General features: G+C 31.7%; 2 protein-coding genes and 2 long non-coding RNA genes across 4 annotated transcripts; 3 read left to right on the forward strand and 1 right to left on the reverse strand.

The window, feature by feature from the left end:
* Positions 1 to 14,890: 14,890 nt before the first annotated feature.
* On the forward strand, positions 14,891 to 20,862 carry LOC143081573 (uncharacterized). The gene is made up of 3 exons (XR_012979967.1): positions 14,891 to 15,257; positions 19,194 to 19,358; positions 20,617 to 20,862. It is a non-coding gene; the product is annotated as an uncharacterized LOC143081573 (long non-coding RNA).
* Positions 20,863 to 27,892: 7,030 nt separating this feature from the next.
* On the forward strand, positions 27,893 to 36,202 carry LOC143081574 (uncharacterized). Its single transcript, XR_012979968.1, has 2 exons — positions 27,893 to 27,993; positions 35,761 to 36,202. It is a non-coding gene; the product is annotated as an uncharacterized LOC143081574 (long non-coding RNA).
* Positions 36,203 to 39,666: 3,464 nt separating this feature from the next.
* LOC143082587 (complement C1q-like protein 3) lies at positions 39,667 to 42,090 on the forward strand. The gene is made up of 2 exons (XM_076258328.1): positions 39,667 to 39,904; positions 41,673 to 42,090. Exons 1-2 carry the CDS (start codon positions 39,709 to 39,711, stop codon positions 42,065 to 42,067), a joined length of 591 nt encoding a protein of 196 aa, XP_076114443.1. The 5' UTR covers positions 39,667 to 39,708; the 3' UTR covers positions 42,068 to 42,090.
* Positions 42,091 to 46,650: 4,560 nt separating this feature from the next.
* On the reverse strand, positions 46,651 to 49,481 carry LOC143082588 (RNA-binding protein RO60-like). The gene is made up of 2 exons (XM_076258329.1): positions 49,236 to 49,481; positions 46,651 to 48,272 (listed from the first exon to the last, which is right to left on the reverse strand). The coding sequence occupies exons 1-2, from the start codon at positions 49,460 to 49,462 to the stop codon at positions 46,721 to 46,723; spliced, it is 1,779 nt and encodes a 592-aa protein (XP_076114444.1). The 5' UTR covers positions 49,463 to 49,481; the 3' UTR covers positions 46,651 to 46,720.
* Between the last annotated feature and the right edge of the window lie 11,467 nt (positions 49,482 to 60,948).

The raw sequence follows: 60,948 nt of genomic DNA on the forward strand, positions 1-60,948 counted from the left end.
ATGTAATGTCTTAGCTCGCGAAATGTATGATATGTTTATACTTCCTTTTGTTTCTCAATCAATCAAATTTCAAAATTCCACATATCATACGGGCATCTCCTTTCTAAGATAAAATAATATCTTTTTTTACATACAAAACTTGCCCTTTATGTTGTTCAACTGAAAAGTCAGAAATCAGTATTTTTTCTTCTTTAGATTCTGTAAAAGCAGGTCAAGCTATGGCAGTTATTGCCACATTGTCAATGATACGTACGTTTGTTCTAGCAGTTTTATTAGCAGTAACTATGGGAGGACCAGAATTATTTTCTTCTAGAATGAAAAAAAGGTTTCTTGATATGTATAATTTCATTCTCAGGATCTACAGGCTAGTAAATACTATCATAGCTTTAAACTGTATACATACTCAAAAAAGAAATAATTCAAATTTCCTGTAAGACAGTAATATACAAAACATATCTTCTGTTGAATCCTGTCTGTTAGGCATATCGCATAGAAAAAAAGTAAGCTATTGACCATTTAGAGACAGATATCAAAGGGACACACACACTTATATGTCGAAAAATGAATTTACAACGCCATGGCAAAATAAAAGTAACTCATTGTCAATTTCTAGATGTAAATAAAACGACATTAGTAGCCCAAATAAATCATTTAATGGTAAAGTTGAAACATTACAATTTTAATATTCACTTGTCTGAATGACACACTATTATGGATTATATATCTAGATTCAAAACCGTATATGTTATTAGCTTAAGGAATTGCTGTTGACAGTTTTAACAAACTCATGCATCATATTTGAAGCGTTTTCTTCAGAAAGTCACCTTGCTATTGTATTCAAATCTATTTTATTCTTTGAGGTAAATTAAAGGTATATAAGATATTAGATTAGCATTGATGATGCTACGAATAACATATATCATATCAAATTAACTATAGATATAGGTATGAGTGCCAATGAGACAACTCTCCATCCAAATAACATTTTATAAAAGTAAATCATTATAGGTCAATGTACGGCTTTCAACATGGAGCCTTGTATCACACTGAACAACAAGCTATAAAGGGCCCAAAAATTACTAGACGTGTAAAACCATTCAAACGAAAAAACCAACGGTCTAATCTACTAGTAAATAAAAAAACGAGAAACGAGAAACACATAAAAATTAAATAAACAAACAGCAACTACTGTACATCCGATTCCTGACTTAGGGCAGGAGCAAACATTTGCAGCGGGATTAAACTGAAACAATAGTATAACATCACAACATAGAAAAACACATGATAAAATATAAATTGGAAGGCTTAACTCATTAAAAAAACGTTAATTAACACAATATGAATGCATGTCTGATATTCAAATATTATAACTTTATATTTTGTAAGTTTTCCGCCATGATATTTAAAGTGACTGCACAATCGCTAAATTATGAAATTAACCAAACATATTTCTAATATGTATGAACTTTTACAACTGAATTAAACTTAGCTGTTTTTGGCAAAACCTATTGGAATTTTGGGTCTTTATTGCTCTTTTCGCACCTTTATTTGCCTTTTTAAGTTTTACTTATCTAGCCTTTTGTAAACAAAACTTGTATCTGATGTACACATTTTAAAACCTGGTAAGTATAGTAAGATTATTGACGTTGAAAGCAGCATATGCTTAAATATCTATAAAGGATGAATTATTTTAGCTGAAATTACATTTAAATTTGTTTAAAATGACTTTGTTGTAGTTTTTACAGCAACGCTGGCTTTAATAATTGTCAGGACATAGTTAGAAGATGGAATGACCATAAGTACATCTTTTAATCTGGCCATTACAGCTGAAATATTCAGCGTGTTTATTGTTTGTTTCTATGTGATCTCTCTTATACGTTTTAATACGTTGTCTGTTCGAACGAAAAAAATGTGTAACTGATATAAAACTTCACCACTTACATCTGTTAGAATTCTTATTTGGTAGTTGTAATTTTATAATTTGATAATAGGATCACATAAAAAAAAGTAGTACACTGCTTATATATACTATACTAATAGTTAGTTATCTATGCACGATTTATTTACATTTATCACAAACCCATACCATATAATCGAGCAGCCATATTTTATTCAATGAAAACTTTGCTTACGGATTTACATTCGTGATAAAATGTTAAAGTTTAACGAACAATCAACAAAGAACCATGGAGCACGAGAAATATAAGTGAAGTAATAGACGTGCAATAGATGGATGTTCCTTTTCTTCCGTGAGTTTTTATTTGTTAATAAATTTTGTCATATAGATAAACTCATCATAGATACCAGGATTACATTTTGTATTTACGCCAGACGCGCGTTTCGTCTACAAAAGACTCATAAACGACGCTCGAATCCAAAAATGTAAAAAATGCCAAATAAAGTACGAAGTACAATAGCTTTGAGGACCAATATTCCTAAAAGTTTTGCCAAATACAGCTAAAGTAATCTATTCCTGAGGTGGAAAAGCCTTAGTATTTCAAATATTCAAAAGTTTGGTCAAATGTTAATTTTTAAGTATGACAATATAAATGATAATTCATGTAAGCAAATAAGTGCTGACTACTGGGCTGTGATAAAATATCTTTATTGATTTGGTTTAAAAAAAAAAATCTTTTGGAATCGATTAGTACTTTTTAATTTCCACGTGTTTTTTTAAAACTTTTTTTCATCAATGATTTTTCTCGCACTTAAATTGTGCGTTTGTTTGCCGAATTTCTATCGAGGTCGTTTGTTAAGTTCATGGATATGGAAGAGGTATCAGTGAATTATAGTAAGGAAAGACAATAATTCAATGGCAAAAAGTGAAATAACAAAAATACCGAACTCCGAAAAAGATTATAAACGGAAAGTCCCTAGGCAAATGGCTTAATCAAAAGCATGAAAACAACAAACGAATGGATAACAACTGTCAATATTCTTGTTTTTAAGGAAGTTTTGATCAAATGAAGGCTTTTCATTAAAAAGAGAGTTCAGGTACACGTGTTTTATTGTTAAACTTATCCTTTAAAAGAAATAACCATATTCATTTTGTTTTCAAATTTGAAGTATCATATGACCTCAAGATTGTGTCTATGTATTAACACGTTTAAACGTTAACAACATTGTTTTACTTTATCTTTTGAATGCAAGGCTTTAAATACCTGTTAAAGTTAAGACTTGATCGTCTTTTTTTTTAAATGTAAACACGCTCACTTTAAAAGACTTTATAACGATCTACAAAAGAAATACGTAAAAATAAATTTAAATTAACTCTGTTTTAGAGAGTAAAACAGCTAACAAATCAGTTTCTAATAAGAGGACCAACATTTTTGTTCATTAGTACAACATTTTTTTTTTCATATTGCACGAAATTATGCTGAGCATATCGGTCTAGTATGAATAATTCTTTTTTGAAATGAAGGGAATAAATTGAAAACCAAACATAATCGTTATGAATCATTTATACTCAATAATAAGTTAAAAATAGTATGCTATTTTGCTATAGCATTATGTTTGCTTCTGCAATAAAATATATTCATTCAGTGTTCAAAGCAGGTCGTGGAGTAAATTTATAATTCAATGTGTTATTATTGTTAACACGATACAACATAATTAGTGTCTGTAGTACTAAGTTTATTTCAAGGTTGGCCCAACAAATTTGTTAAAAACATTCTTAAAAAGCGTAATTTTGTATTCATTATCTTAACAATTTATCTTAATGAAAGATACATTATTTATACCATGTACTTAATTGTTTCATCTATAAGATTGGTTCATTTGTGCCATTAGTGTATACGACATGCCAGAAAATATCAAAATATATTACTTTAACTTAATATTTGGCTGTTTCCTTTCTTATCAGATATCATGAAAATATTCAACTTATGCATACATATCTCACTGACTTGAAAAGTAACAAGAAAAAAGATATATCATTGTACGAGCTTCACTTCTCGAGTGTGTATAAACCGGTTGATTAAATCGCAATCGCGCTGATTATAAATAGGATAACTTTGAGAATAAAATCAACCAATAGTGATATAAGTAAACTGAAACAAAACTAGAGGATCTAAAGAGCCTGGGTCGCTCACTCTGGTATGTGTGAATAAAGGACAGATGAATTCATTACAAAGTTGGGTTTTTGTGATGGTGATGTTATATGTAAATTTTAAATTTACTGAGCAATCTTGCTGATTACAATTATATCTATCTATATGAACTTGGCTCAGTAGTTACAGTAGAAAAAATTACAAAATTTTACAAAATATATTGATGAAAATTTACAAAATTGACTATAAAGTGCAAATAACTCCTTAAGGTTCATCATAACAAATGGACAAATATGGCCGTATTATTACCTCAAAAACTACTCTGTGTACAGACTTACCTGTGCTGTTTGAAAAGTTTTAATGCCTAGCATCCACTAGATATATAAAAGTTACATGCATTTTGTGTTTAAGAAAGATAAAATCTTTCTTGGTTTTTGCTGGGCATTTTTTTCCCTTTCTTTAGAAGGTGCAAAAATAAACAAACACCTGCATTACTTTGATACTGTCCACTCACTGACTCAGATAAACTCTTTAACTCACCTATAGTTGTGAAGATACCTGGTGTCCATGTCAATTAAGGACAATGAAAACAATACAAACCGGGTTTTTACCTGATGGAGCATCTCATAGTTGTTCCACAACTTAGTCAATTTTCACACCTTTTGGATGAAGGAAAAAAAATGCCCATCAAAATCCAAAAGAGATTTTATCTTTCTGAAACACAAAATGGATATAACTTTTTTATATCTAGTGGATGCTAGGCATTAAAACTTTTCCAACTTTACAGGTAAGTCTGTACTCAGAGTAATTTTTGGCATGTAAATACAGCCATATTTGTCCGTTTGTTATGATGAACCTTAAACCATTTTGGTCATGTTGATTTATTTGTATGTCTTACTTTGTTGTACATTATTGCTGTTTACAGTTTATCTATATCTATAATAACATTGAAGATAATAACCAAAAGCTGCAAAATATTGTTAAAATGACTAATTCAGGGACTGCAAGCCAACAACAATTTGACTGATTGGTCTGAAAATTACAAGGCAGATAGGTCTTCACCTAAACAACAATTTCAACTTCTCCAGATTTGCCCTAAATACTTTGGTTTCAGAGATATGAGTCAAAAACTGCATTTTACCCTATGTACTATTTTTAGCCATGTCAGTCATCTTGGTTTGCGGGTGGGGTCATCAGACACATTTCTAAACTAGAAACTCTAACGGTGTTAGTTTAGTTTATTTGTCTCAGAAATTTCCGAAAAGAATATGTTAGTAAAAACTAAAAAAAAAATTACGAAACATTGTTAGAAAATCAATTTATAGGTCAACAATTTCTTAAAGGGTCAACTGACCATTTTGGTCATGTTAACTTATTTGTAGATCTTACTTTGCTGAACATTATTGCTCTTCAAAGTTTATATCTATCTACAATAATATTCAAAAATAATAATCAAAAGCTGCAACATTTTGTTAAAATTACCAATTCAGGGGCAGTAACCCAACAAAGGGTAGTCCGATTCATCTAAATATATTAGGTTAGATGCATCTTGACCTAATCAACAAATTTGCTCTAAATGCTTTGGTTTCAGAGTTTTAGTCAAGATCTACATTTTATTCCTATGTTCTACTTTAAGTCCTGGTGGCCATCTTGGTTGGTTATCCGAGTCACCGGATACACTTTTTAACTAGATACCCCTATGATGTTTTTTGCCAAGTTTTGTGAAATTTGGTCCAGCAGTTTCAAAGGGAGAAGATGTTGTAAAAGCTAATGACGACGGATGACGGACGACAGACAACGACGGACGCCAAGTGATGAGAAAAACTCACTTGGCCCTTCTGGTCAGGTGAGCTAAACAAAAATCACATAGAGAACTAGAAGGACATATAATTTACAAATTCCAAAAACAAAGAAAAAGAACCCAACAAAAACTTAAACACAAAAATTATCATTTCAAACTATTACCCGGTGTTATAAATTGAAAAAATAATTTTAAAAGCCAAATCATCAAAACTAAAAGAATATATACTTCCATACATTACAATTTAAAATCAAGTAAAGTTACTTGGTGGTAATTTGTCTCAACCGTTGACATACGAATTGATCCAGTAAGACGCAACTAGGTCACATTTAGAAATAAAAGTTTTAAACTGAAAGCAAAATGAAAAATGAAAAAAAGCGGGGAAAAAACATCTCAGATAACTAGCATCTGTAACAATCAAAAATAGAGGTGAAAGATACCAGAGGTACAGTTAAACTCATAGATTGAAAAAAAAACCTGACAACGCCATGACCTATAATGGAAAGGACAAACAGACAAACACTAGTTTACATCACACAACATAGAAGACTAAAGACTCAACAACACGAACGCCACCAAAACTCGGGGTTATATCAGGTGCTTCGGAAGGGTAAGCAGATCCTACGCCACATGTGGCACTTGTCGTGTTGTTCATGTTATTACAAACTCGATTAATAGTCTAATTCGGTAGGTCACATTCATGAAAGGGAAGGGGATTGTAGTTACGACGAAAGGAACATATCCGATATCATTTGTGAAACTGTTATTCCATAACGGTCAACCAACTCGTGATGGCGTCCGTAAAATTTACGAAGGAATGATTTCAACTTCACCAATTGGAACTCTTGGTTTAATAGCTTCCTAGTGAGCAGCAACCCTCTATCAAGAAAATCATGATAGAAAATGCAAGCAGGTGCTACTGGAATGATGCTACTTAGAAATGGAAAGTTCACAATTGGAAAGCTGAAATCATCTCTTTTGTCGTAAAGTTTTGTTTTCAACCGACCCTCATTGTCAATTTCTAGATGTAAGTCAAGATATGAAGCAGACTTAACTGTATCTGTAGTATCCTTTATCTCTAGTTCAATTGGATAGATGCGTTCCACATAGTCACCAAATTTTGGATTATTTAGTGAAAGAACATCAGCTATATAGCGGAAAGTAGAGTTAAAGGATATTACTAACTTCTTATCTTTCTTCCTAAAAAGTTCCTGCAGCCTCATAATAATAAAGAAATAAGTCGGCAATTAGAGGGGCACAGTTTTTTCCCATTGTAATGCCGACAGTCTGTTGAAAAAAACGTACTCCGAACATAACAAATATGTTGTCAATCAAGAAATCAAGCATCTTGATAATATTAGTTTCAGAGAATTTTTTGTTTGAATCAGAGTGATTCTTTACAAAGTAGGATTTATTCCTCCCTAAGACAAGATACTTGTATCTACATTGGCCATTCTTTTTTATGAAGCAAAGCAATACCAACTCTTTCAATTTGTCTTTTAGTTTGGAATGTGGAATACTTGTGTAAAGAGTAGAAAAGTCAAATGGTTTAATACTTTTACAAGATGAAAGAGAGTTAGATTGTATGTACTCTAAAAGATCTTTGAAATTTTTAAGTATCCACATCTGATTCACGCCACCTCTAGAATAGGCAGTTTCACAATAACTTTGAAGCCCGTCTTTGATTGCTGATAAAATAGATGTTAATATTTTAGAAAGAGGTTTCGTGGAATACTTGGAAGACCCAGCAATATACCGTTGTTTGTAAGGACACTTATATAGTTTAGGTATCAAATACAGTGATGGAAGATTGTATTTCTTTTAAGCAAGCCAATGTAGTTTTTTTGTATATGATATCGAAGTTTAACAAACATTTTATTTATATGTCTAGATTCAAATACACATGTCGCATGAGTTTTAATAATAAATGAATTCAATTATTGAATCGGAAAATTGTCATAACTTTGTTTTACTTCAACAATCAAGTTGTCAAATGACCAAACTAATAAATATTGTAATGACAATATTCTAATATTAAGATGATTCATCAAGAGGCAAGCAGAGCATTTATTCAGAGTTATTCAGCACCTAAACTTGTGATATTCTACTATACGCATTGAGTGTTTACGCATCTTAGGCAACATTGTTTATAACATTAACATACTTAGAATGTATGTTTCATATCAATGAATGTTACGATATAGGTTGTATACTCAACCTAAAATTGAAGAAAAGCAGCAAGAATCAAAATAGTTTTGTGTTGGATGTGGTGGATTTTTGTCCAGTGCTGTATGAATACGTATCCAAAATAACTTTTTTTTTATAAAATAAATTTCTCTTTTTAATGTTATTTATTGCGTTACGTTTATGCACAAAAAAATGTGTTATACAACAGGACTTACAATGCGCTTAAACAATTTGAATATAAAAAGAGGGATACTACAAACGTTGTCAATCTTAATATTGTATCAAACATTCAGGCGTTCATTATCACTGAACTAGTATTTACTTTTTAGGGGCCAGCTGAAGGACGCCTCCGGGTGCGGGAATTTCTCGCTACATTGAAGACCTGATGGTGACCTTTTGCTGTTGTTTTTATCTATGGTCGGGTTGTTGTCTCTTTGACACATTCCCCATTTCCATTCTCAATTTTATTTAGAACTTGAACTGCAAAGCAGCCGATTTTTTATCATCATTATGAAACATTGAAGTAATTCATATTTATCCCACTACTGGTGTACGTTTCGTCCCGTTTGTTGGGTCCTCAATGCTCTTCAACTTTGTCCTTCGACTTTATATATATTTTGTGCTGAGTGTCGCTGAGGAGTCTTATGAAGACGAAACGAGCGTCTTACGTATAGAATTTTAGAACCCTAGTATCTTTGATTTTAAACATATTTTATTCATTAAGGATTGAGCAACAGGCACAGCCTACAACTGTATGAAAGCTCTCTCCATATTACATTTTCAAGGAATAATTCAATTATAACAACTGTATTTAAAATAATGCAATATAGTGGAACATGCATGGTACTTATGAGCACACACGAGAAAATATGTTTACAGTGTTACTTACTAAATGCAAAGTGTATTTAAGTATATATATAGGCAATTACTCATCATGTATACAAGAACATTGAAACATGCAAATATTCTTTATAAGTCATTAGAAATATAAAAATATATGGCTTGAAAGAGACACTAAGCTTGCTTAGTGGATAAAATGAATTAATGTTTAAGTGGAGGAGATAAAAAAACTAAATGAAACAAAAAATAAGTAAGTTTTAAATAAAACGCACTAAAATATTTATGAACAATTTTTAAAATAGCAATATTCATATCATATGAAAATAATCTGTTTCGAAAAAGTAATAATTCAATATTTATATCAACATTATCAGAAATGGAGTTTATGGAATCAAGAAGGATCTGTCTTACATCATTGTACTTAAGGCAAATGAAAAAGAAATGTTTGTTATCCTCAACAGGGTGATTACAGTTTACACAAAAAGTGTTCTCTGATAAAAACTGATTAATCAGATGAGATTTTAGGTTGCTAGCATTATTTCTGAGTTGACAATGACTTATATTATGTTTCCTTATCCCATAGTTGAAAGGTTTAAATATATCATCAGTCCTAAAAAAAACTTTTACATATAAAAAGAAGATGTGGTATGATTGCCAATGAGACAACTACCCACAAAAGACCAAAATGACACAAACATTAACAACTATAGGTCACCGTACGGCCTTCAACAATGAGCAAAGCCCATACCGCATAGTCAGCTATAAAAGGCCCCGATAAGACAATGTAAAACAATTTAAACGAGAAAACTAATGGCCTTATTTATGTAAAAAAATGAACGAAAAACAAATATGTAACACATATAAAACAAACGACAACCACTGAACTACAGGCTCCTGACTTGGGACAGGCACATACATTAATAATGTGGCGGGGTTAAACATGTTAGCGGGATCTCAACCCTTCCCCTAACCTGGGACAGTGGTATAACAGTACTACATAAGAACGAACTATAAAAATCAGTTGAAAAAGGCTTAACTCATCAGAGTTTTTAGGTTGTTTTCAGTCCACTTCTAAATATACCCAAACTTGGGGATTTTTGTTAACTTAAAGGAAGACTATTCCAAAGTATTATAGTAGAAGGGATGAAACTATAAAATAAGAGCTATAGTTCTAGCAAGAGGTGGATGAAAAGTGTTATTTTTTATCCTCAAAGTATAAGGGGTTTGTCTGGGAAGATATGGCTGGACTAACTCATATAAGTATGCAGGTGTCATCCCATTTAATATTTTATAGAATAGTATAAGCTTATGTTTATTACGTCTATTCTCCAGAGTTTCTAAACCTAATTCAATATAAAGTTTTTGTCTGGAGGAATTACGTCGTAAGCCTGTTATAATTCTAGCGGATTCTATCTGAATACTTTCAAGAAGCTCAGACTCGTGCTGGGAGCAATTGCCCCATTCAACATCACCATACTCTAATATAGGTCTAATAAAAGCATAATAAATACGTATAAGTGAACTCCTATCTAATAAATGTTTAACTTGACGAAGCACAGATAGACGAGAGCATGGTTTTTTTTATAAATAATATCAATATGTGAGTTCCATGAAGCTGATGACTGAAATGTTATCCCAAGATGACAGTGAATATTTATTTTCTCAACCTCTTCTTTATTTATCCCAAAAAATACAGGAGGGTGTTCCATTTCCCTTCAAGTAAATACAATATGTTTAGTTTTCTTAGAGTTGAATTGAACAGCCCATGATTTTGCCCAATTTGAGATAACATCCAAGTGATCAGTCAAAGAAGCAGCTTCTACAGCAGGATCATCATCGACTATGACAAATAAAGAGATGTCATCTGCAAAAAGTATAATATCATTAGAAATGTCAATTACTATCATTTATATAAATAAGAAACAGAAAGGGTTTAAAACAGATCCTCTTGTGGACACCTGCATTTATACTTCTTAGAGTTGTCGAAAACCCTTCTGAAACGACCTTTTGTTGACGATCTGAAAGATAACTCTCTATCCAAGATAAGAGTTGATCATTTATGCCTGATTATTTATCAACTCTTAAGTTTAAATAAAAGTCCGTTAAGCCAAACTTTATCGAAAGCTCTAGATACATCATAAAAAACAAACCTTACATCCCCCCACTATCCATATTACTAATAATTTTATGATATATTTCAATTAACTGATTAACAGTAGAGTCACCTGGCTGGAAACCAGATTGAAACTTTGACAAAAGGTTTTTACTTCTCATAAAATTATACAACTTTTTAGATAGAACTTTTTCCATAATCTTACAAACAATACTAGTAACCGATATTGGACTATAGTTTAGAGCTGAATGTGGACTGCCTTTTCCTTTAAAAATAAAATTAACATGTGTAATTTTCCAAAACAGTGGAATCTGTTTCATTGATAGAGACATATTATTAAAATAACTTAGTTAATGGTTTAGAAATAAAGCTAGCAACCTCTTTAAAAATTCTAGGACTGATACCGTCAGGTCCAGCAGGTTTGTTAATATTCAAGATTTTTAACTGATCTAAAATTTCTTTCTCAGTGATGACAAACTTATGTAAATGACATGGAGGAGGCTTATTATTATCAGGAATTTCTGGTAGTGTATCAATATAAGCTATATTAGAAAAATGATTGTTCAGAATCTCTGATTTGTCAAAGGGATCAATAAAAGTTTGGCCATCTTGTTCCAAAAAGAGGGAGAATCTCTATTTTTAGTAAAATTTGATACATACTTGGCAATGCGCCACCATTTACCAGGAGAAATATTTTTGTCAATAAGTTGAGATGTCAGTTTGCACTTATAATCTTCTTTTGCCTTTCTAACTAAGCTGATAATTTCATTACGGATTTCTCTAAACTTTTTCCAGTGATCTAGATTATTTGAAGTTTTCGCTTTGTGGTGAATTCTATTACGATGTCTTCTCTTGTTCCTTATTAAGTTGTGCATAAAAGGTTTATCATTTGGTCTTACTGTAATAGTTTTAGTAGTATATATCTATGTACAGTACTTTCAAATGTTCTGACAAAGCTCATATAAACGTCATTTATATTATTTGAATTAAAACAGCATCATCCCAGTCGGCATCGTTCAAATGGTTTTTAGGACCTTTATAATCTGCTCTCTTAAATCACGAATTTGTCTTTTAAAAGAGTGTTGTTTAAAAGTTTTAAATGAAATTTCAACTGAAACAGAAGAATGAGAACTGCATATCGGTGTAAGAACAGTTACTGATTTTATTAAGTTCTTGCGATTAGTCACACATAAATCAATACAAGTTCCTAGTAACAAAACAATATTTTTCTCTGGATTAAACAATATATATATAATACACGATATTTTAAAGGAGAATTAAGTTTAACAGCATTGATTGAAAAAATAAAGCATCATTATATTTTGGAGAAGAAGATATCAAATAAAAATAAATGTTTTGACAAGTTTAATCAAGCTTGGTGCATTTACCCAGAGGCTTTACAGGATAATTTGGTGGATTAGCAACTATAAAAAAAATATCAGACATCAAAGTAATTTTTTTGGTTTTTTTTATAGATGTTTTTTTTTTTTTTTCTTTTTCTTTATCATCTTTTAATTCTTTTCTTTATTAATTCTCTATATTTTTTTTTGTATGTCCTTTTTAATAAGATACAATTATATAATCCAAACAAAATGTTATTTTCAAGTTCTATACATTTTCTGATAGGTTGTATTATATTACATTTATATATATGAACTTACTGTTTGATAACTGTACTGTTGTATATTATATATATGTTGAATATAAAAAAAATTAAAATAAAATAAATAAATAAAAAAAGTTCCTAGTACCTTTGATAAATTAGACTATTTACCGGATTTGTTATCACATAAGCAACACGACGGGTGCCGCATGTGGAGCAGGATCTGCTCACCCTTCCGGAGCACCTGAGATCACCCCTAGTTTTTGGTGGGGTTCGTGTTGTTTATTCTTTAGTTTTCTATGTTGTGTCTTGTGTACTATTGTTTTTCTGTTTGTCTTTTTCATTTTTAGCCATGGCGTTGTCAGTTTGTTTTAGATTTACGAGTTTGACTGTCCCTTTGGTATCTTTCGTCCCTCTTTTGATAACTATTTACACGACTGGGCCAATGCCACTGCAGTGGACGTTTCATCCCCGAGTGTATCACCAGCACAGTAGTCAGCACTTCGATGTTGACATGGATATCAATTATATGGTAATTTGTTTTATAAATTTCCAGTTTACAAAACAATGAATGCTTCGGGAAACTAAGGTTTTTCTTATGCTAGGCATAGATTACCTTAACCGTATTTGGCACAGCTTCTGGGAATGTTCGGTTTTCAATGTTTTTCAACTTTGTACTTGTTTGGGTCTATACATTGATCTGAGCGTCACTGGTGAGTCTTATAGACGAAACGGGCGTCTGGCGTAATAAATTTAAATCATGATACCTGATATCTTGTTAACTATTAGGATGCCAACTAAAGATAATTATTTGACCAAAGTCTTTATAGATCGAAAGGTATTAATAACAATACCAATACCAATTTCACAGTTCCAGATCCACATTTTTACAACTAATGTCTCTACATTGATGTTCGAATTCATAATGTATAAAAATTCAAAACATTATACAAACGTTAAAGAAAAAAATTAACAAAACATTTAGCCAAACTTGATCAGGGAATCTGAGCACTGCATGAAGGAAACACATCCTTAATTTAAAAGGGATTTTATAACATCACATCTCAATAAAACGATACTCGTATGTTTAAATCAGTTAGAATTACAGGTGACTAGGCTAATAATACGCTCACCAACTACTAAGGTATCAGCCCTGTAGTAGTAATTATATGAGCGATACCTGTTGAACTATACAATATGAAGTTGGACACCTATATATCTTCAGTGGTGCTCTCAGAAATTGTTTGAATAATGACTATTCTAAATTTTCATTTCTATAAATCCATCTTTGAGTTTTGGATTTTATTTTACCCTTTAAGGACAATTCTGGTCATTTAAAGCTAGTAAATGTTATTTTGATCTCAACATCAACTAAAAAGTATGCACGAAAAAAATGAATATTCAGTCATGTTTTAAGTTTTTAGTCTTTCAATCAGTCGCGGTAATTTAGTACTATTCTGACAATTATCTAGCAGTCAATTCAGTGTTTTGTCAGTAGCGTTCCGTACGATATTGCACAGCACAGTTTTGACATATTCTGAACAAATTTTAATTGACTGCAAGCAAAAATACTAACAAGTACTGAATTGACAGCAATTGATAAGTCCGAAAAATTGACTGAAGGACTACAAACAACTTAATAATTTATCTTTACTAAATTAAAATCGGTTCAGATTAATAGAGTATCCATTTAAGATCAAAATCGGTTTTCTAATTATAATAAAAACGGTAATTTACTTGTTATGCATGCTTTAAGGAGCAGGATCTGCTTACCCTTCCGGAGCACCTGAGATCACCCCTAGTTTTTGGTGGGGTTCGTGTTGTTTATTTTTTATTTTTATGTTGTGTCATGTGTACTCTTTTTCTGTTTGTCTTTTTCATTTTTAGCCATGACGTTGTCAGTCTGTTTTAGATTTATGAGTTTGACTGTCCCTTTGGTATCTTTCGTCCCTCTTTTATACTGGATCATCATCTTTTATTAATTTAAAGATACCCAGCTTATAGTATAGTTAGAAGTTCGCACGTTCAACAGTTTCGTTAACATCATATTTCGAAATAAAAACCGTAATTTATAGAAACGTCAAAGAGGTGATCAAATTATAATCTTTAAAATGTTCAAGCCGGTTTATACTCGCTTTAATTTTTTGTTATATTTAAACAGTTATATTATTGGTGTTAATGTTTTAAATAGAAATAATGTAGAGTGGGCATGGCTTAAGAATTGACAAGGAGGATAATTGGTAGTTAGCTATTTAAAAGTATTGCATTTATTCTTTTCTTTTAATTTCCAGTATAAACTTTCAAATCGTACATTGTTGTTTCATAAAAAATAAAGAGGATTATTCAACGTTTCATAGCTAGAGGGTAGTGATAAGATGCCACAACCAGATGTAACTATCATTCTAACTATCATTGGTGTAATATTTTCGTTTATGACTATTGGATTGCTTATCACATCACAAATAAAGCAAAATTGGATTGCATACACGTTTGATCTTTCTGGGACCACAATAGTATCTGGGTTCACAGTACCATTCACTTCAACGACAAACGCTGATATTGGAATTTGGGACACTTCATTCATAACTGTTATTACAATCAGTGGCACTCCTACTACGACTACAGACACACTTGATTCAGCAACAACAGGCTACTTTTCAGAAGGTAACGCATTCATATACACGAACATCAATATAAAATTATTTATTTACAGAATTAGAATGTATTTCACTCTGAAGCCAGTATAATGCCCTATATTCGGTATAACAATTTAACCGAGGAAAGAACATGTTACCAAAATTTAAGTAGACACTTGTTTATATATATAATGCTTCATAATGATACCCATTATATAAACATATGATTTTTATTTATTTTAAAGCAAAGTGTCAATTTTACTGCTAGAATCAAAACCTTGCAAAAGTGGGTCGATCGTTTGGTGTTATATCCGATGCCTTTTTCTGATAAACGTCATGGTATCAACAATCTTAATCGGCCTATTACATGGTAATATTTCTGACACTAAAATATATATCTCAATTTTTTCAAGTTGTATTCAATATGTTTACCTTCATCCCAATGGAGGACATTGTAGAACATGCATCAATTAACATTTTTTATCGTCATTAATATCAAGCAACATGTGCCATACTTTCAAAGTATTAACATATGTCATAGGTAAAATTTCTTACTGTTTTGAAATCTGGATAATGTACAGCTAAAGTATGCATTAACTACCTCACATATACTTTACATTTCAGAAGTACTCTTACTTTTAGGGTCTGGTCCTGGATTTCAAAAGGGGTGTTATTCCTAAAATCAATTTTAACGATTTTATTTCAAAATATGTCGTTCGGACAGATTAAATGATATGTACCCATTTGCTTGGTCAACCAAAATAACTTGACCAATTGGTTATTCTCATGTGTTGCCATATTTATGAAAATACGAAAAATTGATACTTTTCATCTTACCCCATATTAAGTTTTCATAAATAATTACATTATAATACTTTCTTCTGATTGGCATCACGTACATCACGTGTTATTCCGTAAGCAATTGCATCACTCAAAAAAACTTTCCATTCATGATAATAGTTATCAAAGGTACCAGGATTATAATTTAGTACGCCAGACGCGCGTTTCGTCTACATAAGACTCATCAGTGACGCTCATATCAAAATATTTATAAAGCCAAACAAGTAAAAAGTGGAAGAGCATTGAGGATCCAAAATTCCCAAAAAATGTGCCAAATACGGCTAAGGCTATCTATGCCTGGAATAAGAAAATCCTTAGGTTTTCGAAAAATTCAAAGTTTTGTAAACAGGAAATTTATAAAAATGACCACATTATTGATATTCATGTCAACACCGAAGTGTTGACTACTGGGCTGGTGATACCCTCGGGGACGAAACGTCCACCAGCAGTGGCATCGACCCAGTGGTGTAAATAGTTATCAAAGGTACCAGGATTATAATTTAGTACGCCAGACGCGCGTTTCGTCTACATAAGAATCATCAGTGACGCTCATATCAAAATATTTATAAAGCCAAACAAGTAAAAAGTTGATAACACGTGGTCTCACAATAAAGTGCACAAGGTGAATAAAACAAAAATATTATAAAATTCGTGTTTTCATGATCATAGCTAAAAAATGTAATGTGCGCACATTTCTAAAATGAAGCGCGGAAGCGCTTCATACAAAATGTACTTCGGTCAACGCGTTTACACCCCAATGAATTTACAAAAAGAACATTCAATTCTTCAATAAAATGATACCCGTTTGAATGTCTTTAGTTGATATGTGTCAATCTAACGAAATTTATTTTCGCTCTCACTCGTTCAGTCCGTTTGATTAACTAATATATGCTACCATACCGTATGGACGACAAAATCAAATACATTTTTTCCTCAATTTTGCACAACAAATCATAATGCATACAAATCATAAATGTAATAAATACGAGTGCAGCTATTTGCCGTTGAGTTCTAAATGCTTCAAACCATGCAATATGCAAGACTGGCAAAATAAGGTCAATGAACAGTAAATGGGCTATGTTACAGATTTTGGTAAAAATTTGCGTACAACTTTGGCTCGTTGAATTTATAAAGTCGAAGTAACATGTTTTTATCTCTTTTATTGCCTTAAATATTACTGATTGAATTCTTTCAAAAAAGGTGAACATTTGTATATCGAAAGCGGATGAAATCAATGAAAAACGTTAATAAAGTTGTCTTATTACATGTTATATTATCAAATCCCTTTTTTTTTTATGCATAGATTTTTCGTAAGAAACTACCAGATTATTACATGGCATTTTTCATATCGCATGTATTATAAGCCCTAGGTTCAATATCAGCCCAAGAGCCATGTTATGATCTTTTTATCATATGCTTCAACAGTGGAGAAAAATAACAGATTCATATATTGATCCTTTTACGTGGTTCCCAAATATAAGTTTAAAGAAGAGTTAACGGACGTCGGACCCCAAATTTAGTACATTCGATAGATATGAAATATAATAAACTCATTATAGATACCAGGAATATCAAATTTTGTTTAAATTTGTAAATTTGTATCATATGATAATGCCCCAAAGAGAAGAAATATATTTTAATATGGACGAATCGACAAAATATACATAATAAACACTGTTTGGAAAAAACAACTTTTTTAAAGTAGCTTTCTTAATTATGTTTGAAACTTTTAAAAATCATGGCATTTATTTTTAAGTAATGTTTTTTTTTTATTATTATTATTTTACACAATATACTTTCCAGTATCAACATAATTGTTTTGTACAATACTTTGTAATGTTTTTCATAGAAAACGTAGCAGTGCAAACTCTGAAACCGTGGTGACATCTGGCTACGTATGCTGATGTGTTTGTAATGCCGTCGTCACACATTGGGATATAGACCGGCGTGCATCAACCGTACAGAGGAAATTGACAAAGTCGGTGTACAAGTTAGTTGCACGACAGAGGAACGCTTTAGCAATCGTTAAATGCGCGTTGCATAAGTTTAAAGTATGTCAAAATACAAAGGTATACGCTTGGTGGACGCTACAACTCGATGAAATTTTTCTGCAGCATAAAGTTTTCATCCAGCTCAAGCGTGTGTCAAGCGTATACCTGTACGCTACACGCACGTTATAAATACTCTACAAGCTTGTTTAACAAGCTACCGATAAGTTTGAGACACGTTTAAGGCACGTTGTATACTCTTCGAGACCGTTCGACTTTAACTAAAACGTACGCGAGTGTGTTTGTAACAAACAAAAAAAAGCAAAACGGACAAAAAGCAACGGACAAAAAGCAAAAGTTTCGGACAAAAAGCAAAATAATCGGACAAAAGGCAAAACGGACAAAAAGCAACGGACAAAAAGCAAAATTTTCGGACAAAAAGCAAAATTATCGGACAAAAAGCAAAAGCGGACAAAAAGCGAATTGCGGACAAAAAGCACCGTATCATGCGTTCTTGATTTTTAACACGCCCGTCGTACTTCGGAACTATACGCTGATGTGTGACGCCAGTTTTACGTTGTTTGCAGTGCAAAATGTTCAACAAAAAATTACAACGACGTTAAGGTGGTACCCAACACTTTCACTAAAATTAATTTGGATCGTTTAATTTCCATAAAATTTTGACAAAGTATTTACTTTGACCCTTTAACAAAATTATAAAAAAATCAAAATCTTTGAACCAAGCGTTTTATCAGAAAAATTACACTGGTTATATAGCAGTTTGACAAATACTAATTTTGATCATTGAGAAGCTTTATATTGCCTTCACAGCGCAACGTAATTAAAACGTTTAGCTGATATTACAGAGTTATCTCCCTGTAGTGTTAGGTATCACCTTAAATTGAATTCGACGTTTTGTGGTAATTTCATCAAGAAAACCGCTTTATATATATTATAGATTGATGATAACAAAATGCATTCCCAAGTCTTAAACCTTACCCACACGTACATTGTATACGTACAATGTAGCTGCTATCGGATACCAGGTTCTAGAAAGGGCAAATTGATAAGAGAAGTAGTGCATACATCATTTTATTTCGCTCATCAAACTAGCACATTTGTTTTTCTTATTTAAGATGCAGTAAAATTATGCAGAGCATTGGGAATTTTAGCCACTGTATCTACTTTAGCTACAATTGTTCTAGCAATTTTAACTCTGGTAATGCCAAAAGAAACTATATTGAGACTTGGACTATCAACAAAAACAAGTATTGCAATATTATGCACGAACGGCTTTACAGGTAGATATAACATAACAATATGTTCTATTATTGATAAAAGAGAAGATGTGGTATGATTGACAACGAGACAACTCACCACATAAGACCAAATGGCACAGAAAAAAAGCTATAGGTCACCGTACGGTCCTCAATATGTATTTATATTTAAATATATGTCGTCACTTTCACAGTTCTAGATTTATGAATGGTCGGACAGGAGAAACCTTTTTCCATTCTCCCATCCCCTATCTCTTGTCCCCCGCCATAAAACCTTAAAAAAACCTAATGTATGGGAAGCTTATTTCAATAGAAATCGGTCTAATATCATTGTTTTATGGCTGGTCCCCGTCTTGTCATTTCACAAGATAGAAGTGTTAATTGTTTATTCTGCTTCAAGAACCCCGGTAGCTTTTTCACTGACTGTTAAGATTTGCAATGTACAATCATGATATCAAAAATATTTATTACCCTTTTATCTAAAACTAATAATTATTTTCAAATAATTAATCGTTTTTGAAATTAAAGTTGTTGGTTAAATTTGATACAATATTTCATTTTTTTCATTTGCTATTTTCTTTTACGCCAATACTTAGGACAGTGGTTATGACATCCTAGCTAAGATAAAATATAAATGAGAGAAACTTAAAAACATTTATTCATTTAAAAAAAAATATTTGTTGCATAATAGTCTGCTTTATGATCGGGTTGATGTCGTTTTGACACATTCCCCACTTCCTTTCTCAATTTTATTTCGATGCTTATGCTGAGACATGTTGTAAGTCGATACTAACTTTATACTAATTTCCGTCCTTAGAATATCTTATAGGACCGATCTAAGGACAGTTTCGAAAAACAGGTCTCAGTTCTAAAATTGGTATAATGTAACAAATACATTTTTTATTTAAATGAATAAATGTCTTAAAGTTACTCGCATTTATATTTTAGGCATTCAGCTTAATGCCTGCACACATTTTTCAGGATTTAAGACTAATGCCTAACATCATTTAGGAAATATACTTACTGTCTAGGCGTTAGCTTATTGCCTATGGTTTAAGCTAATGCCTAATTTTACTTATTGCCGCTAACATATATATATATATATATACATATTTGCTATATATATTATAGCAGCACATGACATACATATCTATGACAGTGTGGATTAATCAGAACAGAGATTAATTCAATTACACAAATAAATTGTTAGACAATCTATATATATATATTAAACGTAGATTTTGTACATCTAATAATTTATTTTATTTTATTTTTTTTACAGTTTTTACAGCGACATTAGCTTTAATTGTTGTGCGAACACAGTTTAAGGATGGCATGAGCATAGATACGTCCTTCTACATCGCTATAGCAGCGGATATCATAAGTGCTTTTGCACTTGCCATGTTTATTACAACATTCATTTTAAAAAGGCAAAGAAGTATAGAAGCTTCTACTATTGTTCCTGTAAATGATGGAAACGAACAAACAAATCAATGAAAATTCTCAACAGAAAGTATAAGTATAAGCACTGCAACTAATTGACTCGATATTCATTTGATAGTGTGGTCTGCTATGAATGCAGAGAGCAATTCACAAATCTACATGTTTTTTCCTTCTCAAATAAATACAGTTTATCATGGTCTTTTTTCAATATGATTGTTTGGTCATGGCTTACATAGTGTATCGTCTTCATATCGGTGTTGTTCAATCATTTAATCGTTTGCATAACATTGTGGACGAGACAATTTCTTTGCACTATCAGGTCATCAATTGACTTGTTAGATCAAGTGAAACGTTCGTCTGAACGCTCTCTTATCTCTGTTGATAATTTAATCTCATTGAATCCGTATTCATGTGAACTTTAATTTAACCCCCTTAGCTAGAGATGGATACCGCATGCATTGTAAGTGCTCAATTATTTAAAGGAAACGAATGTCAGCATCGAAATAATGTTCTTATACATATAAAAACGATGATCAGCATATTATATTTTTAAACTATAATTATATGAAAATAAACATAGAAAAATCCAAATGCACGAGTCTGATATCTATTTATATCTATATGTATGTTTTTATAGCTTATATAATGGCAATTGGCGGTCTTCGGGGGTTAACTCGTACATGTTTTATGCTGCTGTTCGTGTGCAAATGAAAATTGTCTACTTTGAAGTCATTCGGCTTTTTATTTTGAAAATCAGAAGCGTTACCGTAGTATAATTGTTATATGAAATATCGAAAAATCGTAAAAAAAGCAAGATTCGAAAAAGAAATAAAGATGCAAATTGATATTGTTCATGATTTGTCCGCATATAGGGAGACACCTTGAATAACTTTAAATTTTCCTCCTGCTGTATGAAGTTTTCTACCATAAAAATCATAAAAACATGATGATTTCAACCTTCGCATTTCGTAAAAAGTCAAAAAGTAAGTATTTTCCTTAAAATTACACAATATTTTTGTAAATATCCGCCGAAGGCAGTTTGATAAGTCACATTAACTTTAGATTCATTACGGAACAGGACTGGATTATACTCAAATAAGTAGGGGCGGGGCATTAAGGCCTGAATTTGGCGCAAAAAAAATAAATGTTTGATATCTATTTCAAATTGACATATAATGTTTAGAAATATATAGTTACTTATTATGTTCAAGAAATATGAAAGAAAAACATGAAGATTTTTACCTGATGACGTCACAATTATGTCATAATATGAACTATTTTAAAAAAAAAACACGTAAAAAAACAGATTTATGCAGTTTTCCTTATTGATTTCTGTTATGGAAACATCTAATTCTTACGCAGGCAAGAAACAACCATATAATTTAACAGAAGCTTTACTATAAATACTTTTGAAATAAACCCACCAAATATAAGAAAATGTGAATCTCTATCATTATTCAAAAAACAAATTAGTACCCAAAATAGTAAGATCCCAGCGTATTATTATATAGGACATCGTTTTGGTCAAATTCTTCATGCTCGCTTAAGAATGGATTCAAGCTCATTGAAATCTCACCTTTTCCTTCGTAACTTAGTAGACTCTCCAAATTGTCATTGTGGTGATGTAGAAATAAATTCTCACTTCCTGTTATCTTGTCCTATATATACTAATTTAAGACATGAACTATTAGATTCTGTTTCAGTTCTTCCTGTCCAAGTTAACACAAAAACTTTGCTTTTTGGATCAACGGTACTCTCAGATGAGCAAAATAGTCTTTTATTTAGTTTGGTGCAGAAATATATTATTAAAAGTATTACAATAATTCATGTTTATTTTTTATATTCTTTATTTTTTTTTCTCATTAATTTTTTTCTTCTTCTTTTTTCACCTTTTTCATATTCATATATTTATTACAGAGCATGCCAGTATTTATATTTATGTATTGTTCAATAAGTGTATTATTTATGTATATGAGACATATTTGTAAAAGCAAATTGCTTGATTCTGAATTCTGAATATTATTTTCTTTGTATAATATCGTATCATGATGAATTATCTGAATAAATATTGTTTAAACTAAATATAAAGTTGTTTCTTGGGTGCGCACATACTTTTTCAATCTAAAATATATATAAAATTTGATTTTATACAAAGAAAATCACAAAACTTTACAAAATATGCAAAATAAATCATGATTTGTTGCCAAGGAAACAAAGTCACATAGTGCAAATCAAATGAATGGAGTTACTTTGATTTTGATATGTGTACTGTTACACCACTGTCCTAGGTTAGGGGAAGGGTTGGGAACCCGCAAACAGGTTTAACCCCACCACATTAGTATGTATGTGCCTGTCCCAAGTCAGAAGCATGAAATTCAGTGATTGTTATTTGTTTATGTGTTACGTATTTGGTTTTCGTTCATTTTTTTGTCATAAATTAGGCCGTTAGTTTCTCTTTTGAGTTGTTTTGCATTTGTCATTTCGGGGCCTTTTATAGCTGACTATGCTGTTTGGGCTTTGTTCATTGTCGAAAGCCGTACGGTGACATGTAGTAGTTAATGTCTGTGTCATTTAGTCTCTTGTCGATAGGTGTTTCATTGGCAATCATATCACATCTTCTTTTTTTATACATTTCATAAGATTTTGATAATATTATGGATTTTCTATTAAAAAGTCATACTGTCGTCTTTAAGAGAAAAACATAACTATTCAAGTATTTATTACATGTTTAAATCATTTTTGAATTTGAAGGTATCTATTACTTTGATTTTATAGTATTTCATCGAACGCGAGTCGTGTCAAACTAATACTATATAGATAATTACTTATATTGCACTCATTACTGTCAGATTTTCATTCCGTGATCCTTTTTTTGGTAAACTATATTCGTTGACAGTAATCGTTATAATGACATTTTTTTTAACATATTTACAAATTTTATAACTGTGAATAGTCCATTTTACTTCAACACGTCATATATTCATAATTAACACGTAATTCACATTTGATTTGTATGCATTGAAATAGAATATAGTTCATGTACTTCAATTTCCGAAGTCCCAATGTCCCTTGCTTTGCGCATTTATTATATGACCGAGGGGCATACCTCTTTTTAAAAAAGTCGATCGTCCACCATTATAGAACTTGTCCGATATATTGCTGATAATAACCTATTTAGTATCAGTTTTATAAAAAAAATCTCTCTTAGAAGAAATGTACTTGCGAGCGCTTCCAAGACCGGACTTACGGACAGATGGATGGACACATGGCCAACGATTGGGGCTTGAAAATAGGCTTCTTTTTTAAATAGAACTTTGATATAGCCAGAGGATTGATATGACACACGATTGTACCTCTGTATATACATACTGTCTGAAAAATTAAAACGCCAAGGAAAAAATCATCTCTTTCTCTCTTTTTCCAATCGAAGTCAATTGAAGATAAATATACAATTATTACTTCTAATTCTAATTGCTTGATGTTTTGGTCGTTTCATCAATATAGCATATTTTAACTCAAGGTAATCATATACATAAATTACAAATGATTGTTACATGTTTATAATGAACAGACCTGTGTGATCTACACGATTCAATATATATGTTTTTTAAGTGATCAATTTATAATCAACGAAGGACACTGATATAAATAGTAGAATGTCACTTTTCCCCCTGGTAAGAACATTATCAAAATTAGGATAATGACTGAATAGATATTTTTTTCAACAAATAGATTTAATCTGCCTAGTGGAGGTTAACAAATATTATAATCACTTCATTCATAATTACTTATTCTCCTCAAATTATGACTTTTCAATGATTGTTTCTTTTAAAAGTGTACTTAAGATCATTTGTATGGTCAAAGGGGTAGTTTCAGTTCAAAGAGACAAACAAACTTTAAATGTGTCCAGAAAGGAATTAAGTCAATATTGTGAATACGTTCGACCCTATTCCTCCCTATTCATTTTTTTTATCACGGGAAAATGCCTATGTTATGTTAATTAGACCTGTGAGTATAGTATAGACACATTGCTATGATATTAAATTCTAGATTTGGTTTTGGTTTTTAGGTTTTTTTTGGGATACTGTCTCATTAAACTGAACTATAACACTATTCCTTACTATGCCAGTCTGTACCCATACCGCATAACAAAGGTTAGTCAATAGTCAAGACCAGTTTAACAAAAATCTTTTGCAAATCATATGAGAAACTTTGTGTTTCGGTTCCCATATGAATGTTTCTAGTTACATATGTCAAACATGTGTTCAATGAATATATCTCAGTACAATTAACATTAAGAATTTCAAAGTACTTTAACAGCATGGTATATAGAAAGGTACCTAAAGACACAACTTCCAATTGACTAATCACATTCAAGGATTTGTAAAAATACAAATCATATAAGAATTATATTGGGGAATGGCATTTAAGGACATTACATATTATATAACACGACTGACAACGCCATGGCAAAAAGGAAAACGACAAACGATTCACAAGTCTATAAAGGCAACACTAGAAAATCAAGACTGATAAAATAAACTTCCACCGAAATTCGAGGTAAGACCCTGTAATCTAAAGTTGTTTGTAACGACACTTATGTAATTCAGATATCCAACAGGACGATAGAAGATCCAGTTATTTATCTTTGGTTGAAATTCCAAAGGAACATAGAACAAACCTATGATTATTCAGATTTTCCTCTATGGTTTAGTATTTCTAAGAATCACCAAGCATTTTACTTTATGTGATGTACCCTTAAACACGATAATGTTTGTTTTATTCGAATAGCTCATCCTTAACGTATACGATGACATACTGAAATAAAAATTAAATTCCGAAAAAAGATTGTTTCCTTACTAAAAGTCAAACATCTTGAAACAAACATATAATATCAAACTTCAGTACAATATATTATAAGTATCAGAAGTCGCGATCGACGGTATCAGCTCATACAACTGAACCGTTCATCCATTAACTAGTGCTTTGATGAAAGCATGACTTATTATTTTTTTTATTATGTCTGTTTGTTTTGTTCACACATTGTTGTCAATAAAGTGAAATTGTATGCGACTTTCATACAAGTGAGAGGTTTAGATAGCTATAAAATCAGATTTAATTCACCTTTTTCTTGATAAGAAATGTCTGTGTCAAGTCAGGAATATGACAGTTGTTACCTATTCGTGTGATGTGTTTGAGCTTTTGATTTTGCCTTTTGATTACGAACTTTCCGTTCAAAATTTTCCTCGAAGTTCGTTTCTTTGTTTGTTATTTTGTTTTTTAAAAGATATTTTGTATTTGTTAGTTTAAATTTTATACAATTTAATCTTTGTTATGTCTCCCTAATACAAATTTGAACGTGGACGTTACATTTTGTTTTAAACATTCACTTTGTATTTATCTTCTCAAATTTGTGTTACTTAACTTTCAGCCACGATTGTACTTTATTCAAGTTAGAAACATTGAAGTGAAAAATATTGCACTTTTTTTCTGCTATTGATAAACGTATTAATTTCATATGTCACTAGAATAAATTCATCACATTCACTAGAATAAATTCATCACATTCACTAGAATACTAGAAGTGAAAAGATACAAAATTATAAAATGAGAACAACAAGAACAACAAGAATAACCCCCTGAAAAAAACATAAGAAAAAAATAAGAAAAGAAAAACGAAACCGCAATAACAAAAATAATAATGCACACATGAATAAATAAACATATTAACATAAACTCAGATACTCTAGTGATACCAAATCAACCCTGAACCTCGTTTACTTTGGATATAGATGAGAACTAATTTAATACAATGTAAACAAAATACATTGGGCATGATTAACAGATATTTATATCCAGTGTTTCTATATTCAAAAAAAGATAAGAAAGAAAAAAATCCTTGCCAAAGTTTTATACTGTAATGACTGTTGATTGTCTATAATTACCACTATATTGCTGTTTTTTGTACTCGAACTGCAGTTTTAAAACCGTTTTTGTAATTATATCTATTTATATTGTCAAATATCTATTTAAAATGTTCATTCTTTACTTTTCTCTAGCAAAACTACATACACCCATTGTGAGGCAAACATGTCGCTAGATAGATAAGAAGCAGAAGTCGCTTATCTTCGTTTAGTTACTTTCCCCTGACCCCGTACCCCCTCTTAATTTTTTTTTATTGAGGACCGACAAAAAATTTCCTCAACTTTTTAGTATCGTTGACTAAATGATTATGGAACACAATATTTACAAATTCATATTTACCTCCCAACAACATATTTATTTTCTAAAGATACAATTTTCATTGTTGTCATCAAGGATTTGTCCTAGTTAAAACTATACAAATCCTTGTTAAAACTATACAAATCCTTGTTGTAATCATGAATAATTTATTTATCACATTAACGGTACTTATGTTTCTCCACCATTGAATCTCTAATATTTCCAACTCGGGGAAAAAATTAAAGAAATGTTTTTGTTTATGTTTTATTTTAGGCTATGTATTATGCAAATGTTTTTTTCGTTTTTTTGTTTTTGTTTTTTTTAAGCAGCTAACGCCTTTGTAAGTTGCTACATGTAAAAGGTAAAGATAGTTTTATTACTGGAAATGCATTTATGTAATAAATTATATGTTATTTCATCCTGAGTAACGTTCCCCAAACAAAAACCAACAAACAAACGTAGAGTGTAAACATTGATAACGATTTTTATTAACCCGCCAAAAAGTTAACTTGATAAAAACGGGTACGACACGAAACATGTATGGAGAATGTGTGAGATAGACTCAAGATATCAGCCACTCTTTTCCTGCCACTGCGCAAACAACTACACGCTAACAGCCAGTTTTCAGATTTGTGACATAATTCTGTGTCAGTAGTACCAAAGATTACAAAAATAAGTTATATATTCATCTTATAAACGGAAATAATGTCACAGTACAGTAGAAATGTAGATAATTATAAACCTAATATTTAAGTTTTAGAGGCTTCCATGAAATAATGTCCGCTCACAAGAGCAAAAGTTAATTTCATTTTTGAATTTTATTTTTGTGAAGTATTTCTACTGATTGTGTTTGATGCTCAAATCCGGATGTTGTATAGAAATATTGATCTTTACTGCGTCAGACTTTGGAAATGTTTAGGTCCATATATAAAGGATAATTACTCTCTGTATAACCACACTGATACCACAGGATAACAGACCGGACCGAAAACGGGTAGGTACAATAAATTAGTATTCAAATGTGGTGATGAATTGTTGCAAAAGTATTTCCATAAACATGCTGCACACAGATGTTTTTTTCTAAATAATCTAATGTTAAAAAAATCATATTTAGTTATTATTTAGTTAAGAATAATTTCCAATGTGTCTGCATGCATTTTTACTTGGTTTCTTAGTTGACGTTTGTTTTTAAAATACAAATATGTTATATTAACAACTCTTACAATTGATTTGAGACGGGGAATGATATAAAAGTCCACCATTTAGAATAGATTTATAAACGTATTGGTCTTGAAAGCAATCCACATTAGCGGTAACGACACGACTCTAAAACATTTGTTATGTGTTTTTGCGGTCTACTTCTATAAAAATGTATGTCGTTTGGTGGATTGTTGTCGATTGTACATCATACTGTTGCTCCTTGTTTCCATTTTTAAATTTTACAATCAGCATCAATGTTAACGACTAATGTTTAAAGATAAATCCCATAGAATGTTATATTTATTTAGTACGTATATATCATTAATTCCACATAACATACAAATCCTGGCGATATAAATTTTCTTACTGGTCTCTTAAATTACTTGAACTGTTAATAATGTCTTAATAATTGTTTTGTTTTAAAGATTATTTTATTGCTTTTTTTGGTCTATCATTTCTGGTGTGTTTTTTTTACTGAATCCCACTCAGAAAATTGAATGAAAAATATTCTACCATTTTGAACTGCCAGAACGTTGAAGAACATCAATAAGTTATAAAAACTTTAAAAGACCTGTCTTTAATTAGTCTGACAGTTTTAATTTTAGTTTTCCTTTTTGTTCTATATCATTGATATATCGAAGGCTTGGTCATTTCTTGATATCAATTGACAAGGATATTTCCAATTTGTAATTCTCGCTTCAAATTATTAACTGCTGAATTTATTTGAAACAATTGCTAGTCAACGACTTTTAATATTGCGAAAATGCAGTATAACTATAAAAACAATATCTTTTTAATCCAATTCCAGTTTTCAATGTCTTCCTTCGTATACATTGGAGGGACGATTGGACACAAACTTATCAGGGACATAGTTAAATAAAAAGAATAATAATCAAAGTTTCCATCTTAATTACAGTTTTACAATAAATTTGTTTTAAAGATTATTTTATTGGTTTTTGATCTATCGTTTCTTTTGTGTTTTGAAAAGATAGTTGAACAAACATTGAAGGCATGTTTTGAAACAGAGAGTATTTTTTTTGTGTTCGACATAACCTGTCCTTGATTTTGCTGTAAAATTATCTCCCTTTGATGTCATGTTTTCACTAATTGCTACAGGAAAAATATTCAAATTACAAGAACATGATAAGACTTTACTACTAGAAAAAAGGAAATATTTGTTTGATCGATGAAACGATTTCTAGACCATAGTACATATCAACTTTCACTATGGTGGAAATTTTAAATATCCAAGTCATATAATGTTCTAAATCAAATAATTTTCACTTTTTTAAAGGAAGTTGTAATTCTATTTCACCCAAATTAGATTGTTATTAGAACTTGTACTTCAAAACTCTATTAAATATTTACTGTATAATCAATCATATGAATTTTACATTAGCAATATATACACTTCAAAACATTCACAGGATTACCATATGTCTTTTTTCATTTGGAAAAAATATCAAAAAACATTTAAAGGACACCATAATTGTAAAAAAACGATGAAAAACGATCATGTTACTATCCACAAACAAGAATGTGTCCCCAGTACACGGATGCCCCATCCACACTATCATTTTCTATCTTCAATGGACTGTAATAATGGGGGAAAATCTCTAATTTGGCATTAACATTGGAAAGATTATAGCATAGGGAACCTGTGTACTAAGTTTCAAGTTGATTGGACTTCAACTTCATAAAAAAACTACCTCGACCAAAAACTTTAATCTGAAGCGGGACGAACGGACGAACGGACGAACGGACGCACAGACCAAAAACATAATGCCATAAATGGGGCATACGAACACTTTACTACATGTAGAAATCCACACTAACGTGCTCCTGTGGTGGAGAATATACTCACTGCATTAGTGACATAAAAGTAAACACTCCAAAGGTCATATATGTTTGCAGTCGAATTTAACAAATCTGAAATTGTGACCTGCCAATATTTGATTATAAAAATCATACCCTTAAAATATCGCCTGATAATAAATCGATAACTTAGTTATGCTAAACTTGGGTGCAACTATAAATGTGAAATCTTCTTTAACAAAGATATTGATACTGATAGTAATTGACTCTGAAATAATATTGACATTTAACATTTAACACATATAGAAACAAGTCCTTTTCCATAATCATATTATTTATTACACAATTCTAGCAAACTGCATAAATAAGGTTTTACAAATATATCATGACTTAAATATGCAAACCAGCTATCAAAATTTGAATTTAAAATTGAGATTTTGTTACATCATGTTCTTAATTCTAACTAGAAACCATATATTGCAATCTTCGTGATCTTTCTGACGAATAGTTCAAAGCAAAGTTTACATTCTTTTAGGTTATTCTTTCACTAACACTTATACTTAGTATTCGATTATTCATATATTATTATTTTTTTTCTTTCTATTTATTCTTTTTTAATTAAAAAATTTGAATTTTTTATATATTTTAAATTGGAAGTCGTTTATAATATTCTGAAAATGAAATTCTCTTGCACACACAAAGGTTTAAAGTCTTTCGAATTTTGAAGGAAATAAGTTGTTATACTTCGAAGACCAGTTATTTATTCAAAGCATTCGCCATTTGATTTTATTTGTTACATTTTGGAGACAGCATGTCGTACTCATTAGAGAAACACAGAGTATCAGAGATTTTAAAATTCACGATGCTTAATTTAATTTTTGTTTTATATACAGAGATCCTTGCAGTGATCTTTTAAAAAAATGTTCCATTTTCAGTATAAATTAGTTAAGATTATTCAGACAGACTACACTTAGCCTATATTGTTTAAAAGCTTGTTTTGGCTGCATTAGCTATAAATAGCTTTTGCTGTATACCCGATGCATTGTTTTATATAATTATAGTATGTTTAAAGTAAAATTTAAAGATACTGAACTAAGTCATACATAATTATATTATACTGCAAACACGTACATTTCAACATTTATTATCACACATTTCTTCAAATAATAGTAAACAATGCTTAGAATACTATATTTACTGGCAAAACACGAAACGAATAAAAAATGTCCCTCCGATGCACATTACATTTCACTCTTTTGTTTTATATGAAATTTAATAGTTTACATGCCAATTAATATATTAATTTAATCGGTCTTCACTTATTATTTAGAACATTTTTTAAATTAAAAGATCCCCTTACCATTCTCTTGCATAAGAAAAACACAAGAGCAATCTTTGTGCTATATGTTCTCTTTTGAAATTTATCTAATAACATAAAAATTATGAAATTCAAACAGTGACCCAGGTACTTCAGATATGCCTAAACGTTATTTTTTTATCACTTACATTGCATGTAACAACTGGTGGTCACTTAAAATAGTAAATTGGTGCTCTAGTGATGTCTTGCCGAAAGTTGTTTTTAAAATTGAAATGGATTTTTTTCCTTTTTTTTTATAATTCCTATGACCAAATTTCATCATTAGTTTACAATTGACACCGATCATTAAGGCTTTCATTTCATTCATCTCATTGTTCGTTGCATATATGTTATTGTTGTTACCTCTGAGAGTGTCTCGAAAAAACAGTTTCAAGCTTGAAGTTTCTGTCTTGCTGCTTTTCATTGGCTTATTCTGTTTATGACTCTCCATCTCAACCCAAGATTAAGGTACTGATTCCTCCTGGTTTTTAATTACTATTGCAATGTCATAAGTGCTACCTTCGGAACTTTAGGATATTTTGAATCCCCTTGGTAAACGATAATTTACATAACTAATTAAATTTAGAAAAGCGATTTTGCTGATCAGGATTTTTATAGCATATAATATCTAAGTTAAAACTAATTAAACGTAATAAAAAGTACGAATTTTATAATTATTTTATTACATTTCCACGATGGTTGATAAATATATTTGAATATTCATCATGATAGCAGGTTTTTTTAAATCGTGGTAAGAGCTGTAGCTGTAGTATTTAATTGCATTTCATATTAAGAGTCTGGACGTAGTATTTATGACTATACATAAAATTCAATTATAAGGTACTAAACAGTACCAAGATTCGAAAATGTATACCATCAAATAGAAATGAAAACAGTTTAAATTGTCCATAAAGTTTGTACAAAACTCAATTATATTATCGCGACATTAAAATATCGAAACAAGAAGTTAAATTCATTAACCACTTGAATTGCGTCGATGATGGTGTAGATCTACAGCAACAAATGTTACACTGATTATCTGGAAACACAGGTTGAACACAAAATCCAAAAGTGCATACATTTTGAGCAAACAATGTCAAGCAAAAAAATGATCTGGATCAACCGTCAAAAAGTCATAAATATTATTTGTTCGAGATCATCAGAAAAAAAATGTGATGCTGTTTTAGAGACCGTTAAATTTAATACGATCCGTGTTTCCAAATTTATGATATTTTTACACCAAAATCTATTGAATGTGCACTGCTTGGTTTTCAAGTCTTAAAAGTGTGATTTTTTTTATTATTTGCTATTCACTTTTAAATAGCCTTTAGTAACTGCGACTAATCTGAAATTAGTTTCTTATGTCCTGGTTATTTTTTCTGTGTCGACCCTTTTAATCTGTTTTTTAACAGTTTGTTCATATGTTTGTGCTGATACACATGACCACTAGCAAAGGTCATGGGGAGGATTGGGCGCTTGCGAACATGTTTAACACCCCCATATTATGTATGTGTCTGTTCTAAGTAATTCGAAGTATGTGAATCAGTGGCTGTCATTAAACTTCGTTGTCGTATTCCATATTTGTTCTTCTGCTATAATTGTTTTGTACACAAATCAGAATGACAGTATTTCCTGTTTGAATTGTTTTAGTTATGTTATGTCGAAGACATTTATAGCCTACTTTGCAGTATGAGTTATGACCTTTGTTTGACCTTTGTTAAAGTCCATACAGTTATCTATTGTTTCTAAATTTTACATCATTTGTTCTCTGGCGAAAGTTGTCTCATTGGCAATCATACATATCTTGTTATTTCTGTAGTATGTTTACCAAGTCAGGCTAGTGGGACCGTGTGTTGTGTGTTCGTCATTTTCCTTTAGAGGTGTTGGTGTGGCCGTTGTGCTGCCAAGTTTGTATGGTTATCATGGTATCCTTTTGAAGCATTATTTAAGCATTCAATATTGAAGACAATCTCAATCGTATTTGTTAATTCATGAAGATAATAATAAAAAAAAAAACACAAACAGGTGCAATATAAGTCATTCTTTTTTCCCAATTAAAACAACATTGCCGAAAATAAAAATTAACGAAATCACAATCAACAGTTAAAAGTTACAAAGGAAACGAACGAGCAACACGAACCCCATCAACACTGGGGATGAATTGAGGTGTTCCGGTAGGTTCAGCAGTTCCTCTTCAACTTATAACTATGCAAGTATGTCAAGCTTTTATAAATTTGAGGGACTTACGAATTAAAAAGGATTAAACGTATCTATTCTTAAAATATAATATTTGTATTGAAACTGCAGTATTCTATTCACTTTCTTCTAAGTATCTTTTTTCTTCTAATTAATCAATGTAAACTGACTCCTATGATTTATGAACAGTAATAATGTGATGCATTTGTAATAAATATGTCAGGGGTGTTTTGAATTAAGGGATAAAGTGACTATTATCCTTTGTTAAGTAGTGGTTTCTCTGGGCTAACATACTGTTAGTTAACTTATTATCCGTAAATCCATCAATGTCAATATATGATTAATTTTCTAAACTTTAGCATTGTTACAACGTAAAGTAACTTCCAATTGCAAGTTAACATCGAGTTGTACTCTAAATTTTCTTGAGACATAGTTAGATAATTTGTATTAGTTCTCTTCTCGATATATTTCTTTTGCAGAGTTGAGCAAACACCCATCAATCAATCATTTCATGAAGCATACATGTAAAAGGACTTCATTGCCAGTTACCTTAAAAGATATACCATCCATGGTAAAATTTTGTGACTGCGAAATCAAATCACTACTCCATTTCAAATTTTACATGTTGGGATTTTTTTTTTTTACCAAGAAAAACATCTCTTTGTAAAGACAAATGGCATCCCTGCTAATCAGAATATCTTCGAAGGAGAATGAATTGATGTTCGTAAGGTGCTATGATTTCTTTTATTGTACAATCACCTTTTTGTTTTCCGAAATACTTTATCACGCGGTTACGAAGTAAAATTATTGTAAAGTCCAGCAGAAGATACAACATGTTGACTTAAACCGATACAGTAAATTCCTTCTCTATGGTTGTTTCCCTAATAAGGTTTTCTAGATATGAAATTGCGTGTGTTAGAGAATTCTCAAATTTAACTAGGTACAGAAAATAAATAAACCGAATTATTGGAGGTTATACAAAATATAGCTTGCACTATACCTTATAAAGCTATTATACTGAAAATGTGCCATTGTCTGGAATGTTCTTATTGAAAATGGCACTAGAGAATTGTCATATATCAAAATATAAGTGGTAATGATCAATTGACAATTTGAATATGCTGAACAAAAAACATTCTAATATCATTTCCTCATCCCGAGTTCCTCATTAAACAAATGTCTGCACGGACAATAACATAAAACTATACTTATGGAGCTTCAATTTGATTCTGGCATCAAGCCGGTAATATTATTTTTTCAATCAATTGCACATGTCAATGATTTCGTATCTAAGTTGTTGGATGTGAATTCTAAACTGCTCATTGGTTCCGAAGCGTACGTTTTCAACATATCTTCCTTATCTTTTTACTATCAAATCTTTCATTTATTCATCTATTACATAATGTGTATTTTGTTTTCATCATTTTCGGATATATCCAATATTTATTCAAGATATAAAGACAACATATAAAGGGTTCTTAATTATATATAGATACATTTGTAATTGTGAATTCATTTATTTTCGTGGGTTCCAATTTTCGTAGATGGATAAAGACTGTATTTTCGTGGATATTTTACATCATGATTTTGACAGTATTAGCATACAAGCGTTTAGAAAATTATTAATCCGTTGAAGATTGAAATTTGCGATACACCTATACCAATGTAGTCCACGAAAATTGGTAGCCCACACATAAATAAAGGATGAATACACAGTATATCAAATAGGTATCAGATCTGAAGTATGTTGTATGAGTGCCAATGAACCAACTCTCCATCCAAGTCACATTTGTAAAGGTAAACCATTATAGGTCAAAGTACGGTCTTCAACACGAACCCTTGGTTCACACCGAACAGCAAGCAATAAAGGGCCCCAAAAAATTACTTGTGTAAAACCATTCAAACGGGGAAACCAAAGGTATAATCTACTAGTATATAAAAAAAACGAGAAACGAGATACACTTATGAACCACATCAACAAACGACAACCACTGATCATCAGATTCCTGACTTAGCACAGGTACAAGGAAATGCAGCAGGTTAAAACGTTTCAATAAGTACCAACCTTCACCCTTACCCGAAACAATAGTGTAACATCACAACATAGAAAGATGCATGAGTATGCAACCGGTTATTCCAGCATTTATCTATAACTTACAATCATTGATCATTCTGAATGCTTTTTATTTTCAGACATATACACAGAATGGCTTGTCAAAAAGTGTTGATTGTTTTGATGTCAGTAATGATAATTTATGTATACACGACAATGGGAATGAACACTATACAAGTTAATTCTTTACCATGCGAACCATGTCAACATGACGAACTTCCACTTTGGCATTTCAAGAAAATGTCTCCTATTTGTGGACCATGTGGAGTTCTGTTCGGAGCAGAATTTGAATATTGTTGTATGTGTGATGAAGATGTCCGAAAAGACTGCATGGCAGCACTAAGAAAGTAAACAAACTATACCATGCGGAACAATTTCAGTCGTAGATGTCATAAAACCTTGTACGATTATAGTGATTATGTTTTTGTGATGGAAACATTAATAGCAGACCAGAAAGAAGAAAAAACAGAAAGCAAACTTGAGATATCCATAGATGAAATAATAAATATGTTTTAAAGTTTATTTCACGTTGTCAATTTAATCCATTGAAAGAGTACTGATTGATATTTTAGTCTTGAATACATGATTTTCTTGTTTGTTATTATTGGCTTAGAACTAGTTTTCGACAACTACCAATACTCGTAGATCTGAACTTTGTGTCTTGAGTTCATTTGATAATTTTTCTTCTTCTTTGTTTTGTTTCGATCTGATGGGTCAATGAACATGAAGGTATATTTTACTGCACCAGATGCATAGGCGGATCCACGTGGCCCTGTTGTGCCAGCCCCGTATTATGGGAAACATTTGATTGATTATTGATTATAAAGAGTCATAAAGTATGACTGGAATCCCTTTACTCAGCCAGTTGCCCCCTTCCCGTTTGCTCAGTCAGTGAGCCCTGAGATACACATTTCCACAATGCCTCTTCGTTGATGATCGAACTTTGAAACAGAAAAAAAAGTCCAAAACCTAAAACAAACAAAAAACATTGAAGAGAGCTGATCAAATTGGAGAGACCCACCCCTCCGCCCTAAAAATAGAAATCTTTAAATTCAGTTCATTATAATCTACTGATAGTACATCATTTATACAAAGAGTACAAATATTGACTAGGATTGTCAGTTTTCCAATCGAATGTCGGTGGTTTCTCCAAAAAATCCGGCTTCCCCCACCAATAAAAACTGGCCGCCACGAATAAGCCCAAAAGGGGCACTTAACACCAACAAACAATCAATCAAAGAGTACAAATGAATACAGAAGGAAAAACGTAATGGTAACACCATTGTAAACAGAAGAAATAACGTAAAAGTACATAATTAATACAAATGCATGTAGCTCCTGTAGTGAGATACTTGTCAACAAATCAACAAAAGAAACAATATTATGTATATAATTTAAACAGCATCTCCTTTGGTACTGGGCAACACTAGTAAATACAAACAGAACATCAATAAACCAAAAATTGGCGCCAAGTGTCATCAACAATGAGCCTTCTAAGTCACATCTTTAATGGAAGCAATATGATACCCAGTACAGAGTAATGCGGATATATATGATATGTATTGAAATAAGTACAAATGTAAAAAGTTTACAATATTAAAAGCAATCTGCAAAGTCAATCTGTAAATACTGTCTAAACAACGACTTTATAATCATAGTGCATCCGAAGTCATTTCTTTATTTACCATCACCAGCAACGCCAGGTCAAAGGTGAATAAATAATTTAAAACTTGAGAAGCTAGTAGATACCTGAGGAGAATCAACACAAATATTAAAGTCAACCCAAAGTTTGAATAATGTCTTAATTTATCAACAGTGAATTTAACAAAGCCTTAGGTATGTAAAAAGTAAAATCATAAAAATACTGAACTCCGTGGCAAATTTAAAGCGGAAAGTCATTTATCAAATGGCAAAATCAAAAGCTCAAACACATCAAACGAATGGATAACAACTGTCATATTTCTGACTTGGCACAGGCATTTTCTTATATAGAAAAGGGTAAATTAAACCTGGTTTTATAGCTAGCTAAACTTCTCACTTGTACATGACAGTCGCGTCAAATTCCATTATATTGACAACGATGTGTGAACAAAACAAACAGACCTTGTAGGTAAAAATATCAAAAATGGGGGTACAACAATCAACATTGTGTTATAATCTTAATTACTATAATAAATCATAATGCAACTGAACCACTGAGTAATGACTACCTTACCATCGTGGACTAGCAGTTTACCAGCTGCAGGACCGAAACACAGTTCTAGAAAATGGAAATAACTTATAAACTTGCTGCGTCTATATCATTTTTCTTGATATACCTTCACCATGAACGTTAAACCAAAACATTTGAAAGTCGAAGATAAATAGATATTTGAAAGTTAAAAAAGAGCTTTATAATAAAAAGGGACCTACAGAATAGCCAAATTCTTTTGAGAGCAGCTTTACCAGACGGGAGTTGGAAACTTAGTACATTAATCTTTTATTTAATTTATCAATGGAGTGTATAAGAAAGGATCAAAAGCTGCTTGCCAAAAGTCTAGTTTAGCAGAAGACTTTTGATTTTACAATCAAACAAGATATTTAATAATAATCAACTATTTCCAGACATTTTTCATTTTTTTTGGTTAAGAGCAATTGGTATTGAATTGGACAACCCTCCTTCTACATTTTGTAAGGAAAGTGCAAACTTTATAGACAAAGAAATGCAGAATCCAATTGTATATAAACCTGCAACTAAGGAAAACAACACATTATAAGGTTATGTATACTACCTCCTTTCAAAGTAGCTTAGTCCTGCAGACAGCTAGATTGGTTATTTGTCGGACTAGCCTTCTCTTAAGGTGGCTCGGGGCCTATTAAAAGTTTCTATCAGAAGTGCCGTATTTTTTGATATTTTATTCTTTACAGAAATTAAATCAAATTGGTCGAAAAAAAATAGGGGGTCACGGACCATTTAAGCTCAAAATTTTACTTTTAAACAGGTATGTAAAAGGGACCATTTTTCAATGAAATGATAGGGAAAGTAGAGGTGTTGACATAATTTTATCGGATTATCAAAAAAACGTTCTATGACACTTGGTCCAAAACTGTAAAATAAAAAGCTGAAATATAGCTTCAAAGAATGAGCAAATAAAAAAAATAGGTCACCGATAAGGAAAAAAATATATTTTGCCTTAAAACCCAAATTTTGGCGGGAAAATGGTAAAAATGGGTGAAATGTCATTTTGACCCTTTAACAATTACGGATTATAACGAAAATATTCTATTATTCACATAACTACAATGATTTAGCATTTCTAATCAATCAAAGTATTTAAAAAAATTATATCGAATTTACGACAAATACTTTTGTAATTCGTGCGTGAAATTATGCGCAGTCGAATAGTCCCGAGCCACCTTAAAGGAGGTTTACCTAACCTAATAATGACTTCACGGGTCAGCTAGCAAGCAAGGTAACCAAAGATATAAACTTTACCCTACACTCTCGATGCAATCTGCTGTAATAACTTTACTGATTTTAACAAGCCACTCTATTCAGAACAAGGAAGATGCATTGTGCAATATGAACTGCCATTTCAGTGATGAGAATCCTCAAATGAGAGAGAAAGTGTGTCCTGGTAGGCAAATGATATCCGTATTGTCATAGATATCAAGTATCTTATTTGTAAAATGTCGTTTAAAGAAAGAATATGAATACAATTTGTGAAGCTTAGAAATGTAAGTCGTTTCTTACTCATGCTGCTTCCTATCCAAGTGGTCTTACCCACTAGACACACACTCTTTTCAATTAGGCTTTAGTAGAATGATGCCTATCCAAGGCAATTTGTGTTTAGATCTAACATTATTGGTCTGTATTTAAGACGAACATTAATTCAATGCGTAGAAAAATGTGTGTCTTAAAACTATGCCTTAATGTACTCAACATCCTATTCATGTAAAAACATCCGCCGTCATAAACTTTTATCAATCAAACCTGTTGATTTGCATTCAATTGTAAGCAGTACGCTACAACATACACAAATCAACCTATGTATATGGCAGGATCTAGTCTTCTACACATTGCATTGTTCGGCATTTTACTATGTCGAATGCAGGTCATCTGTCAAACTAGTCCACCAACATTAACAGATGTGAGGAAGGATTTGCTCGACCTTGATTCATATGTTGACAATAAACTGAGAGCCATCGATACAAAGATACAACAAACAGCATGCTACAACCAAGGTATTTAATTATTTATTACTACACAATGTTAAACAAACATGTATACATAAAAAAAAACAGATACACATGAACTTAACTTCCCAGAATTGAAACTAAAAAAGCATTTGAATTTTATGCTTACTAGTATTTAGGGACCGGTCAAAATTTATCTAAACATAGGACCGGTGCAAAGTGCAGTAGGACAGATACTTTTTTCCGGAATCGTTTTTGTTGGGACATTACTTTTTTCACAGATAATATCCATAGGACACAAGTTTTTTTTTCAAACGATTACTTTGAAATAATTTTTATTAACATTTATAACAAAATTTGAAATAACAAGTACAATATACAATACGTAAAAATAAAGATTATTATATAAAAATTCAGATAGGCATCTTTAATTTTTTTTATAACTTTTTCAAATCAACTTGTATTTTCATCATACTATGCAGCTATCTTAGATATATATCAAGCTTACTGAATCCCATTTCATTTAGTTTTTTGTTCTATTGCTGTAAAATTTAAGAATTAAAGTAATCTTGGTAAAAAAAGCTAGGATTTGCAATTCGGACAAAATAGAGATAGTACACTTCATTTGTTTTTATAACTTTTTAAATTCAACTTGGATTTTCATCAAACTATGCAGCTATCTTAGATAAATATCAAGCTTACTGAATCCCATGTCATTTAGTTTTTTGTTGTTTTGCTGTAAAATTTAATTTCACTTATATGGTGAAGTGCAACAAACATACATCATGTACATCATGTACATTACATCAACCAACAAAGTAGCAAAAATCATTCGGGGGTCACATCAGGTACATTTTCTGTAAATGGGAAGATGTTAAAGCAATTATTACCATACCTAATAAAAAAACACATTCCAAGGCAACCTATGGGTCTTCAGGTTAAAATATATATATATAGAGAGTTAAACCAAATGCTATGGAGTTTCATGTTTCTCCTGGAGCTTGTTTTTATAATTACCGTAATATTTAAAGGTATTGATAAAATTCTATATAAGATACATGCAGCTTCATTAATTTTTCAGTTTAACAAACACCTATTTGTGGTTTGATTGCATTATGCAATGTCTTTGTTTTTTTCAATGCTATATTCATAGTATAATTTATGATAATGCCATGCCTGTAATTGTATGTGAATCAACAAAATAAAACATGAAACTGTTGCTTTTGATCATATTATAAAGACAACATATGTTAAATGCCTCTATTAAGTATACTTTTATTTACAATGCATTGGAAAAGTAGGATAGGACACCAACTTTTTTATTACTAAGTTGGCATAGGACATCATTTTTTTTCAGTCAGAAAGCCATAGGGTTGTAACTTTTATTAAATGTTTTTATTTTTTGCACCGGTCCTATGTGACGATATATTTTGACCGGTCCCTTATGTACAGTAAGCATACGCATACGGTTTTAATTATATATTTTTTCTGAAATCTCTTTTTAAAAAGCTGTATTATAGTATTATATATTTTTGTGTTTCCGTTCATATTTAATAAATATATCAATCTTTCATAAATATATCAATTATTTTTAGCGCCATCTCTCTGTTCTACAGTATTCTTGGTAAACGAATGTACATGTATGATCATGCCGTATCATTCTGTTAATAGTGCTAAATTAACACTACAGTTTGTCCTGTTATAATACATTCCACTGGATGAATAATATTTATCTTCCAGAGTCGGTCATTAGACTTTTGCCTTCATTGGTATCTGGCATTTACAAGTTAAATGAGTTTATTATTTACATTTGCAGGTCACACGATAGTTACATTTCTAGCACGTCTGGTTACTCCAGACTATGGCACTATTGCTGCTAAAGCTACTTTAAAGTTTGAAAAAACAACAGAAAACGTTGGAAATGGATACGATAACAAAACCGGGATTTTTACAGCTCCAATCAAAGGTCTTTATCATTTCACTGCTTCAGCAAGACAAAGTCGGAGTGGATATTTGCACTTGGGATTGTACAGAAACGACGAAGAAATGGCAGTCTCTGTTGGAGTTAATTACAATTCTCTAACAATTGGTGCAACATTTACACTGCAATCTGGCGATCATGTTCTCGTAAAGAACATATGGACTCAATCGTCTGGCATTGTTGGTGCTGGACAGTCCTATTTTTCTGGTCACCTTGTACACGTTATATAGAGAATAAAAAAAAGTACATGGCTTGAGGTTTTTTTTTCCTTCTTTTTTTCAATTAGATGAAACCACAATAAACAAACACACACCTATCATAATATAAAAAAGAAAACACCATACGACCTATTTTCAAATTAGAAATTATATGAAGAAGCATTTTAGTCTTGCTTAAAACTCATATATTAACTCATAAATTAACTAATTCATATGATTGAACAACAATAATGCATTTATAACCTTTATCAAAAGTTCACTTCCAAATATCAACTGGTCTACCCCTTACCGGACGTGTTGAGTATGTGCGGCTTTTCATTATCTACATGTATCCAAATTCGGTTTTAGCTACAGGAATTCCGGATGAATACTTACAATATTGAGGCACTCGATATCATCATGTATTCTCGTATCTAGTATTCTTTAGTTTTTTGCAACAAAAATTTTCTCTGTAACATTGGTCAAATGCAAATTTGACTAGGGAGATTATTGCAATGATAATAGCTATACCTACATCAACAGGGTGCTATAAACAGTTTCGTACTAAAAACTAGGGGTATTTCCCCAGTGAGATTTACATACTGATGGAATTCCCAGCTATTTATATACCACTAAATGAAAAAGTTGATTGTTTTTTATGTTCAATGTGAAAAACATATATTGAAGTTCAATTAAAATGCCACTTTTGTCAAGATTTAAAAAAAAAAAATGTTTTTGTGACTTCCTACTATATGGGAGGCAACTCCATAAACAGCTGATTTTCACCTGTTGCAAAAAGCACTTTGATTTGTCAGGTAAGATAGCTCCTTTCGGAGCAGGCGAACGTAGGCTAACACTACATTTTCTTAAATCAGCCGGATAAGCTCTTCGAAATGCATATTATAAGAAATCTCAAATATATGCACAGGTTACTGATCCGTGTGTCCAAAGGTGGTCTGTTTTTAAGGTTTTTTAGGGGGAAAATGCCTAATTTCCAGCTGATAACTTGTACCAATTTGCATGTTTAAACAAGAGATGTTGGATTTTTTTTTATTTATTCAGAAAGTTCATAGAATTATCTTTCCATTGATGTATAGATATCTATATAACTATGAATATCTTGACTTCTGCATGATGGGTCCACTATTACATGCCCTGTTACAGAATGACGTCACGTAAAAAACTGTTGATTGCACCCACAACTTCGGTCTAAAACTTTGAAGCTCTGTCTAAAATATGTACTGTTATTTTACACTCGTCAAAAAATATGTAGGAAATAATTGACCGTTAAAGCAAAAAAATAAAAGTTCAATATTGACATTTCCCTTCATATGATACAAATCTTTAATTGTTGTAGTTGTTTCATCTTCACTCAGTGTTATTGTTACATACTCCATTGTACAGTATGTGCTATTTTCCTTTTGCTAGGAATAAAATCAGATTGGAGTATTACATCAATAAAACAGCAACCCAACGACATTATACATGTATATTGAAAAAATATAGATTCCTACACTGCAACAAGTGTATTACGATATTTCTCCACTCGAGACAGTTAAATTTTATTATTTAAAGCGCGAGGCTTGCCGAGCTCTTTAAATAACTAAAATTTAACTGTCGAGAGTGGAGAAATATCGTAATACACGAGTTATGGTGTAGGAATCTGTTTCTCTAATGATTTTTATCCTCTTTTTCAAAGATTTTCAGAAACTTGTGTTCTTTATATATGCGACGTCACCAGGCATGGTCGCCTTTTTTCCTGACGTCACACAGTGGCGGATCCAGGGGGGGGGGGGTTCCGGGGGTGCGCACCCCCCTTTATTTTTGCCGATCAATGCATTTGTATCGGGACATATGTTTTGCACCCCCCTTTGCCCTGGGTTAGCACCCCCCTCCCCCTTTTCGAAAATTCCTGCATCCGCCCCTGTCACAATAGGACAATTCAGAAGAAAACAAAACATTTAGACGTTAGAATCAAATTTCGACTAATCATTTGCCGAGAACAGATTTTTCACTAGTGAGGAGAAATATTTTTTCTCACACCGGTCAGGAAATGTAAAAATAGCACAAAAATTAGAGAAATATTTTTCTCACATCGGTCAGGAAAATTAATGTGAAAATACTAGCACAAAAATTAGAGAAATTATATTCTAAAATAAGTTTTGTTTTTTTCAATTTAGGGGAAAGTACTTACAAACAAAACATATATATACTGAGGTAAAATTTATGTTTTTGGCCGAAAGATTTTTCGAATATCATTGCATTAATGATTAATGTACACTTTGATATTTTGTTTGTTCATTTTGTAAGTACATTTCCACTTCGACGAGACCATAGGTCACCTCTTTTTATTTTTTTAATCATATTGTTCTCTTAAACTAAATTATTTACAATCTTTAAACATTGAAATACAAAATAAACTCTTAATGAGATAAAGAAAATGTCGATCAGTAGGCTAAATCATTGTCTAAATATTTCATTTCGAGCTTTAAATATGAATTTGCATTAATCGACCTAATTTTTATGATCAGTTGTAAAGTTTAAATGATATTTAAGTACTTGTGTACTTGGAATACACAATGTAGGGGGTAAAGTGCAAAATGCCCTTTATTTTATTTTTTTTTTATGAAAAAAGGCAAAGGAAACTCAACTGTCGAAATAAATGACAATGTTATGGGAAAAAAAACGAAAAAGAGGTCAAAGAACGGTACACAAAACACAAAATGGAAATCTAAAGACTGATGAGCGACACGATCCCCGCCAGGTGTTCCGGAAGGGTATGAAGATCCTGCTGAAGTAAGACACGTCACAGTCAAACTATATGATAAATCTAATTCGGTAGATCATATTCGAAGAAAAGATAGTGGGATTGTGGATACGACAATTAATTTGTAATGAGGATATTTCATAACTGTTACAGTTAACCAATTCGGAATGGAGTCCGTTAACCTTTCGAAGGACTGATTTGACCGCTTGGTTTGATAGTTTCTTTGTAATCTATAAAGGAAACCAATATACATTTTTTGTTTGTTTTAAGCTGTAAATAGTTCATCTAATACCGGTGCTGTCTCTTTGACATATTACCTATTTCAATTCTCAATTCTATATAATATGACTACATTTCCACAAAGGATATGATTCTAAAACTTATTATGTTTTTGTATGCCCTTAACCTTAATAACTATAATGATTATTATGAAATGTATATAGTATAAGAGGTAATTTATTTTATATGATAATATTGTTTTCACCTACAGTATTTTAAATATCACAATGGTGTTCTTTTTACTAAAAATTGTTGTCGACTTAGTATAAGGGGAACAACTCGATTTTTCATTTTTTTCTCACGAAAACATCAGACAGGTTGAAGTTTAGAAATACATTTATTGTCTTTATACTGACAATGCTTCACACACATACTATGTAAAATGTTCAAGTGAGTGTTTTGTTTGTTCTTGCTGTATCATTTGTTTGCACACTATCATCATACTTTTGTTTAAAAGGAAGACGATACAAAACCACAAATCAATGAAAGCCAGACAACAGTATCACTAAAGGGGAAAAAAGACGTACATACAAACAACTGTATATACAACACTACACAAAGATTGGGATAAACATCACCAGACCACCAAAAGAGCAGACCATTCAACACTACACATAACTCTAAAGATTGGAATTGATCATCGCCAGTCCACCAAAACAACAGACCATTCAACACTACACATAACTCTAAAGATTGGGATTGATCATCGCCAGTCCACCAAAACAACAGACCATTCAACAATACTCATAACTCTAAAGATTGGGATTGATCATCGCCAGTCCACCAAAACAACAGACCATTCAACACTACACATAATTCTAAAGATTGGGATTGATCATAACTCTAAAGATTGGGATTGATCGTCACAGTCCCACCAAAACGAGATTCCATAAAACACCACACAAAACTCTTAAGATAGGAATTGATCGTCACAGGCGCATCAAAACAACAGTCCATAAAACACTACACAGAAAACTTAAGATTAGGATTGAACACTACCAGCCCACTAAAAACAACAGTCCATTCAACACTACACAGAACTGTAAAGGTTTAGATTGAGCAACACCAGCCAATGCAAACAACAGGCCATTCAACACTACCCATATAACCGAAGAAAAGGATGTATCATCCCCGGCCCACCAAAACAACAGTCCATAAAACTCTACACAGAACTGTAAAGATTTGGATTAAGCAACACCAGCCAACGCAAACAACAGGCCATTCAACACTACACATATAACCGAAGAAAAGGATGTATCATCCCCGGCCCACCAGTACAACAGGTTGTACCCCTCTATGCTCCTTTTTTTGTGCTTATAGGTGACGTTTTATGGATGTCTCAATGATGTGTACCCACATATTTTTAATCTATGTCTCTACTTATTTGTTTAATCCAATACTATTCAGAAAAAAAACAGTCATTTGATGTACTTGAATCTGTCAATAGATTTTAAAAAAAAAGAGCATCAGGTATTAAATATGTTTTCTATGTACTGCCATCATACCAATCTTTTCAATACTTTCACTTGGTCCTGATACATGTAAAAACTTTTAATAACTATTATTCAACTTGATTTCTAAAATTTAATGAACACTAAAGACTAGTTTAGTGTATAACATATTATAACAATACAGTGGTTTTAATATAAAGTGACATTTTCCATTTCTTCCAAGTCGACATATGGATTATCAGTCTGCATGGAAGGATCACTTCGAAAGTCATTCACAAAGTTTTTAATTACACTTGGAGTGTGAAGATCAAAGCCAACTACATCGAGCGCATTCATATCTATAGGACTGGCTATGGTATATTCATTGTCGGTCATACCAACAACAATAAGATGGTACTCATCGATAGCCACGTAGCTAATGTATTGTTTGAGCATTTCCGCTGGATGCATATATCCACAGCAGGTTAAAGAGTCTGTTAGAACAACAATAACATCAAATCGTTTTTTTCTGCTAGCTGCCCATTTAAATGGAACAGCCAAGTCTTCGCTGACTCTACCTGACAATTGTTGACATTGCTGTTTGACCTGTTCAATCTTAGCTGAAATAGAATCTAGAGTATCGCCCCTGGCTATACTACTGATACATGCATCTTCTATTGAATTAGCAAAGATAATGACTTCTACCTCTGCCGTGTTTACGGTTGAAAGAACCATGGCCGCAGCTGCTTCGCACGCTTTTATGGACGACCCGCAAATATTTTTCTGCATACTTTCACCAACGGAAACGGCCATTAGGTATGATTGTCCTTCCGGTGGACATATTTTGGTTAGCTGATCGAAAGCCTCTTTCAGTGCATTAACGATCTGTGTGTTTGGTGTCCACACTAACCTCCTCGTTTGTCCTTGCCCTTTTTCGTAATGTTTCAGTGCAATAAGAATTGTTAAGGGGTGGATCTTTTGACAGTTCAGTCCATCACTGTTCAACTGACCAAGTCTTTGAAGTATAATTGTAATCCACAAGTCTGAAGATGTATTTGAGTTTGGATTCAGCATTCCTAAACTAGTTATTTTACCTAGATTACGGAGCATAGCAGTAAAAGGCATAGCTCTAAGGAGTACCTCCCAAACGGAAATATTATTTAAGAATCGAGTAGGTATGTGTTCCCTCGATAAATGGTATTTTGCTATCAGATCGCGAATTTCTTCAACATCGTTACATCGTTTTGCTCTCCTGGTCGCGTCCAAAAATTCACCAATACTAGCTTGATTTGGAGTAATGTTTACAGTTATATTTTCGCCAAATATATATTCTATGATAAGTCTGATATCCGTAGTTCTGGGATGAACGTGAGCCAGACGAACCGCATCACGGTGGGTCCAACCGTGACGGCGTTTGTACTTCGTCACAAGATAGGCCAATTTCTTTGCACTTTTGTGGTCCTGTGGATCTTTAGACTGGAAACTATTATACCAGTTACTGATTCCCATGCGGTGAGCCCTGCCCCATCCACTGTTGTGTTCAAACAATTCTTCGCAATATTTTACAAACTGAAATAGATGTGTAGGAATGCGGCAGACGTCGTTTAATATTGCATAAGCAGATCTTTTAGTATGTAAATCATTACTTCTTGCGCATATGGCTAATGCGTACAGTGTTGTGTCATGCTTACATGCTCTTCCTTGGATGCTTACATCCCGAATGCATCTGATTACCTCCGATCCCCTACCATTCTGTATGAGCCTAAAATAGAGGATATCAATGTATAATTCAATGTGTGTAAAGCATTTGATATTTGTGTTGCTATTTATAGTTTCCATCTATCTATAATAGTTCCAATTTTATATATGCTTTATAAAAACAAAAAATGATAACAGAAAATCGTCATTTGAGGGCAATAAGTAACTCATACAAATATTACAGTCTGGTGATTTCGAGTTTTAGATATTGCTTTGATGATTATTTTTGCTTTTATACTTTTTAAAAAATATACATCTAATATTTCAAAGTTTTCATAATATATATATGAAAAAAAAGGAAAAAAGTTGTCAAAAAAATCAGTAAAGGGCAATAACTCTTATAAGGTCTAACGATTTTGGCTTTGTCGAATTATTCAAAAAATATTTTCTCCTGATCATGTTTGCTATTAAAGATATTGTCTGATATGATAGATTTCAAGAAATTATACAAAAATGAAAATTTAAGGCAAAATTCATCAATTGCAAAATTCATCATTTTCAAAATTGCTCGTCAGCAACGTTAGGTAGTGGTCTTTGATCATCTTCGCGAGTTTTAAACGATTAAAAAGATCTTATTTAATCAAATTAACTTGTAAGTACTCGTGCATTTATATACATGACATATATGGGTTTTCTTAATGCATACGATGTTTTAAACATTAAAATATTTATAATGCAAAACAAATTGGTCAACAATTGAAGGAAACGTCAGACTTCCAAGATGTCATAATCATCTGGATTAGTTATAAAGATTGAACTGCATGTATAGTTTTATAGCTCTAAATAGGGCTTTCCATACTTTTAAAGTTTTAAAAATAGAACTGATAATATGCTATTTGTTTACACTGTATGATTGCTCTAATAGCACTATATAATAAATACCACTAAATACTATTATATTGTATTCAAGTGAACATAATATTATTCAGTATATTTATAAATGTAACTAATACATAAATGTCTTTACCTGTCAATAAAGTTTACGTTGGCCCGACCGAATTCTGTATGTTGTGTATTTGCCCTGTAAACCCTATCGTTGACTCCCAGACATAGGAATCGAAGCAGACTTTCCAGATCTGAGATTTGGTAAGAATATCCTCCACTTGGATTAGGGATTTGTCCAACTAAAGGCTGTGATTGAGGAAGAATATCATCGATGGGATGGACATCCTGACTCTGTGGATCAACTTCCATGTTTGACTAATAAATGTATGGAGAGCCATTGGAAAAATTAAATAGCACTGATATACACAGTACTAAAGTTCTATGTTCTTGTGTTTACATTGCTTGCTATTTATATAATGTGTATAAATAAAAGATTTAAGGATTAACAACTTTTAAAATATAGTCTGAATGAAACAATATTGTTGACTTTTTTTTTATGTTTTGACATTTATTTAAAAAAAAAATTTCATTTGTTTTCTATGCGATGTATGTCTTATATTATGATGCTTTTTACTTGAAATGGTTACATTAATTTATACTCTGTGTTTTGAAATATATTATTTTCAGGTAATATTTTCAGGATGAATTTCGGATCTTAGATGCTACAGATGCTAGTTGTATATAAACAATACGTGTATTGTCGATTTTAATAAATTACAAAAGATAAACAATTTTAAACAAAAAATCAAATATATAAAAAATAATCACTACTGACTTTAAATGATACAATTAACTATCATGCTATGTCAGTCTATAAGGCAGCAACCATTTGATTTTCTGGGGGGGGGGGGGCTATGGTTTTTTTTTTTGGAAAAAAAGTTTGTTTCCAGGTTTTGGTGAAAAAAATAATTTGTTTTGGACCCTGAGTAAAAAAAATTGTTTATTTCACCCTCAGCTGCCACTATATGTAATGCTAAAATTGAAAGAAAAAATTTGTCTTCGGTTTGTCGCTAAAAAAATAGATTGTTCTTCGCCGAAGGCGAAAACAAAAGTTTGCACAGAAAAAAAAACCATAGCCCCCCCCCCCCCCCCCCCCCCAGAAAAACAAATGGTTGCTGCCTAATTCATATTTTGCAAGTAGTCAATCCATCCTATTTAAGAGATAACTGTATTGTATTTGAAGCTTTAAGGACGTCCATCGGTAGTTTTACTGTCGCAAATTTAGTTTACCTGGCGACGCGGAGCGGAGACAGGTAAACGGGTATTTGCGACAGTAAAACTACCGATGGACGTCCGCAAAGCTTCAAATACAATACAGTTATCTCTATTCTAAGGCAAAACAAGTTCATAATTAAATTTCAATCATAATTTCAGTGTAAAATCTTCATTAAAAAAAAATCCGCGAAAAAATGTTATCTTCTTTGGTCCCTACACTACGTGACGTCATAGGTATGCTTCCGACGTCAAACATAAACAACGGGCGTTTTCTGGCTTATGTGCCGCTTCAGAATGTAATAAAATTTGATAAAAAGAAGATTTTTAGACGCAAGAAGTGAGTTTATTGTTTATTATTGTAGAAATAACATGTCAATACTTTCCGAAATTCAAAATGTCGGCTTCCTTAGTTACAGACAAGGAGATAGAGAATTTTACGCTTGCTGTCATCCAATCAGAACAATTGTTACAAAATAATTGCATTAGAATTCGTTACTCACAGTTTGTACATTCAAAATAGTTTTTCTCAACCATTACTATAAATAAAGTATCAATGCAGAGTTCTCATCAGTTTGATGAAAATGTTTCTTTTTTATGTCTTTCATATTCTAGTGGCGGACCCAGAACCTTTTATTAGTGGGCACTGACTGCCATAACAGGGGGCCCGCTATAAACATGCTTTGACAATGTAAATAAAACTAACCTCCGTTTAAATAACCTCCGTGACGCAGTTATTTACAGTTAAGTTGTGAGACTTTTTTATCAGTATTAGCGGCTGCCGACACTGCCGAAAGTCATTTTTGTAGCAGACATCATTTATTATAAAGGAAACAGACAAACAAAATACAGATTTTGAGAAAAAAAATGTTGTTTTGAGAAAGGTATGTTAACTTGTTTTTTCCCTATTATGTGAGCAACATTATAACTTTTAATAAACGATATATCAGCCATTTTCTTAGATTTGAAATAGTCTACAACACAACTTGTGTAATTGCGACGACAATCATAACTTTAACAGCGGTTTATGGCAAACATTTTCAAGATTATTTAGGACTCATCAATGTAACGGAGGTTATGCAAATAACAAAAATCTAAAGATGCATGAAAACACGATCATACCAATTGAAATTCTTGTACATTGTTATAGATACTAAATCAGTTCATCAATTATCACTAATAAAAATCAAAAGGTGATGTCAATCATAGACGACATCATTGATTTACGTTACGGAGGATAGAAATTTAAGGAAAAAAAGTTTTTTTTTCTCTAACAGGACTTTACTCTTTTTAGATAACGATTTACTAAGAAAAATGTTTAATTCTGTTGTCTTGTTTGTCATTTAATTCCAATATTTACATTCATTTATATGTTTGCTGTTGGTAAGAACTGGAATTGTCCGTTATGGAGGTTTTAAATGTCGTTACGGAGGATAGAAATTTTCGAAAAGAAACTATTTTGACTCCAAAACTTCATAGTTGAGTATAATACATACATTATTGTGTGAAGGAAGATGACATTATCTGTATAGAGCTAACAAAATTAAGTTGAACAGTATTCGGTTTAGGTAAAACATATTTTTGAGTGAAAGTTCATGAATCGTTACGGAGATTTTGACAAGAACAAGTCCATTTGACTAAAAGAAACATATAACTTGATAGAAAACAGTTTTTTAGTTTGTAATGTCAATAAATTGTTTAGAAAAGCTAGGATTAAAGAGTTAAGTGTTACTATGTATCAGCATTCAGATACTGGTTTGATATCAACCTCCGTAACAAAGATGGGGGTGTGGACTAATACAAGCATAAAAAATACATACAAGAGATTCAAAACATAAATAATAGGGTTTTTCCTGGAAAGCTGTATTATGAAACTAAAATATTATACAGCATAACATTTCATTAGTTTAAATTTATTACTAAATAAGTTGTGAAAACTACTTATTTGAATTATTTTTTAAACACTATATTAATTCAGACCTTAAAATTGGCATTTGCTTTCAATATATACAGAATAATACGTATAAATCAGTTTGCTATGGTGGTAAATGTAATCCATTTCACATGAGCCTGGATTTAAATCTTGTGTTTTTCTCTAATGCAATTTTTACGATGACTTTATACAACACTAACCTCCGATACGTTCATACTTACCTTGTCTTACAAAAAATGCTAAAACTAGAAAACAACTAAAATGGTGTAAGTAAAAATTAAAAAAATGACAGACTAGATATAGACACAGAAGAAAACAACACTCTCTCTCTGCTCAGTTGAAATTTATTTTTTAACAGTGTCTTCATTCGAATTGTACCCATTTTTTGGGAATGACTGTTCAGTGATTCCCTATATAATCAACTGAATTTATTCACACGAAATGGGGGAGGGGTGGGGATGGATTTGATCCCTCTATGATGCCCCGTCGACATATATATATATATGTTTGTGGCATAACATCGTGACCACAAGTAAATTTTTTTCTGTTTAGTATTAAATTTATATTAAGATCCATTTTGTTACATCTTGTGATCAATTTTATTTGGCAATCGCCAATGGCAGTCAGCAGGGTTAAAGAACTGTTTTACATCAGTTGTTCGACCTGTTAGTCAAATGCGTTTTGTTTAAATATACTTTTTCACTTTTTTGGTCTTTTGGAAAATGTTGTTTGTGCTGTTTTTAGACCCTTCTACAACGAAATTTGTTTTACATGCACACGTATAAAAATTACGATTTTTATCCAACGCAATCATAGGTTTGAACGTAGTTTTCAATTTAGACTCGTTTATATTTTTTCGTTTGGGCTTGTATCATATTTTCCCTCTGGTTTATATGATCCGTTCATCCTATATTGACTCTTAAAATTAAGAGTCTGTCTAAAAATGAGGGTACTTTATCTAAAAATGAGGGTACTTTTTATATGGCCTTCCAAATACCGTTTCGATCCCTAACATCACTGAAGAGACATTTATTGTCGAAATCCGGATCTGGTGTACTAAAAAAATATTGACACCTTATGTTTGTGGCATAACATCTTTGCCACAAGTAAATTTTTTTCTGTTTAGTATTAAATTTATGTTAAGATCCATTTTGTTACATCTTGTGATCAATTTTATTTGGCAATCGCCAATGGCAGTCAGCAGGGTTAAAGAACATCAGTTGTTCGACCTGTCAGTCAAATGCGTTTTGTTTAAATATACTTTTTCACTTTTTTGGTCTTTTGGAAAATGTTGTTTGTGCTGTTTTTAGACCCTTCTGCAACGAAATTTGTTTTACATGCACACGTATAAAAATTGCGGTTTTTATCCAACGCAATCATAGGTTTGAACGTAGTTTTCAATTTAGACTCGTATATATATATATTATACAACTCGTCTAAACATCAACCGAACAATGTTAGATCTGTAAATTTGCTTTCGCAAATTTTTTGTTCTTCCCTCGCCGGGATTCGAACCCATGCTACTGAGATATCGTGACACCAAATCGCCTGCACTGCATATATATATAAAGTGCATATAAAATCAACCTACCGATATGAGAGTAGATCTGATTCGTAATTTCCTGTCCGAGCAGGGCTGGAACATGTACTTTTTATTTTTCACACCGCCTATATATATAAGTGTTGCCTTTTGCAATCGACATACATTTCTTATTTGTTATAGACAGCAAAACATCTACCAAGACAAGTGTATATAGCCAATGAATACATTCCTGTGTTAAAGTTTGGTGGCTTTTTTGTAGTGTAAAACACAACACTTTGCTATTATTAAACATGGATCAGAGGCGGATTTAGGGGGGACAGGGTCCCGCCCCCCCCCCCCCATTTTGGGGAAAAAATCGGTTGCTTATATAGGGAATCACTGAAGCGAGACTGGAGCGGGCCCCCTCTTAGGCAGTCAGTGGGCCCCCACTTATGAAAAATTCTGGATCCGCCACTGTGGAACAATTATACGACAGTTGCCACATTTGGAGCAAGATATGATTACCTTTCTAAACACAAAGGTACTTGGTTCTACCCCCTTCCGGGGAGAAAATTTCAGGGAATGATTTTTTTGGCTCTCCCTTGACACCATTTGCAAGTATGGTCTTTAGAAATGATGATTGTTCTTCGAAAGAGAACGATAAATGAATGACCTGTGTTAAGAGAAAGCAATATCTCTTGCGCGTAAAAGACACCCTTGCAGATTTCGAAAAAGAGGAGGCTAATGCCGCTACAAGCTTAAGGGATTTAGCACACGCACCAGCAAAGTGGAAAGGAATTAATATATATATATATATATACAACTCGTCTAAACATCAACCCAACAATGTTAGATCTGTAAATTTGCTTTCGCAAATTTTTGGTTCTTCCCTCGCCGGGATTCGAACCCATGCTACTGTGATATCGTGACACCAAATCGCCTGCACTACAGCCGTCCCGCTTTTTTTTTTATCTTTATTCAATAAAACATATAAAATCACAATTCACATTAATAATAAAAGAATAAAATATTCAATAGAGTATCACAGTATTTTTTAACATGTCATTAAAAGTTAAATATCAAAACACCATCTATTTCAGTCATTTTACGATTATTCTTTAGAAAGTTCCTTTCAAAAATGTTCATCTTGTTTACAATCTTACAATACACATGATAATAAGAAATATAATGTTTTAGTGTATACCTGAAAAATCTCGTAAGATCTATATTCTTGACATCATTTTTGATCATTTGTCTCCTTTTGAAAACACAAAGTCTTGCAACAGAAAGAACAAAATTAACAAAAAATGTATTTACATCAGTATAAGTACTTGTCATACCAAGCAAAAACATCTGTCTATATCCTTGATTGACCAAGACATCAAATTCACATTTCTCTAGAAGTTCACATAAAAAAAAACATATAGTTATGAAAAACATCTAGATCTTGATATTTCAAAAATAAGTGAAACAAATCTTCTACTACAGATTTACAACTATCACAAATGTCTGAGTCAGAAAGACCTATTCTTTTTAGTTTCAAATTTGTAAATATTCTATTGTGAACAATTTTAAAATCTAATTGCACACAGTCTGGCGATTTCCAATAGCAGTGAACACTTGTCCATAAGAACTTAAAAGGAATATATTGGACATTAAAACTTTCTAACCAATATTGATGAGCAACAGGTTCAATATAACATTTATCTACTAATATACCATAAAAATCTTTTGTTTTACAACATACAAAATCTTTTGTTTTGTTATTATAATTTACAATAAACAATGGAACATCATCGCAGTTTACTGATTTTGTTTCATTTAATATCACCCTTTTCCATTCATTTGGTATACATTCTAGCAAACTATTATATTGCTGTCTAAGTTTATTACAATCTACATTGTCATCAACATTTTCAATCATTTCATGAATAGCGTTAAAAGGTAAAAAACCTGGAATCACTTCATATGCTACATGTTTTAATTTGGTAATTCCAGCTAATAAAAACTGTTTCCAAAGTATGCATTTACCATTCACCTTGATGGATTCATTCAAAAAAATTGGTTGATTAAAAATATCAACCGATCGTATATCAATATCAACATAAGGTTTAAAATATTGCCATGCATCAATGATTTCCTTATAAAACACAGGTATGTTTGTACAGTCTTTCTTTTGTAGCAATAAAAATAAACAATGTATACCAAGATTTGTATTGTGTATCTTGTTCAAAAAATATTTCATAGAGTATTTCCATATAGCATGAAAATCTTTATCTAAAAATCTTGTCAAAAATTTTAATCTAAAGGCTAATAGTTTTAAATAGATATCAGGGTATTTTAAACCTCCATCAGTTTTGTCTCCTATTATCGTTCTATATTTGATCAAATGCGATCCATTATTCCATAAAAAATCTAAACATATTTTCTTGATTGACTGTAAAGCCCAATCAGGAATTGAACACACTGCTATTGTGTACCATAACCTAGACATCCATAGTGAGGATATCACAGTAGCTCTACCAGATAACGTCAATCGTCTCTGTTTCCATAAATTAACTAACATTTTAATTTTACTAATCTTATCTTTCCAATTAAGATCATCACAAAGTAATTTATTTTTGCCTACATACACACCTAATATCTGTATACAATCTATAGAATACTTCAACCCTATTTTCTGTATTTCTGATACATTAATTTTTGCTTTACCAATACACATAATCTCCGATTTTGACATATTTATCTTTGAACCTGATGCTTTTCCATACATTTCAAAAATATTCAATGTTTCATTGATAGACTCTTTATTACATAATGTAAGAGTAGTGTCATCAGCATGTTGAAAAATAACAGCTTTTTCATCACAATTAGGTATATTAATACCTTCAATGTTTAAATTATTTCTAATTGCACACTGCAATGGTTCGGCAGAAAGCACATACAAAAGAGCACTAATGGGACATCCCTGTCTGATCCCATTTTTAATTTTGAAATATTTAGTAAGAAACCCATTACTTTTAACAGAACTTTGAATATCTGTATAAAAAATCCCTACCCAATTTATAAATCTATCACCAAATCCATACTTTTTAAGAACCTCCCTTAAATAAGTATGCCCAACTTTATCGAATGCTTTCTCCTGATCCATTTTAAGTAAATATCCCTCCAATTCTTCATTTTCTATAAGGTCAAGTACATCTCTTATATTAGCAATAGTATCAGCAATATCTCTACCAGGTATACAACAAGACTGACATTTTAATACAATTTTACATAAAATTTGTTTAAATCTATTAGCCATCACTTTGGCTAATATTTTATAATCTACCTGAAGGAGTGAAATAGGTCTATAGTTTTTCAAAAATCTTTTATCTCCTTTTTTCTTAAATATTAAACTAATAATTCCACATCTCATAGACCGAGAAAGCTTTGAATATTTTTCAATCTCTTCAAACAATTTCAATAGAATGTCTTTCAGTGAACTAAAAAAAGTACAATAGAATTCAACTGTAAGACCATCAGAGCCAGGACTTTTATTTTTAGCCATTTTCTGTAATGCAAATTCAATCTCTTTTACTGTTATATCATCATCACATAGATCTACATCCTCCTGATTTATTTTAGTATTTACATTTTTTAAAAATTCTTTCATAATATCATCATCTGTTTTAACAGAAGAATACAATTTACTATAAAAATCATACTGCGTATCTAAGATACCTTCAGTATTAGTAACACTCTCATTTTGTTCATTCAATAGTTCTTTAATGCAATGAGACTCTTGCTTTTGCTTTTCCATTTGTAAAAAATATTTAGTGCATTTATCACTCTCTGTAGCCCAAAAAGCCTTTGAACGCAGGATTGCTCCTTTACATTTTTGTTCTTCATACACTGACAAATCTAATTTCAAATTTTCATACTGAGCTACATCAATAATTTCCCCTAAAGCAATTCTCTCTGATATTCTTTTCAGCTTATTTTGCAGTAAAAAATATTCTGCATTCTTTTCTTTTTGAATTCTTTTTCCAAATACTTGACTAAATTTCTTGATCTTATATTTTAAATTATCCCACCAAATGAGAAACTCTGAATTAAAAAGTGCGCTTTGTTTTTCTTCCTCAATGATATTTCTAATTTTTGAAACATATTCTTCATTTTTCAAAAATATATTGTTTAAAATCCATAAACCTGGACCTCTTTCAATTTTTTCAAAATTCATTTTCATTTCAACAAAACAGTGATCATAATGATATACACCCTGTACAAAAAATGTCAAATTTCTATTCAATAAAAAATAATCTATTCTTGATTGTTTGAGTTCACCATTGTAAACCATTTTTCTTGAAAATACAAGTTTATCTGGATTTCTAAATCTCCATATATCATTATATATTATGATTAAGCATAATATCATTCAACTTTTTGACCGATACATCATTTTTGTGTACAGTTCTACTACATCTGTCTTTGCAAGACAATGATGTATTCCAGTCACCAGCAATAATATTTTCAAATAATTTCATATAATCATTTAAAAAATCAAAAAAATCCGCCTTTTCATTTACAATATTAGGCGCATAGACATTCATTATATTATAAATACTATCATCATATTCAAACTGTAAATGTAAAAATCTACCATTGTTATCTTTATATATTTGTTTAACATTTGTACACAGTTTTGACTTCACTAATATGGCAACACCTTGCCTATTATTTGTCCCATCACTGTGATAAATATCACCATTATATAAATGTTTTACATTTTGGACAAGTTGGTCATCCCAAAACGTTTCTTGAAATAACATAAAATCAACATTTTTTTCCGACATAATAGACACATACTTTTTAAATTTGTCTATATTTCTAATACCATTACAGTTGTGACTTACAAGTAGAACCATCATTGTAAGTAAAAAAATACATGTTTTAAGATGATCCATTATTAACATTTTTGTCATAGGGCGTCGATCTTACTCTCATTTTAGCACTATTCACATTAGGAGTATGCTTAGTTTTATTCCTTCTCTTCACTGATGACTTCTGGGATGGTGTCTGAGAAAGCTCATCGCCCCCCTCAGACACATCCATTAAACCTTCTATCACGTTATCTTGTCCATCAGTACCTGAGGCACCAACAGGCGAGATATTATCTAAATCTCCGATTCCAGTTCTGGTGACATCACCACCAGAAGAGGAATCAGCAACAATTGAAACATCTATCTTTTCATCATCTTTTGCATTACTATCTTTACATTCAATACTACTTTCCTTATTTTCATGTAAAATAACTTCAGTTTGAATCTGAATAGAATCATGCTTGTTTTGATTTTCATGTACAATAGTTTGTTTTACAATTTTATCATTTTGTTCATTTGTAACTGTCATATTATCAGAAATATCTTGACTGTTTCTTTCTTTCTTTTCATCATCTCTTTCATCTACCACTATGTCTTCATCCACCTTCGGAACATCACCATTTGCCACTTTACCATTTACCAATTTACCATTTACCACTTTACCATTCACCACTTTGCCATTCACCACTTTACCATTCACCGCTTTACCAATTGCCACATCACCATTCACCACTTTACCATTTACCACTTTACCATTTACCACTTTACCATTTACCACTTTACCATTAACCACTTCATCATTCACCACTTTACCATTCTCAATTCCTCCATTAACTTCTTCACCATTCACCACGTCACCATTCACTTTGTCATCATTCACTGCGTCACCATTCATCGCGTCACCACTTACCATGTTATCATCCTCTTCACAAGTGTTTTCTTCTAAGTTTAGAATGTCAGTGTCACCATCTTTATTGTTTTCGCTCATCATTTGATCATTGTCATCTCCACTAACCTCGACGATTTCCTCATCCTCATTACTAGTATGTTCGTTGTTTTATAATTTCACAGTTTTAATTTTAGCCTGCTTCACATTTTCATCGACATTTTCCGATTTTCTTTTTTTCCGCTCAATATTTTCTTTCTTTTTATCAACATTCATATCACTTTCCTTATCATTCTCATTTTCATTATCGTCTATCGTTTCTTTCGTCAAATCTCTATTCGTGTTGTCAGTGCCGCATTTACAGAGATTGAAGGCTAACTTACATCCTTCACAAGCACAAACGCACGGTTCTTTTCTACAATATGGACAAATTTTGTCAATTTTTCCGCACCAACATTTCGAAGGCAATTTCCGACAAGTTTTACATATGGGCGCCTTGCATTCCCTCATTTTGTGACCTTGTTCATCACACCCATCACAAATTAACTGTGGACATTTCCTGTATTTGTGATAAGGCGATCCACACTTATTACAAAGTGACTTTTGTTTATCTTGTATCACTCTAAAGTATCTATCTCCGCTGACAGTTTTAAATTTCATACTCCATGGTAGAGATACAAGCGTAGGTGGGAATTTTACATGCACATACCTCGTTCCATCGGCTACTTGTGTTTTGGGATGAACATGCCTGAAAACACTTGATTTTATCTCACAATTTCTAATTTCTAAAGCGTCAATGATAGCTTGATCTTCAATATAAGCTGGTAAGTAAATAAATGACACAACTACAATTTGATTAAATTGCAATGTACATTCAAAATTTTCATTATCAATCTTAAGTCCATTTGTCAGTTGCCAAGCACTCTCTTCCGAATCGGTTGTTATTTCATAACCATTATTGTTATCAACTGGAACAACAGCTAAAACTGTGTTCTCTCCACATATCTTTTCCACTGTCTCTATCACAGTTTTGGCATTAAAAGATGTGTTTGGTATGTTATGTACCTGAAGAGTACATTCTTTCTTATAATGTCTATCGAGTCTATGAACATATCGTAGAGACTTTTTTTGTCCTCCTGATACATCTCTTGTCCTTTCTGAACTCTCTTTCGATTTATTATTCTGCATTATCACTATAGGTGTTTATCAGAACGCACCCTTCACAACTAATTGGTTATTGGTTAAACCCTAATGTCAAAGTCAGGCGCACCGAAACACCCCCCTTATCCTGCACAACAAAAGCAGGAATAAGGGGTTACAAAGTCTGTATTTCAACTAATTCCTTATATTTTAACTACCAATGTCACACAATAAAGATAT

The sequence above is a fragment of the Mytilus galloprovincialis genome, chromosome 7 (assembly GCF_965363235.1).
Source record: "Mytilus galloprovincialis chromosome 7, xbMytGall1.hap1.1, whole genome shotgun sequence".
Taxonomy (NCBI): Eukaryota; Metazoa; Mollusca; class Bivalvia; order Mytilida; family Mytilidae; genus Mytilus; species Mytilus galloprovincialis.

Bases quoted from the DNA above. Each gene is read 5' to 3' on its own strand.
- LOC143082587 (XM_076258328.1), top strand. From the start codon at position 39,709: ATGTATATGGCAGGATCTAGTCTTCTACACATTGCATTGTTCGGCATT. The intron at 39,905-41,672 runs GTATTTAATTAT...TTACATTTGCAG, and splicing joins AACAGCATGCTACAACCAAG to GTCACACGATAGTTACATTT.
- LOC143082588 (XM_076258329.1), bottom strand. From the start codon at position 49,462: ATGGAAGTTGATCCACAGAGTCAGGATGTCCATCCCATCGATGATATT. The intron at 48,273-49,235 runs GTAAAGACATTT...CCTCTATTTTAG, and splicing joins AACGTAAACTTTATTGACAG to GCTCATACAGAATGGTAGGG.